General features: G+C 34.5%; 4 protein-coding genes across 4 annotated transcripts; 1 reads left to right on the forward strand and 3 right to left on the reverse strand.

The window, feature by feature from the left end:
• The first annotated feature begins 716 nt into the window (after positions 1-716).
• Positions 717-7,830, forward strand: LOC141678805 (uncharacterized). Its single transcript, XM_074485206.1, has 12 exons — positions 717-953; positions 1,074-1,217; positions 1,314-1,429; positions 1,710-1,864; positions 2,834-2,922; positions 3,070-3,613; positions 4,514-4,618; positions 5,628-5,782; positions 6,536-6,615; positions 6,728-6,839; positions 7,313-7,387; positions 7,469-7,830. Exons 1-12 carry the CDS (start codon positions 864-866, stop codon positions 7,607-7,609), a joined length of 1,806 nt encoding a protein of 601 aa, XP_074341307.1. The 5' UTR covers positions 717-863; the 3' UTR covers positions 7,610-7,830.
• Positions 7,831-11,661: 3,831 nt separating this feature from the next.
• LOC141678206 (dau c 1 isoallergen Dau c 1.0301-like) lies at positions 11,662-12,612 on the reverse strand. Its single transcript, XM_074484474.1, has 2 exons — positions 12,255-12,612; positions 11,662-12,136 (listed from the first exon to the last, which is right to left on the reverse strand). Exons 1-2 carry the CDS (start codon positions 12,433-12,435, stop codon positions 11,832-11,834), a joined length of 486 nt encoding a protein of 161 aa, XP_074340575.1. The 5' UTR covers positions 12,436-12,612; the 3' UTR covers positions 11,662-11,831.
• A 2,240-nt stretch (positions 12,613-14,852) lies between these two features.
• LOC141676763 (dau c 1 isoallergen Dau c 1.0301-like) lies at positions 14,853-15,707 on the reverse strand. The gene is made up of 2 exons (XM_074482474.1): positions 15,438-15,707; positions 14,853-15,348 (listed from the first exon to the last, which is right to left on the reverse strand). The coding sequence occupies exons 1-2, from the start codon at positions 15,616-15,618 to the stop codon at positions 15,065-15,067; spliced, it is 465 nt and encodes a 154-aa protein (XP_074338575.1). The 5' UTR covers positions 15,619-15,707; the 3' UTR covers positions 14,853-15,064.
• Positions 15,708-22,645: 6,938 nt separating this feature from the next.
• On the reverse strand, positions 22,646-23,454 carry LOC141678018 (major allergen Api g 1, isoallergen 1). Its single transcript, XM_074484203.1, has 2 exons — positions 23,206-23,454; positions 22,646-23,096 (listed from the first exon to the last, which is right to left on the reverse strand). Exons 1-2 carry the CDS (start codon positions 23,384-23,386, stop codon positions 22,813-22,815), a joined length of 465 nt encoding a protein of 154 aa, XP_074340304.1. The 5' UTR covers positions 23,387-23,454; the 3' UTR covers positions 22,646-22,812.
• Positions 23,455-72,089: the final 48,635 nt, after the last annotated feature.

The raw sequence follows: 72,089 nt of genomic DNA on the forward strand, positions 1-72,089 counted from the left end.
GGATCATCATCCATGCCTAGTTTCCGTGATCGCGTTCCTAGTCTCTTAAGTACAGCCAGATCAGTGGATTTCACAGTTGGCCAGCACACCAGAGGTGACGGACACCCTAACCGGAGGTGCCGTATCCGAATAGCTATTGTCATATGTAAGTTATGAAGAAGTAGAGATCTCAGAATACATTTCTCGGTGCGCAAAAGAATTTCCACTGATTGTCGAATGTGAAGTAGTTTTTGTATGTGAATGATTAGTTAATGGTGAAACCGGGTTTGAAGAAGAAAATGACTGTTGAAAGACGATTTTGCCCCTTGCATTTTTAACGATGTTAAACTGATTTGACGGAAATACACCTTTTATAATAAAATTGAATTTTCAATATAACAAATGATATATTATGAAAATTGGTATCCTAAATAATGTGACAGGTATAGTTCAGGTGCACAAAATGTACTTTACTCATACTCAAAATACAGCCGAAATATGCTGTATATGAAATGTTGAAAATTAAGAACTGTACATATTGTATTAGAAGGTGCAGTTCACCTATGAATGGACTTGGGAGTACATAAAAATATAGACTATCTTTCTACTTGCACGCTTACATTTCTCGTTACTTTATTAAGAAATACTATTATTAATTTATAACAGGTGCACAATATTAATTTTCCGTCTTTTGTTTCCAATTTCACAATTATTTCACGTGAAGACGACATCGTTTAACAAAAGTCGATTAAATAAAATCATAACCAAACTCACCCCTTAAACCCTTGCCCAAAAACCCTAGCGCCGGATAATAAACCCCTAACTCTTCTCCGGTGCCTCCACTTTCTCCGGCGAAAATTCACGGCGGCGCTGTAATTAATCCGATGACTTCTGTAAATATAAGAGATATCTTGACTTCATTCAGTCCAGCTCTCGATTTCTTCGCCATTTGTCCCGGTGATGGTCGAATTAAGGTAATAATTTAATTCACAGACACATATATGTATGTATGTGCGTATATTTATATTTATATTTATTAATTCGAATTGATTTAATGTGAATTGTTTTTGTATGTGTTTGTATGTATGTGATAGATTTGGGACACTGTGAAGAGCCAAGTGCAAACTGAGTTTGCGGATATTGTATCGAATGATTCTGATAATTTAATTGGTGGTACGAAAGGCGGGCATCATTCGGTTGATTATACGTGTATGAAGTGGCTTTCTTTGAATAAAAAGGTTGTTTTCGAGTTTTTGTAGGTTTTAGGAATTTGTTTGGAAATGGGGATTGTGAGTTGTTGTTTTTGACGTAAGGGTGTAATTAATATTGTGCAGAAGAAAAGAAAGATAGGTAATTCGTTATTGATATTAGGAACGGGGAGCGGTGATGTATTGGCAATGGATGTGTCAGCTGGTCAGTTGAAGTGGAGAGTTAGTGATTGTCATCCTGGGTGAGTGGCTTCGTTGTCTGAGCTCGGTTTGTTTTATTTCGTGTTTCATGTTTTTGTAGGAAAAAAATAAATTTTGGATGTGGATTGTGTTTCCAAGTGAACAGAACAGCATTATCACCGTTACATTATTGTCTGATTTTATTACATATAGTAGAATAGTCGACAGGCCTAAGTAATGACTTGAGCTATGTGTATTATATATTTTTACAGTTTAAACAAGTAGGGCTGATCTTTGTTTTCGTTTTATGACTGTTATTAATCTTAGTTGTATAATGTTCAGGGGTGTCACCTCCGTATCATTCCCTGCACATGGTTCCTGCATATACACTGCAGGGGCGGATGGGATGATTTGTGAACTTGAATCATTGACTGGAAATTTATTGCGCAAGTTTAAAGCTTCCACGAAAGCAATATCTTCTATGTCTGTTTCACCAGGTATATGTAAAAGGCTTGTGGTATTTTTATCTTGAAAAGCACACATTTCTTAATTACAGTTGTTATATGTTCATTACAAAGTGAATTAAGTTGTCAAAATCTTATTATTTTTAAGCCTAATGATAAATGACTAAATGGAGGTCTTCAAAAGCTTTGTAGATATGTCTTTCATTTTTAAAAGTTGGCAAGATGATTTTGCAAACCTAGGTAATGACCAAGGGGTGGCCTTGTATTGTTTTAATACGAGAATCAACAGACACCCACATGATACTTGTATGAGCAACTGGAACCTGGGGTTTTAACCACTGATAGCCAGCTTAAAAAACATGCTCTAATTAAACCAACTTTTTCATGCCTTCTTTCTATTGTTTCATTGTAGCTGTATGCCAGGTCTATCTGAGCGTTGATTCTTTCAACCCAATTGCTTAGTAAGAATATAAAGGACACAGCTTGGTACCATGCAGAGATATAATGAAAATAAAGAAATAAATAATTACTGTAGAAAGTAAAATAGTCATCAGTAAAACAGTCATCGACTCATTTTGCATTTCTGTAACTGTTTACATTATAAAGTTCTGTTGATTAACAGCTTTTGGTGAACAAAGAATCGGAAATTCACTTATTTTCCTTTGTAATAAAAAATGAAAATAGATTATTCAATTGTAAGTATTAATTTATTAATATAAGTTATTGGTTTGGGCTGTTAATGTACCCGGGTCATTGTTTTTGTAAATGAAAAATGTACATGGTCTTTGGGAGTGGCCTTCTCATTTTTCTCAACCGTAATATTCAATCTGCCTTTGGTTCCATAGTTTCGTCCGTGGATAAAAATTTGCAAGATATAGACTAACCAAATTCTTTCTGTTATATTCTTTATCATTTCCTAGGAAAATCATCATTTCCTAATGCTAATTATAATTTTGATACGTTATTATGCTAATAAGTTACTTAAATGCTCTTTTGTTATAGATGGGAAAACATTAGCTACTGCAGCAGCTCAGCTAAAAGTTTTTGATTGTTCAGATCACAGAAAGATACAAAAATTTTCGGGCCACCCTGTAAGTTCTTGTATTACTTCTGTATATTTATATGCAAAATTTTGTTTATCATCTTTCAGTTCATATCACATTTATTATCTCGAAAACTTGTCCCCTTCTTTTTGCTAATATCTTGGTTCATTAACAAATTTCATGCTAATACTACAGGCTGCTGTTCGCTGTATGATCTTTTCTGAAGATGGAAAGTACATTATCTCCTGTGCAGTTGCTGAAAGATATGTTGCAGCATGGAGAATAGATGGTAGCAAGAAGAAATCAGCTAGCTTTGTCCTTGCAATGGACCATCCCGCTGTGTTTCTAGATAGCAGGTGCATTGCTACCGGTGATAATGACGATGAAGGTCTATGTGTTTTGGCAATTTCAGAAATTGGAGTCTGTTATTTTTGGTCTGGACAGAACATCGATGAATTGCGAGATTGCAAGCCCACAAAGGTCTCTGTATCGACCTCAGATCTACTTCTCAAGAACAGGGGTGTTGTACCTAGTGTATTTGCTGCAAAGTTGCAAGCAGTTGCAAAGCCTTCCCATGGACATTTATTTGCTGCATATGGTTCACTAATAAAGCCATCGTTTGAGAAGATCCTAGTGCAGCCTGGCGAGGACATTAAGTTGAATTCATCTCCAGATGGAATTCTCTTACCACGTAGTCAGATCAAGAAAGGGAAGAAAGGGTCGACTGCACTTACCCAAAGTAGGTTCCTCACTTTTGTTGAAAACTTATTTGATCATGATTTTTGACTGTTATGAATTATGATTTATGCATGCGCACTTGAAACCCGGGATACACAACATTATCTCCATGCTAAATATTTTCAATATCAAAACAACTAGAGCCATTTTCTTATCTTTATTAAAGTATCATGTATGATGTTTATGGACTTCGAAAGTTGGTTGTGTATGTGTGCTCGGTGACATTCTCATCTATTGTGTCACTGAAGGCGGGGAGGCAGGGAACTTATACAGAACTGACTGTAGAAAAGGAGACCTCTCCAACAGGAAGAAAATTATTATACACTGCATAGCCTGTGAATTCTCTAAAACAGGAAATAATACTGTGAAATGTTTACACCATCATACAGCAATAAGGAATAAGGTTACCAGGGTATTTATATATCAAGTGCATATCGATAAAACACAGGAAAGAAAATATACTGTATTTTGATATGGTCTTTTTTGCTGATAACAACACTGGTCATGTTTTTTGTACTTTCTTTTGACTGGCCTCTGTATGAATCTTAAGATGATTATACATTTTTACTGTACACACTGTTTTTGAAAACTTGTGTATATTCAGTTTGTCTTTTTTACCGTTATATGTGGTCTTTATCTTTTTTACTTTATTCTGGTGAAGCTTCTAGAGATGTATTTATTCAATTTAATCTCGACTAACATTATTTTTGGTGAAACTGATGCACCTTTACTTATGTGCAGAAGGGTTGTACAATTGAGAGAAGTTGTAGCGTAAAGTTCTAGTGTCATGTGAAACTTTTATTCATTGTTCAGTTTTTCTTCTGGGTTTTACAAGTCAATTGGTCATGTAAGAATGCTTTTCTTTGTACGAATAGCTAACAACTCTTAAATTGCTATACAGTTACTGCGCTAGACCGTGCAAATGCAGAAGATGCTTTACTTCCAATGTCCATGATTCTTGATGTGGTTGATGGCCAGAGTGTAGCGAAATCTGCAAAGAGCAATGGTATGTTCCTTTGCTTCAAGATAGCGGCTAATGTTATCATATGACCAATTTTGTAATTTATATTCTTAGAATCATAGTAATATATTCAGAAATGACTATTGTGGAAGACAAGCACTTACATTGGGATTATGATTTCATGCCTTCTAAGTTGTACGAGTTATTTTTTTTTGTCGGACTGTGCTATGCTCGCTACTTCTTTTCAAGTACACGTGGCACGGCATAAAGTTGTAATAAAGTGGATCTCTATAGAGATCTGCAAGATTTATCTATTTTATTTAGTGGTGTGTGTATATAAGTGTAAAAAGTTTTTTGTGAACTAATTGTCTCTTGAACAGTTTCTACTAGATGATGAGCTTGTAGCAAACAAGGGATCCTGCATGTCTACTATGCCTTGTTTTTTTAAGGATTATATTGGTCTGACTTTCGTGTTGTAAACCTCTAAACACTTTAGAAAGAGGGTTATCGATGCAATTATATGTCTTATCTGTGTGTCCTTAAGTATATTTGATTTAGCTGAGATATCAGTTCTGTCGAGTAGTCTCCTCTTGTTTGATTTTTGCTTCCTACAAATTTAAGGCCCCTTGCTCTAAAAATTCTTTTAGTTAAATTACGGTCACCGTTAAATGTGAACTTGATCCTTGATAAATGAACGTAAAAGAAATGTGTATATATATATATAAGTTTCTTTTATTGTAAAAAAATATAGATTGAAGATGTACATATATGAGATGACGAGAATAAAACTTGAAATAAACCACGGTGGATCAGGTTACCCCTTTGCAAAATTTATTCTCTTGTTTTTGAATCTGGTCCTCTTCTCGTTCGTCTTTTGATTCTTGCCACACTTTTAGTCCAAATTTAATTTGTCAGTTTTTCATTGCTTCGGTGTTAGATTTTTTGATCATTGAGCCTTTACATTGTCAATGTTCTAAGTAATCAAGTTCATGACAACATTTTCATATCATTTGGACACTGTTTTCCATTAACTTAAATTATGTTGGGATCTCAGATGTTGTGGAATTTAATGATGTTACACATTGCATGGAGGAGCGGCTGATATCTCTAGGAATACTTGGTAGTGATTCTGATCTTTCGTCAAACTCGCAGTTTGATAATATGCAATTGAAGGGTATTAATCTCGAAGCCAACATGTCACAAAAGAAGGTTTGTTATATTTTCTTAGTTTTATTGGGTTGATTTAGGCATGCATCAATAGATAAATACAATATCTTCACCACCTTCGCCATTAGCAGTGCCGCCTTCCACATTAACAATATTGTTTGCATTGTCAATTGTCATTGTCATTCATACCATCACCTGCATTAACATTTGAATCATCAGCACCTTCATGGTGCTTATTGTAAATGACAGATAACTGTTTATTTTTCTGAACCAAAGTTCAATGCATGTTTCATGGAAGAAGTGGTTGCACTCTTACATCACGATTGGATACATAACCTCATTTTTTCCTGTATTTTATAGTAGATTTGGATGCAACCACCACTTTCTTGTAGCTTGTATTTCCATGTATTGATATTTGATTCACTTGGAATAATAGTTGTCAAATGGTGGTGTTCTAGTAGGCATGCAGTGGCTGTTGAATACCATTGCGGTGATAATGCAAATCTTGATGCATTGATGACATGAATGACAATGATAATGCAAACAATAACGCTAATAAAGGACATTTGTCTATTTCAGTTGGTATCTATCAAATAACTAATCACATTATGTTTGAAGTGAGTTGATGAGGTGGCTGTAGTGCTCAATTATCATTTCACTTACCTAAAATAACTTGTGCTTATGGGTTAGGTTTTATTGTCACAAGGTGCTCGTTTTGTGGTGCTTGTCCTGAAGTGTTAGTGTGTTACAGGCGATTATTGAAGTTTTTTTATTAAATGCATGTGTTGACCTCAGATGAGAGAAACTATATCATCGATGGTGCCAAGAGATGCCTACAAGTTGTTGAAAGCTTTGTTAGCTATGTGGCAAACAAGGTAAGCTAATTAAATACCTTGTGAATATTATTGGATAATTAAAGGGTTGTGTTGGTGTTTGCAATCTTGACAGTTACAAACTTTTCATTAGTAACATATTTTTTTTTTACAGATCTAGCACTGGAAAGCTTGTTCTTCCATGGATACGTGGTCTATTAATATATCACAGTGACTACATTGTATCCGAGGAAGCAAATACCAAGTTACTAGAATCTTTGTACAAGGTTAGGCATTTCAATCTATAAACGTTACTTATCTTATTTCTTTTGTCTGCTAGTCAAATTACCTCTATTTTGTAACATGGAAAATGTCTTCCTGGTACTTGGGATAATGTATAGCAATTCTTGTTCAATAAAAGATATCCGAGCACCAAGACCAGGCATTTAGGTCATTTCTGTTCTGGTTATGGACTATATTTTCAATTTTGTTGCACGTATCACTAAAGTAGTGTTGATAAAAGTAATTTATGTATTGATAATTAATGTATGAACTCATCCTCTATAACGTGTGATATATGGTAATATAACTTTAAGTTTTAGATTGGAGGCACCATCTTGCACTATGATTAAAGTTCACCCTGTTATCGCAGTTTTTTTTATAAATTGTAAGCTAAGCATGCCCTTTGCTAATGTTTTATCCCACAATTATCTACATGATCAGAGTAGGTTATTTACATATTATTAATTTTTGTGTACAGCTAACAAGATCGAAAGGGGAAGCTATTAATTCTTTGTTGCAGCTGGCTGGTCGTTTGCAACTTGTAACAGCCCAGGTCAGAGATATACATTACTTGGTTGGTCTATTTCATTACTCTCCTTTCCTTTCACTTATTTACTTTTATTTTGCATAGCAGATTGACAAGGCCGCAAACAATAAAAGTCAATCCTTTGAACCTCTTCACCAAACTGATGAAAGTGAAGATGAGGAAGTTGAAGAATTCCTTTACGGAGAAGAAGATGAAGAATCTCAGAGTAGTAGTGATAATGAAGATTAGGGGAGTTTTGAAGGTAAACCATAATTTGCCAAATCAAACATGCTTCAGTCTGTTTCTTGTGTGGGCATGTTGTTTAGATGCTAGGTGTTTCTTGCATTATGCCAGTAAACATTTGAAGCTGATGTGTAATAGTAACCCTGTATAACATTATTTAATCTGAAGTGATGATAATCTAAAATTTCCTTTACAATTAAAATTATTATTATTTTGTTAAATAAACATATAGCATCTCTTGGAGCAGAATAAATAAGCTTCTCCCCTTACGCACCCTGTTTGCTGACTTTGTTTCACTTGGATGGCTTTATTGACGGTGTATTGTATTGGAAGACTGTTAATAAGTAAAAGTTAGATACCAATATTGGAAAAGACTGTTAATAAGTAGAAGTTGGATACCGATCGATCAGTAGCTAGATAAGTTGAAGCGGAACATGTTATTCTATTCTTATGAGTCTGGTTGAAGCTTGCATTGTTTGTCATGAATTTCACATTCAATGTTGAAGTAGATTACATAGGTCGGAAGATTGCCACGTCTATAAAAGAGAAGGGATATGCTGTCCTGTGAAGGATAGTAACCCTCGTAAAATACCTGATTGAAAAGCATTAACTATACAAGGATTAAGGATTTAGCCTCCTGTTTGCTGTTGAGGACACCCATTAAGCCTTATAAAGGAAACTTAGTAACTTCGTATATCATCTTTGTCCGGTGAATAGATGGCTTTGAATGTTTAATAATATTGGCATCTTACGTTAATAGGTAAGCAATTTTATCGAACTCAAGGTTTCAGGAGAAGGGCTAGTTAGGGCATACTATAGATGTCAATAATATTTTTTAAAATGTGTTACCAGGGAGAATGATTCAAATTATCGTAAGATGGATAGTCTCTTACTCTCTTATGGTCGAATGAGGAACTCCTATTACCAAATCTATCTACTACCTTTTTTTTGTTTTTGTTCTTTAAGCTTAAGGATAACTAGAGTAGGTAAGTGTACTTATATTTTTTTGGATTCTGAGGTTCCCATTTCTCTTCACTTTGTTTTCGTTGTTTCTCTCGGGTTCCCCCATTTCTTTCTTCTTTGTGTTTTTGTTGTTCCTATCTTGTTTTGTATATTATTTTATTTTTTTAAAAAGGAGAACTTAATTAATTTACTGCCTTTCAAGTGTGTGTATATATATACATATATATAGGGGGCTACTCTAATAAAAATCAATTTTAGAATAGAAACTAGAAACCAATTTTTTTTTTTTAAATTACTTCTTAATATAACATATATGGTATGCAAATTGATCGTTCAGAGATGGAGAAAAATACAGTGAAGTCGGATTAAAAAACACTTACCGTTGACGGGAAAAATCAAATTAAAAATGGAGGAGAAAAGCTGAAATTGTGTGTGGGAGGGTGCAGATTAGTTGGATGTCGTGATCTTAGGGGGACCATTAGATTAGTTGGATGTGGTGCTTTTAGGGGGACCATTAGATTAGATTGATCTAATGGTTTAGATTAGTTTCCAGTTTCTATTTGATCATGTGCCTATATATATTTAATAGTGCATATAAAATGAAATTGAAATTTGCCGTGACTTTGTACTTGTCTAATCGTGTGATGCCAAATGAAGAATTAAAATATTAGTTTGTATATATTTATGTTATTTGTTATGATTAGATTTAATGTTATTTGGTTTAATATTATATTATATTATATTATATTATATATGTGTAGGAATATTGTAGATTATGATAGAAAATAAGAAAGGATTTGTTTCCCTTGTTAGAATGTTACTTGATCACTAAGTGTAGGGATTTACTGTTATGTGGCTATATAAGCTGATGTAATATTTTATTATAAGTATAGAATTGATTATTATTGAAATTGAGAATTGTTTCTCTCTTTTTATGGATTGCGATTCTAACAAACATCTCTTTTGCGGTTGAGAAATCCTAGGGGTAGTGATTCTTCTTCGGTTGGATCACCCAAGGCGTGGGTTTTCTGCGGCTAATCCACAAATATCTATACTTTTTTGTGTTTTTTAATACTGTCCTCCATCAGTGTGTGTAGGTTTATATTATGGAGAATATCTGTGTTACTATGTATATCAGATATTGTGTCCTCAAGTTCGTAAATAAGTGTAGTTAAATTTGATATTTCTTAGTAATACAAAAGGAAACAAACAATGAAGATGTTCTCTTTCAAAAAAATAAATATTGAAGATTGATTGTTGTTCAAAAAAAAAATCAAGGCATGCAATCAAGTTTATAGGTTTCTAAGACTTTTAAGAAAAATCCACTCGAAATTATATTTTGGACCTCTCAGTAGTGGAATGTGGGAAGTTCTTTGTGCACTTCCAAGCTAAGAATCTTATTCTTCCCCTGGTATCTGGTTATCAGCACATGTTCGATAGCAAGTTTTACTAGTCCCAAGAGGTGAATTGTTATATGGTATTGCATACTCTCTAGGTAATTTCTGTTAGGTTTTTTTTTATGTGGCAGACTCTGTTAGACTATTGTACATGCATTTGGATTTGCATCACTAAATAGTAAATACTGAAGTGACATTTCCATTGCCAATGCGATAATCCTCATTGTATTGCCCTGGTCTAATGTAATATTTGTGCTTCCCTGGCTGTGTACTGCAATATGAATACTGTGGTGGCTCTTGTCTGCTGTAGTACATGTATTTTTGTATAATTTACTTGTGGTGGTAGTTCTGGTCTGCTGCAAGTAATGTGTTGTGGTGGCTGAGTGCTGCTGTAACTCCGTGCTGGCACTGTTCTGCTGTGGTGGTTCTGGTCTGTTGGGCTGAGAACATTGTTGCAGTGGTGATACATATTTGGTGAGATGGTGATGGCTTAGATGTATTGTAGTCCATCCGAACCAGGATCTCTGTTACTCTAGGTTACTGCAATTTTGGATATATACATGGTTGCTTTAATAAATGCAATGGAAAGTGGTCTCATATATTATACCTTAAATGTTAAAGGTAGATAGAATGAGCTGCATGTAGTACATAGGACTCGGAAGTATACCTCCAACTCAGGTGGATTCATGACTGCGTGTGCGACAGAGGGGAAAAAGGAAGGGAGGGTAGAGTGGAGAACCAGAAACAAGTGTTTTGTATACAGGCTGGAGGGAACCGAATATTAGAATCAATGGATGTGGGCATTGATTAGTATATGGCTAGATGATATATACAAGGAACAAGGCGGGGTACAGGCAAACGATAGTTTTGTAGAGAGAAGAGTTTTTGCTGCTTGATCATCTTCACAAGGGACTGTTTTTATGCATACACCCTACATTTATTTTTTAAATAAATGACAAGGACTGCGATTTCCCTAACAATTTATCACACCTCCAATGCTGGTGTAGCCGAAAGCCAATGCTTCTTTGTCAATGATATCAATTCTTTGCTTCATGCTCTACTATCATAATTCCTTGCACATTTCACAATTTTTTTAAAAAAATTCATTAACGAAATTTTATTATTTTGCCCATGATGCGGAACTTATAATTTTTACAATTTTAATATATCTTGTTTGGTTAATTTGGACCCTGTATTGACTTCAACTCCATCAATTAAATTGACCTATAATTATAAGTTTCCGCGACCTATAATTATAAGTTTCCGCTTATCACGTGTCCATGACTATATAATAGAAAAGCTGATTCATTAAATATTGATTTTTATTTAATTTTAGTTTCGTTAAATTTTTGATAATTTTGAAAAGATCTTTTCATTCTCTACAACTTGTGTTCTTTAATTGTTTTTTTTTGAAGAGTATCGTTTATAGGATCAAATAACTTAAATAAAGATCTAATTATAATTAATTTTTTTGATTTGCTAAAATACCCCTGCAAATTTTTACAAATTTAACGGAAATGAGGGGATACAAAATACAGATATACAAAGTATTGATAAAAAAAATGCATTTGAGTCAAACTGAAATATATTTTACAAATAACTCTATTTAAATCACAATGTGGTTTCAAAAATATTCATACGCCTGGCGCACATATTATTTTGAAGTATTTCTAAGATTTGAACGGGATGGAAATTAAAAATGAGAAACAATATCAACTAAGAAGCTGTGTACGAAGAAGCTATAGCAAACATTTAATTAAGATACATAATCGACCCCAATGCAAAATACAAAAATGTCATCGTAGTTGACACTTATTTGTTACAATCATGACTTGAAAGTTGCAATACAAAACGCCACACAGCAATATTTACAAGACCACGTACAAGTTATCATTGTCAAGGAGGTAGGCCTCGATAGCTTTGAAAATAACAGTGTTCTGCTCATTGGCAAACTTGATGTTCTCTTGTGGAACAATCGCATCGCCTTTGGTGTGGAATGTGGCTATAGTCTTGGTAGTGCTTCCACCATCAGCAGTTGGCACTACGGTAAGATGATTTTCAATGGATTCGATAAATCCCAATAGTATGTCTCCATCGATCACACTGTAGTCGAAGGTCATTGCTTCTTTGTTAATTGCATCAGTCCTAAGGGTCATTGTCTTGATCGGGCTAGCTGCAGATCACAGTTATAAGAATTAAATATATTTGAAGTGAATGGGTAAATAAATTCGTGTAGTAGTATGTAGAATAGCAATATCAAGAAACTGTTAGAATATAAAAAAACTTGTTACCATCGCCCAGGGTGATATGCTTGATGGTTCCAACACCACCATCTCCTTTAACTTCGACATTTTTATAAGCTCCGGGGGCAGCCCTCGGGATAATGTTATCAACTTCAAGTACTAAGCCCTTGAACATTCTTCCTGCTGAGACGGTGGAAGTAATCTCGAGCTCGTTCTTCTGCACACCCATGATTTAACAAGAACTGAGAAAGGACTAAGTATCAGAATGTAGGATAGCTAGATGAAAGTAAGAGTGCACAGAAATGATATAAATTGGAGCTTGTTTTATAGGGTGTCTGTTCTGAAATTACGGATGCCAACATGTTTAAAAAATAACACCACTGGTTCTATTATATATCGGAATGTTGAAATTTGAAACCAAATTCTAGAAATCATTGACTAGCTTTGGTTAACTTGTAGCAACTGGCGGCGGCTGCTGATCTACTACTTAAGAGTTTTCAATTACTCGCCACAAGTTAAATTATTTAGTTTAATTACTGGTTAGAGCAAGGTCCAAATGAATATTTATATACTTATATTAGACTGATTCTTTTTTAATATTTATATTATATTTTAACACTAAGAGCAACTTTATTAGAGGTATGAAAAACTAAAAGTGTCAAATCCTATATAACATGATATTATTGGGTAACTTTCTAGTTAGAAGGGTGCCCAAGGGTGTCTTTTGACACCCTCTTAGCACCTCCTTTAAATCAAAAAATCTCAATACTTACATTAATAATATAAATTGTTCATACCCGTTATATTACATATAACTTTTTATATTATTTATTTGGGAATCATGTGTAGACAACTCACATGGGTGCCAACTATTGGATTTGAAGGGTACTAAATATGATATAAATGTATAAATAAATAAAATATACTATTATTTATAATGAGTTGGACATGTTTCGATTGAAGATGCTGTAAGAAGAAGTGAAAGAAGGTTGTTCCTGGACGGTAATATTATTATAGCCATGTGATAATACAATAGTAACACTTAATGTAGACTAGAGAACTGAAAATCTACATGCCACATAAAACACCACAGAGAACTGACAGATTGATCGTTTAGTTGAAGTTAGTCAGGCATGAGATATGCCTCAACAGCCCTGAAAAGCTGGATTAATTTTTTGCGTATCAGCATACTTAATAATCTCCTCTGGCACGACTGCATCGCCTTTGGTGTGGTATTTAGATGTAGATTTAAAAGTGCAGCCTCCACCAAGAGCTGGCTCAAACTTGAGGTCATTTTCAATTTTATCAATCATCCCCAAAAGACCAATTATGCTGTTACAGCAGATCGGCGCCTGCTTGTCAAGTGCCTCCGTCCTAAGCGACAATCGTCATTGTCTTGTGCGGGCTATATGCATATGGATGAATATACACATTCTGAGTATGTTATCTATTATCTCCAAGTAGGGAACTAGATTCAAAATGACCACGAGCTATAAAACATTCATTTATTATTCTGGATCAGCCGAGGTAAAATTAAAAACTCAGACTGATCTATTAAAGAACGAATTAAATAAAAATTCATAACAGAAATTTCACTAATTTTTCCGGTTTCAGCATGAGTTAGGTTTTTTCTGGTTCCTCCACAAAGTACAACAGAACCATAATCTGCTGACATATGTGAACATAGCAAGCATGCATGCACAATTGGTCAAATAGTTGTTTTTAATTACTAGAAACAACTTACCATGGCCAAGAGTGCAATGTTTTACAGTTCCAGTTCCACCGTATCTCCTTAATTTGATATCAACATCCTTAAAAGCTCGCTTTTGGAGCAACCTTCTTTACAATGTCATCAACATCAAGGACAAAGCCCTCGAACATTTTTTCCGGTGGGACGGAGGAACTGAGCTCGAGTTGGGTCGTCTGGATACCAATGATTTCAACTGAAATTTAAAACAGGGATGTGAGAAGAGTTGGAATTATAGTGTAATTGGTACGATGAAATTATAGAACTTGAGCTGCTTCTTATAGTGACACCTTCTGGAATATCTTCATGTCAAAATATGTATTACAATTTGTCCAAAATCAAACTAATTAAATAAGTGAGAGTTTTATCAAATCAACATTCACATATCAAAGAATGTAGATAATTACTTTACTGTTTAGTAAAAATTACATTTTCCAGATAAATATAGTCTATGAAAAATACTTATAGATGACATTTTATAACATTAAAATACAGTCACTCCATAAACATTACAAATATATTAAGAATATTCTATATATGGGTAGTGATTAATATAAATTTGGGCAAGATTGTATTATCAAGTCTCACTATTTTAGACCTCACTCATTGTTGTTTCTGCATATACCTGGCAGTTTGTTATGGCCTTACAGTAATATACTTGAACTTATCTTGAATAATTTTACATTCTAGTAGACAAGTTTAGCTTCAACTCCAAGTACAATAAATTATTCAATCCGTCGACAATAGTTTCACCTGAATTTTGTCAAGTGTTTTAAGGTACTTCAAAGTGTTGTTTCAGATGGTATTTAGCTAAGCAGTCCTGGCTCCGCCATCACTCACCTCATTACGCGAGAAATTTAGTCAAGCAAATAATGTTAGTACAGAGATCAATCATGAAGTGGTTACTCTAAAAAACGTAATGAAATTTAGCAATCATTTATTTGGATACATGATAATATATGCTGGTGTAAAACACAAATACATTGTAGGAACAGATTACAGTCTCCAGATTCTCCTTACTAAGGGCACTATTTATTTCAGTAACAAGCACCCGACACTCTTTATTTAGGACTCATACTTTTCGCACACACGAAGCACCCACATAGTGATATTAATTGTCCAAGAGGTAGGCCTCAATGGCCTTGAAAAGCTTGGTGTTCTGATCATCAGCAATCGTAAGATTTTCTTGCGGGACGACAGCATCGCCTTTGGTGTGGTATTTAGATGTGTAAGTGCAAGTGCTGCCTCCTCCAGCAGCTGGATTAACTTTAATATGAGTTTCAATCTTATCCATGATCCCGAGAAGAACGTCGCCCTCAATTGCAGTGAAATCAGCCGTCAGAGCCTGCTTGTCAATTGACTCAGTTCTAAGCGTCACGTTCTTGTGGGGGCTATCTGCATATACACAAATTATGAGTTCATAAATAAGAATCAATTAAGAATCAAAATATGAAATTGTAGTACCATGGTATAGAACAACTAACCATCGCTAAGAATGATGTGTTTGACGGTTCCAGGTCCTCCATCACCTTTGATATCGATATTCTTGTAAGCTCCAGGAGCGGCCTTGGGGATAATGTTATCAATTTCAAGGACTAAGCCCTTGAACAATTTCTCTGGTGGGACTGGAGAACTCAGCTCGAGTTGAGTGGTTTGGATACCCATGATTTTCGTACAAAATTTAAAATGAGAACAGGGATTTAATAACAGTAGTTGTAGGAGATGAAAAGAGATTGGTATGAGTAAATGAAAGAACTGAAGCAGCTGTATTTATAGTGAAGTTTGTTGAGTATGCTGATGTCAAGATATGAAAATAAGTAAGTTCTAGATCAGTTTATTGCATTGCTCTACAGATATGTAGAGGAAGTCTATTGTATTTGAAGATAACTTCAATCTGGGTAAGGATCAAATTCAGAGCCTCCGTTATGGACCAGAGAAACCCTCACTTATTTCGTTCGTTTCCAAGGATTAGCAAGAGTTATTGAACTTATCTTCAAGAATATTTACATGTATATCAAGATATGCATAGATTTCAGGCTTTTCAGATCATGTTATCTACATATATACCAAATTTGTCAAGAAAAACAAACATGCCTGATGATACAGTTTTGACAATACTCGGCGTATATGATGTATCAGTTTTATCATTTTTTTTTAATTTCATTGAAAGTTATGGTTTAAATGCTATATATGTCGTAAGTTCCGATCAGAACTTGATCCGATAATTCAAACATTGTAAGATCGTTACGCTTCGAGTAATGCATGCCATTCACATTGTAAACCAAGTACAGAAAATGGCTAGCTGTAGCTTACGAAATATCATACTCAAAATATATACTCATACTTTAAGAATGTGAATATGTTAAATATATGATCATATTGGGGCTTCTTCTAAAACTTTAAGGTGTTAGAGTAAGATCCCATTAATATGATCATATATTTAACAGAAATGTGTACCATAATTTTTTTAGTTGGTCCAAATTATCTTAAATTAACTACGTATAACACTCACACTACTGTACTTAGGTGTCTTGTTGATTACTGTTCTTAGATTTTGAATAAAAATTTAGCTGAGAAACACTTTATTTATTTCATTAAACATACATATATACATGATAATAACAAAAATAAAATACTCATAAAAACTTTTACGTATGTACAGATCCACAAAATATAAATAAAACAACTCATAAGAAAACTCTAAAAAAAATTTCTGGCACACAGAATATAAAAGAAACCCACACCAAATTAATATTAATGGTGAGATTAGTTTGCAATGAGCTAGGGCTCAATAGCCTTAAAAAGAGCAGTGTTCTTCTCATTGGCGTCCTTGATGTTCTCTTCCGGGACGACACTGCATCGCCTTTGGTGTGGAATATGGCTGTTGTTTTTGTAATGCTGCCTCCGTCACCAGTTGGCACAACTTGAAGATGATGTTTAATGCATTCAGTGAACCCTAATAAGATGTCTCCGTCAATAAACGGTGTAATCAAATGTCAATGCCTCCTTGTTGATTGCATCAATTCTCTAAGTGTCATTGTAGTGACCGGAATATGAGAATATGTTGCATTATTACACTAACATGTACAAAATTCTTATTAGGTAATGAAATAGGGTTTGAGTTATATATGTCAAATGCTTATATTATTGATAAGAAACTAATTAACCTTTCGGGAAGGCCATGGTGATATGTTTGGTGGTTCCAGCTCCAGCATCTCCTTTAATTTCGACATCCTTATATGTTTGGCATAATGCTATCAATTTCAAGGCATAAGCCCTTGAATATTTTGTCAGCTGAAACAGCGGAAGTGATGTCGAGTACATATGGTTGTGGACACCCATGATTTTTAGATGACTAAGAATAAGAACTTAACATATAGGTGATTAAAGAACACAAAGATGTTTATACTGTAATATTAAGATTGATGTGATGAAAACACACAACTCAAAAATAGTTATTTTATAGTGCGAGCACTTGAATGTGGAGGATCTGATCTATATTATATTAATGCACGTTTTAGTCTTATAATCTCCCTTGTACATTAGTTTTAAATTACAACAAATCTGGGCAGACGAACTGCAGTGCATGTTGAAGCCAAAATTCTAGAAAGCTAGCTTGTGTTGCAAGGTCTTATATGTGTATCACTTCAAGGAACTGGTCGTGCATGTGTATTTTATTCATAAAATAAAGAGGGTGATTTTATATTGAACCACGTTTCTTGGGCATTACACATTCATACTCAACTATGATCATCTAGAATATTTATTGTTATGCTAAAAGATTTTATTTATATTATACTTATCGTTCCATCACTAATTTCATTTCACTAACCTTCCATGAATTAATATGACACCGACAGCGTCTTGACCACTATCCATTTTTTGGCCAATTCCCCCTTAGTGCTACTAAAAAATGATGATAAATATATAACAACAGAAATATTGTAAGTTAAACTCTTTCGAGTAGTTTATTCATTTAACGAATTAACTATTTTTCTTCAGTAGTTTATATGCTCTAACACAAGATCTGAAAACTGTTGTAAAACCTCAGAGAAGAAAGAAGACACCTACATTTTTTTGCAGAGAACTTGTATTCTATTTTCTTATTTTTCTTTTTCTCTTGTAAAACTTCAAGATAAACTAGCCATTATATAGGTTTTACAAACATATTAAAACTAACTACTACTAAAACTAACCACTACTAATTAATGGGTAAATTACATGTTCATAATTTACTACATAACTCCACTATCCCACTACTAAACAATTCTAAAATAATATTTTTCTCTAATAATTAATCTATTGCTAAATATCTAATAATTAAATAAACAAATAATTAATAACTAAATTTAAGATTATTCCAACAAAAACATCTAAAGAGGTAGATTACATTGTGATGTCAAATGTTAATGTGATTGGTATATATAGTTTGCAGAGTGATCTCCTTTCACTAACATATATATATATATATATGAGTCTATTAATGGTGTTTTTTATATACCAATCTAACGACAGAAAATAGTTATATGAGACAATACACTACAAGAAAAACGGGTAAATACGACCGGTTAAAAATCGGTTGTATTTAGTTAAATACGACCGAAAACAGTCGTATTTAACTAATTACGACCGGTTTTTGGACCGGTCGCATTCGGTCGAGTCATATTTATTAACCGGTCGAATTTAGTATACGGAGCGGCTAAATTCGACCGCTTAAATTCGACCGAAAGCGGTCGAATTTGTTTTTCACCAAAAATTTAAAAATCCCGCCCAAAAATTTGAATTTTTTGAAAAAATTTGAAAAGTACGCCTAAAATATAAATTCAACCGTATATGGTTCAAAATATTATTTCTAAACTCGACCGAATGCGGTCAAATTAACGAGCACCAGTTTTTTTAAAAAAATACTCGCCGGAAAATTCTCAGATTCCGGTGAGTTTAAAAAAATCCATTTTCCAATCAAAATGACAAATATTCCGGTCAAACTCGGAAATGTAAAACTCGATATTGAAAATCAAATCAGTTCATAATTTAGCAAATCGATCAATCCGCAAAGCCAATCTAATCAATTTATAACATAACAATACATTACAAAACTAATTTAAGCTGTTTTACAATCGGAGCAATCAGAGTGGGGCGGGAGGAGGTGATGGACTGATGGGTGGGAGGGGGGTTTAAGTTAGAAAATATTGTTTTTTAGTTTTTGTATAAAATATAATACCAACCGTTGGATTATTTTTAGTGCTTAAATTTGACACGTTGGATCTAAATCACTTGGATCGCTGACTTGGCCGGGCTAAATATGACCGCAGTGAGTTGAATTTAGGAGTGTCAATTTATAAATTCAGTTCATATATTACGTATTTTCTGTTATGAAAATTAAAATCCGGATAATTTATGTAAAAAATATTGTTATTTACTAAACTTTTTTTTTGAAATATTATAATATTATGATTTATTTTTACAACTCATTATTTTAATAAAAAGAAATGAAATCATGATTTTGATCGATTTTAAAAAATTTTTAAAAAAATTCGAAACATCGATATTAGACTAACACTTATAAGAAGTATTGGTCAAACTAATAGTTGACTGTTAAAATATCAAACCAATATATTTATTTTTTTTCTAAAAATTTCATCGTATCATTAAAATATATAGATCTTGACATCCTTACGGTTGGATCATTCATAAACATGTTGTAAAAAATCGAAACATCGGTATGAGACTAAATACTAGTAAGAAGTACTGGTCAAACTACTAGTTGACTGTTAAAATACCAAACCAAATACATTTATTTTTTTCTAAAAATTTTATCATATCATTAAAATATATAAATCTTGACATCTTTACGGTTGGATCAATCATAAACATTTTGAAAAAAATCGAAACAACCGTACCAGACTAAACACTAGTAAGAAGTACTCGTCAAACTACTAGTTGACTTTTAAAATAGCAAACCAAATACATTTATTTTTTTCTAAAATTTTTGTCACAATACTAAAATATATAGATCTTGACGTCCTTATGGTTGGGTCATTCATAAACATTTTGTAAAAAATCGAAACATCGGTATGAGACTAAACATTAGTAAGAAGTATTGGTCAAACTACTAGTTGATTGTTAAAATAGCAAAACAAATACATTTATATTTTTCTAAAATTTTTATCATATCACTAAAATATATAGATCTTGACATCCTTATGGTTGGATCATTCATAAAAATTTTGTAAAAAATCGAAACATCGGTATGAGACTAAACACTAGTAAGAAGTATTGGTCAAACTACTAGTTGACTGTTAAAATATCAAACCAATATATTTATTTTTTTTCTAAAAATTTTATCGTATCATTAAAATATATAGATCTTGACATCCTTACGGTTGGATCATTCATAAACATTTTGTAAAAAATCGAAACATCGGTATGAGACTAAATACTAGTAAAAAGTACTAGTCAAACTACTAGTTGACTGTTAAAATACCAAACCAAATACATTTATTTTTTTCTAAAATTTTTATCATATCATTAAAATATATAAATCTTGACATCTTTACGGTTGGATCAATCATAAACATTTTGAAAAAAATCGAAACAACCGTACCAGACTAAACACTAGTAAGAAGTACTGGTCAAACTACTAGTTGACTTTTAAAATAGCAAACCAAATACATTTATTTTTTTCTAAAATTTTTGTCACGTCACTAAAATATATAGATCTTGACATCCTTATGGTTGGGTCATTCATAAACATTTTGTAAAAAATTGAAACATCGGTATGAGACTAAACATTAGTAAGAAGTATTGGTCAAACTACTAGTTGATTGTTAAAATAGCAAACCAAATACATTTATTTTTTTCTAAAATTTTTGTTATATCACTAAAATATATAGATCTTGACATCCTTATGGTTGGATTATTCATAAAAATTTTGTAAAAAATTGAAACATCGGTATGAGACTAAACACTAGTAAGAAGTATTGGTCAAACTACTAGTTGACTGTTAAAATAGCAAACCATATACATTTATTTTTTCTAGAATTTTTGTCATATCACTAAAATATATAGATCTTGACATACTTATGGTTGGATCATTCATAAACATTTTGTAAAAAATCGAAACATCGGTATGAGACTAAACACTAGTAAAAAGTACTGGTCAAACTACTATATGACTGTAAAAAATAACAAACCAAATACATTTAGTTTTTTCTAAAAATTTTATCATATCATTAAAATATATAAATCTTGACATCCTTATGGTTGGATCAATCATAAACATTTTAAAAAAAATCGAAACAACCGTACAAGACTAAACACTAGTAAGAAGTACTGGTCAAACTACTAGTTGACTGTTAAAATAACAAACTAAATACATTAATTTTTTTCTAAAATTTTTATCATATCATTAAAATATATAAATCTTGACATCCTTATGGTTGGATCAATCATAAACATTTTTAAAAAAATCGAAACAACCGTACAAGACTAAACACTAGTAAGAAGTACTGATCAAACTACTAGTTGACTGTTAAAATAGCAAACCAAATATATTTATTTTTTTTCTAAAATTTTTATCATATTAATAAAATATATAGATCTTGACATCCTTACGGTTGGATCATTCATAAAGATTTTGCAAAAAATCGAAACATCGGTACACGACTAAATACTAGTAAGAATAACTGATCAAACTACTAGTTGAGTGTTAAAATAGCAAACCGAATACGTTAATTTTTTTCTAAATTTTTTATCATATAACTAAAAAATATATATAAATCTTAATATTTGTTTCGTGAACAGCTCGGTTCACAAATAACTTGGACAAAGTTAATAAGTTACTTAATTAATTTATTTTAAAAAATAAAATTCTGAAAATAATTAATATTACCGAATGCATTCATAATAGATAAATACAATTAATTTCTACTAAAATTGCAATTTTTAAAAAAGCGGAAAATTTCCCCCACTTTTGCAAACAATGTTTTAAAAGTGCCGGAAATTTCCCATCATTTCAAAATATCAAATTCGACGGAAAACAGTTGAATTTAGGAGTGTCCAAAAATTGGCTGGCGGGAAAATTTCCCTCATTTTTTTTTGGAAAGGCTAAATTCGACCGAATGCGGTTGAATTTTGGAGTACTGCTAAATTCAACCGTACACCCATTTTTTTGGTAAGGCTAAATTCGACCGAATGCGGTTGAATTTAGGAGTACGGCTAAATTCAACCGCATACGGTCACATTTGTTGCTAAATTCGACCGCATAAATACGACCGTAATTAAATACGACCGCATGCGGTTGAATTTAGCCGCACCCCTTAAATTCAACCGAAAGGGGTTGAATTTGACCCCGGTTGTATTTAATCAGTTGTATTTAGCCTTGTTTTCTTGGAGTGATATATGGGCGTGTTAAACTAAATCCGACCACCGAATTTCTTGTACTGTAAATTTTTTGTGATTCATAATTCTGTCCATCAGCACTTGTTGCAGTTCAGTAGCTGGTTATTGTATAGTTGTCTTGAACTTGGAGCTATGCATTGCTTCTGTTATGTTTCTATTATTCTTGGTTTTTGATGCGAATATACTCCTCTTAGGTGTCCTCGTATATATAAAACTATAAAACTAACTAAATAAGTGTTATGATTGTTCATTTTTTAAAATTAATACTCAAGTGATACATCAAAAGGAAATAGGAAGATAACAATATCACATTCTTTTATTTGTTATTGGAAATATCAAGCACATTACATAACAAAGTTGAACATGGAAACAAAATACAAAACACAAATATTTTGAAGCCAAGGCATTTGTAGCCTACTTCCAAAATCAAACAGTGACATTACAACAAGACATTCCAGATTAATTAGCGATGAGATAGGCCTCGAGAGCCTTGAAAAGAGCAGTGTTCTGCTCATTGGCATACTTGATATTCTCTTCTGGAACCACAGCATCACCTTTGGTGTGGAATATGGCAGTGGTCTTGCAAATGCTTCCTCCATCAGCAGTTGGCACTAGTACAACATGGTTTTCAATGGATTCGATAAATCCCAAGAGGATGTCTCCGTCGATCACGCTGTAATCAAATGTCAATGCCTCCTTGTTAACTCCATCAATTCTTAGGGTCATTGTGGTAATCGGGCCACCTGCGTATTGAGGAACACGTGTAGAAATCAATTAAATGCTCAGAGACTAGATATATATAATGTTACATGTACAATATACACAAATAAAGATGAATAAGAAGAAACTAACCATCGGGAAGAGTAATAATTTTGAGGGTTCCAGGTCCACCATCTCCCTTGATTTCGACACTCTTGTAAGCTCCAGGCGCAGCCTTGGGAAGGACTGTGTCAACATCAATGACAAAGCCCTGGAATATTTTCTCAGCTGAGACTGAGGAGGTGAGCTCAAGAACATGGCTCTGAACGCCCATGATTTCAAGAAATGAATTACTGAAGATTAGAACTCGAAAATAGATATATAGTAGAAAGAGCTCAAGGTTTATATATGCTGTAAGAGATTGATGTGATGATAGTAGAGCACCAAGAGCATCTATTTATAGTTGGAGTACTTGAATGCTGAGATGTTAACATAGTATTATAATAGTACATGTCTTCCTCTTACGGCCGAACTAACTAATAAAAGATTACAAGACGATTCCAATTTACAGATAAAGTTAGTGCAGAGTTTGTTGAAATTAAAAAAGATCAATTCTAGAAAGCAATCAATATATCTCGCGTTGAAAGGTCCATTTATGTACACCGGACACATTGTTAAAATAATCCTGTCCTGTAGGGGTTTAAAGTCGTGTCATGCATGTTGGGCTTTAACTTAGCATTGTGGGCTTTAGTTATTGATCCAAACTAATTTAGTGATTTTAGTTAACTTTTATGTTGAAATTTGAATAAGTCAGATAGTGTTTTAGCTGTTTTCATTCACAACAAAATTTTTTCTTTGTGCGTCGGTAAAAAAAAAACATGCTTTTTGATAGGAAGTGCAGATATTTGCTTGTTTTTAGGGTGTCAGTTTCCTTGTTTGTTGCCACGACTTGTGTGTGCAATGTTTCTATATTACTTGTACGTTGTTTTTTGTTTTAATATTAAGTAGTTCCAGAACTCTGTTTTTCTTTTCTCAGCACATCATACACACACAGTTAGATTCTTAATTTGTACATGTGGTATCAGATCCCACATGTTTAGGCTTGTATATGCCAAAGTATCAACCCAAAAACAAGAAAGACGCTATGGAAACGTCCAAGGCGAAGGAAATAGGTACAGTGGGTTTAAGCTATCCTATGCTAACAAAAAACAACTACACAGCATGGTCCATTAAAATGAAGGTGTTTATGAAGGCTCAAGGAGTTTGGGGAGCTATCGAGCAGTCAGATCCCGAAGCAACCGTAGATGACAAAACGGTTCAAGTCGCCCTTGTAGCCATATATCAAGGAGTACCTGAAGAAGTGTTGTTGGCCATTGCTGAAAAGGAAACGACTAAAGAAGCATGGGAATCAATTAAAACAATGTGTATGGGTGTAGAGAAAGTGAAAGAAGCAAAGGTGCAAACATTAAAGGGAGAATTCGAATCCTTGAGTATGAAGGAAGCAGATAATATAGATGAGTTCTGTATGAAGTTAAGTGGGATTGTAACAAATATTCGAGTTCTTGGAGAAACGATGGAGGAATCGAGTGTGGTGAGGAAAATTTTGCGTGCAGTCCCGGAGAAGTTTGTTCAAATTGCTTCGAATATAGAGCAATTTGGAGACATCAAGACGATGACAGTGGAGGAAGTAGTGGGTCGTTTAAAGGCTCATGAGGAGAGAATCAAAGGGAAATCAGAGAGTACTGGTGGCCAATTATTGCTTACACAGGAAGAATGGTCCAAGAGATCCAACAAAAATGGTGGTGCAAGCTTTGGTGGTCAACGAGGTCGAGGTAATGGTAATTATCGAGGAAGAGGCAGAGGCTTTCCTCGAGGTGGCAACTCTGGAAGAGGATATCAGAATCGTGGAGAAGACAAGTCAAGAGGACACACGCCACACAGAGACAGCAGAGACAACAAAGATAACAGTCACGTAAAATGCTTCAACTGTAATATTTATGGGCATTTCGCTGCAGAATGCATGAAGCCATCACGTCGAGATAAGGATCGCGACAAAGGTCAGTCACAGGAGGCAAATTTGACTCAGGCAAGCCAGGATGATGAGCCAACTCTGTTATTCACGGAGTGCAAAGAAAGGGATGGTGATGTTGTTCTGTTAAATGAAGAAAGTTTAGATTCAAGGTTGGTTTCTAGTGGGCACGGTGATGATTCAAACCTGTGGTATCTGGACAATGGTGCCAGTAACCACATGACAGGAAGAAAGACAAAATTCACGACCTTGGATGAAGGTGTGTTTGGAGTTGTGAAGTTTGGTGATGGATCCAGTGTGAGAATTGAAGGGAAAGGCTCCATCGTGTTTCGCTGCAAGAATGGTGAAGAAAGATGCCTAAAAGATGTCTACTACATACCAACATTGAAGAACAATATCATTAGCTTAGGACAACTTTCAGAATCTGGGAATAAGGTTATGCTACAAGGAAATTTTCTCTGGGTGAATGATGAAAATGGAAAGCTGTTAATGAAGGTTAACCGATCGCCAAATCGTTTGTATAAGATTCACATCGATGAAAATTCACCATTATGTTTACTGTCTAAAGTAGAAAAAACGAGCTGGCTCTGGCACCTAAGGCTTGGACATGTAAACTTCCAAGCCATGAAGATGTTATCTAAAGAAGGAATGGCTCGGGGCATACCAACATTTGTTCAACCTAAGGGAGTTTGTGAAGGATGCTTACTGTCAAAACAAACTCAGACGCCATTTCCACAACAATCAATGTTTTCGGCCAAAGAAAAACTGGAGCTTGTACATGCAGATTTGTGTGGCCCTATCTCGCCCCCAACCCCTGCAGGTAATCGTTATTTTTTCTTACTTGTTGACGATTTCAGTAGAATGATGTGGGTATTTATGTTACGTAATAAAAGCGATGCTTTAGCTGCGTTTAAAAGATTTAAATTATTGGTTGAGAAAGAAGCAAAGTGCTCCATAAAAACTTTGCGTACAGATCGTGGGGGTGAATTTACCTCACACGAGTTTCAGAGTTTCTGTGATGATGCTGGAATCACAAGACATCTAACAACACCATACTCTCCACAACAAAATGGCGTTGTGGAGAGGCGAAATAGGACAGTTGTAGCAATGACAAGGGGTCTGTTAAAAGAGAAAATGATGCCATCTATTTATTGGGGGGAGGCAGTCAGACATTCGGTTTATTTGCTAAATAGATTGCCAACAAAAACCTTGAAGGGTGAGACTCCATATGAAGCCTGGAAGGGATACAAGCCTCAACTAGATAATTTGAAGGTTTTTGGTTGTTTAGCACACATGAAGGTGCCTAAAGTACACACAGCAAAGCTCGACGACAGAAGCAAGTCAGTTATTTATTTGGGTAAAGAACCCGGTACTAAAGCACACAGGCTCCATGATCCAGCCACTGGAAAATTGTATGTTAGTAGAGACGTCATATTTGAGGAGGACAAAGCATGGAAGTGGGAGGCACATTCGATGGAAGGTATGAGTAACATTAACTCATTTGTTGTCATTAACACAACTGACACAGAGGTGCAGGAAAATGACAGTGGTAATGATGGCTGGGCGACACCAGTTCATTCGAACACATCTGGCTCATCACAAGAATCAACAGGTGGCTCAAGTTAAAGTTCAAGCAGCGGTGAGACAAGTGGTAGTACTCCACCCAGGAATTTCAGACTTATCAGTGACATTTACAACACAACTGAGGAGGTCAAATTACCAGATGAGGAGATAGTGTTAGGAATTGAAGAACCTGTAAGTTATAGTGAGGCAGAGAAAGAGATTGAATGGAGGAAAGCAATGAAAGCCGAGATAAATGCAGTGGAAGGAAACAAGACATGGGTGTTGACGGACCTACCACCTGGGAGAAGAGCAATCGACTTAAAATGGGTGTTCAAGCTAAAGAAGAACACAAAAGATGAAGTTGTCAAGTACAAAGCGAGGATTGTGGCTAAAGGCTATGTGCAGCAACAAGGGGTTGATTTTGATGAGGTTTTTGCGCCCGTTACCAGATTAGAAACGGTGCGTCTGCTACTGACACTAGCTGCAAAAAACAGTTGGGAAGTTCATCATATGGACGTCAAGTCGGCATTTTTAAATGGTGATTTGTTGGAAGAGGTATACGTAAAGCAGCCCGAAGGTTTTGTTAAAAAGGGGCAGGAGCATAGAGTCTACAAGTTGTTGAAAGCATTATATGGACTTCGCCAGGCTCCGAGGGCTTGGTACTCACGACTCAACAAGTGTTTGAAAGATTTGGGATTTGAGAAATGTCCATACGACCAAGCTGTTTACACAAAAAGGGAAGGTGATGAAAGTTTAATTATTGGTGTCTATGTAGATGATCTCTTGGTGACTGGTTCTAGTGTCAACAATATTCTGAAATTTAAAGCACAGATGAAGGGAGAGTTTGAGATGAGTGATTTAGGCAAATTGGCCTACTATCTTGGTCTTTAAGTTGAGCAAAGTAAGGAGTTTACTGAGTTAAAACAAAGTGCATATGCACGTAAGTTACTCGAGAAGGTAAACATGTCGGGATGTAATCCTGTGAAGTATCCAATGGAGCCACGAGTTCAGATACATAAGGATGAGAATGGAAAGCAAGTTGATGCAACAAAGTACCGAAGCTTGATTGGTGGACTAAGATACTTAGTCAATACGAGGCCAGATATAGCTTATTCGGTTGGTGTAGTGAGTAGATACATGGAGACACCAACCTCGTTACACATGGGAGCTGTCAAAAGAATATTATGATATGTCAAGGGAACATTGAACTACGGTTTGAGATACACAAAGGAAAATGGTAACTACATATTATCGGGATTCTCTGACAGTGATTTTGCAGGTGACAAAGAAGATCGAAAGAGCACAGGAGGGATGACATTCTATCTAAATGAAAATTTGATTACTTGGGTGTCCCAGAAGCAGAAATGCGTAGCTCTCTCTTCCTGTGAGGCTGAGTTTATGGCTGCAAATGTAGCTACTTGTCAGGGTGTTTGGCTCCGTAATTTGTTAAGGCAGATAACTGATCTTGGTTCAGGGCCTGTGATAATCTATGTGGACAACAAGTCAACTATTGATTTATCAAAGAATCCTGTTTCTCATGGCCGTAGTAAGCATATAAACATTCATTTTCATTTTATTCGAGATTGCATTGAACGAGGTGATATTCAGGTGAAGTACGTAAAGACTGGAGAACAAAAAGCAGATGTGCTGACAAAATCCATGTTCACAAGGAAGTTCGAAGAGATGAGAGGACTACTGGGAGTCAAAGATTTGATTAAGCAAGTTTGAATCAAGGGAGAGATTGTTGGGCTTTAACTTAGCATTGTGGGCTTTAGTTATTGATTCAAACTAGTTCAGTGATTTTAGTTAACGTTTATGTTGAAATTTGAATAAGTCAGATAGTGTTTTAGCTGTTATAGGAAGTGCAGATAGTTGCTTGTTTTTAGGGTGCCAGTTTCCTTGTTTGTTGCCCCGACTTGTGTGTGCAATGTTTCTATATTACTTGTACGTTGTTTTTTGTTTACACACAGTTAGATTCTTAATTTGTACAATGCATATCTCTAGCTGATTGTTATGAAACAAACATTGTTTGACACCCGCACACATGTATTTCACACACACATTCACGAATTTGTGAATTCAAGTTACAGTGATGCAGATAACTAAAGTTTGTTTACAATAATATCTTTGACAAATTAAGTTATAGATTTATAGTGATGAAACTTTAAATGCTTTTAATTGATGTGTGGATTTCACATACATGGTCATGAAATACATAAAATTAATCAAAGAAAAGTGACAAAATGATGTGACAAATGAGATGAATGACTTTAATTGATGCTAAAGGTTAATGGATGATGTGAATATAGAAGATTCATTTTAGTCAAAATCTATAACACATATTGTTTGTGCAAAATTTTGTGTCTCCTATATTAAATTTGATCTACTTCTAAATTAATTTGTAAGACAATCAGCACTCATAACTAATTTATTAAATAATGGGATAGCTGCCGGATTCATTAATTATATTCAACGGGTACCGACTATATTTTATAAATATACCCTTATATTTTTAAATATTCTCGGAACACTTTTATATATTTTTAAAAATTTTATAATAAAAAATAGTAAAATTTTATTTAATGGGTCCCGTTTATCCTCCCCTGATAGCCGGGAGAATAGTGCCCTAATTCCCTGAAACATAATATTTTTCTCCTGTATTTAACCTGGTGTGACATGTTAGCGGCCCTCTAGTGCTATTTTTTTTAATTTAAATTGATCCTCATTTTTTCCCTCTAATTTCTAATATATCAACTTTTAGTTTGAATGAATTATGTTTTCCTTTTATAGCTCTCTAATCAACTTGGATCTCTTTTATAATTTTTATTAATTATTGTAGTGTGATTATTATTTAATCATGAGTAATTTAAAAGAACTAAACAGGAGATAGTACATAAAAGATAGAATTTGTTAAATGATTTTAGAAGAAGTTAATGTATATAATTATCCCTGCTCTATTTTTTATTTTTAATAGTATTTTAAAGAAATAATTGACAGATGACAAAATTGTGTTTGTTGAAATTTGTAACCAAATTCTAGAAAGCACCAACTTTTTTGTTGAAAGGTCATAAACTACTAGGATTATTTGTATTGTTCGACTTATTCCAAAAATTTCCATGATAAATTTTTAATGTGGCTTTCACATAATTTTAAGTAACAGTTATAAAATATTAAATTTATTTAATAATATTTTCAAATATGGGGTTTAGTACAAATTTCTTACATGTGTTCCATATATTTGGACCAAATTCATATAGATCACAAGTGGTTAAATAGCTAGCAGGCTAGTCGCTCAATTTCAACTTTTACTCAAATAATTTTTTCTTTCTAAACATTTTTTGATCATTTATGATAAGATTAAAGATGTAATTGACAATTGACACAAAAAAACGGTTGGGAATATGGCTAGCTAGCCGGGCTAATATGATTTTTAAATATACAAGAAAGTCTATTTAAATAAAATATGTGAATAACGAGTTAAAATGGGGTTATATATGATTATATAGGTTAATGTTCAAAAGAGAATCCCAAGTGAAAATTGTTGATTTTATTATAAAATTTTATTATGAATTTTAAAATTTATTTTGAAAAATATAAAAATTCAATATTAATGTAAATAATAATTATATTTAATTATTATAATAAGTTTAACACTTAAAAAAAATCGATCTTAAAGTTGAATTTACTTAGATTTTTTTGGATAAGTGTTGATTTCATAACAGAATAACTCTCAATTATTTCATTAATTGTCAATGATTTTTAAATAAAAAATTGTGTAATTTTAATTTTTTGATTTGTTAACTAAAATTTGTAAATATATATGATTAAAAATGAAATAAATATGTATATTATATATATTTATATAATGGTAAAGTTGCTACTTATCATTAGTATATATAATTATAAATATTTTAAGTATGGAGAGATTTAATCTAAATAAAAGGACATAACTTACTCACTCTAAATGATAACCTAAATGAAAATTCACCTTAATATATTTGGAGGGATTTAACATAAAAATGAAAATATATACCTTATTACAAAATTAACTTACACTACAAGAATAATGTCAATAAACATCACACATTAGACATCGGTTAACTTTGCCACTGATGTTAAAAAGAGTATTCACATCACCCCGTGTTTTTGTGATGTCTTTGTTCTTTGTAGACATCGGTTATAATTAAACCGATGTCTAAAATTCACCAAAAAAAAATAAAATTCGCGCCCACCATTTCTTCCCCCGTTAGTGAAATTTCATTCAGTTTTTAGTTCTACATTCCCCCAATCCCAAAATTCTCCCCCCTTAACCAAATTTTGGTTCCCCCCAAATCAATCTTCAGACACAAAATCAAAACAAAAAATCAAAACTAAAAACTAAAAAACAGAAAACTGTTCTCTCTCTCTCAAACCTGTCTCTCTCTCTCGAACCCCTCTCTCTCTCTCTCACCTCTCTCCCCTCACAATCTCTCTGAACTCCGACCATCATCTCACCATCATAATCTCTCGAACCTCTCTCTCTCTCTCGAACCTCTCTCTCTCTCTCTCTGAACCTCTCTCCGCTCTGAATCTCTCCGTTAAGTCTCTTTCGTTTAACCTCTCTACTTCGGTAAGTGTTGTATCTTCTTGAATCGAACTGGTCTTCTCTGCATGAAGACCAGTTTTAAAAGTTGAGGATTTTTGAATTCAAAACCCTAATTTTGTAAATTGGGGTTTTTTCTAATTCGAAACCCTTATTTTTTTTATTAATTTAGTGTCAAATCTTGTTGCTAATACTTTTCTTCTTGTTGTATACAGGACCTAATCTGAGAAAAAGATTTAAAGCTTTAGGTAATTTGGATTTTTTAGTTGTACATTTATATTTTTGTTTATTTTTTTTTATTTTTGTAAATTAGGTTTTCATTTGTTTGTAATGTTGTGATTTGTTTTTGCAGGACATTAGTGTTGTTTGATTTTTCGATCTTCAGTGAGTTTTCTTCTCCAACTCTATTTTGTACGCTTATACATTTGATTTGTTTTGTTAGTTTTGATAGTGTGTTTTTTGTCTATGTGCTATGCAGTTAGTTCTTATGTTGATCTATGTGTTGTGTATAATATGCATTATGTATTATATGAAATCTCAGTTTTGTTTTATTTGCAATTATGTGCAGGAGAATTCATTTTGGTATTAGTATGTTATATTTAAATGTAGTCGTGTTCTGAATTTTGGATGCAAGTGTGTGGTTAATTTAGTGATTGTGTATGCAAGTGGCTAGTTGAAAATAGTACATTTATAATTTGATAATCTGCATCCGTGATCTGACTATTATACTATGGTTAATTATATAGTGATTATACATTAAGTACCGAATGACTAGTTAATATATAGTACTAGTACTATAATTAAATGTATAATATGAATTACGTAATGCATTACAAATCGATTCATATCATATTATAATAAAATATATAACATTAAAATGTATAATATGCATTATGTATAATAAGAATGTAAGTGTATAAATGCTGGGGTTGCTGTATAGGTTTGCAAATGCTGGGGGTTGTACATTTGGTAATGTAGATTCTGTAGTTTTTGAATGATTGATGCAGATGATGGGGTTGGTGTTGGTGATTTTTGGATGATTGATGCAGATGATGGGGTTGGTGTTGGTGGTTTTCGGATGATTGAATGGTTAAATGTATGAATGATTGACTGGTTAGATTTGTATGGATGCGTGTTATTCCAATGTTTTAGTTTTGGTTATGTAGTAAAGGACATCGGTTTTATTTATAACAAATGTCTATTAGTAACGAGTACATCGCTTTTTTAGAAAATTAGTGATGTAAAACTTTACACAATTTGGTCTATAAATTTCTTACACATCACTTTTAATTAAGAAAAACTGATGTCAAAAAAGATAGTATTTTTGTTATAGTATTTTTTGTGAAAAATCATCACATAGACATCAGTGTTTTTCACTAAAATCGATGTTTTTGTGACAAAAAACATAGCTCATGATATGTTTAACATGTTTAATTAGGTGTAATTTAGTTATTAAATAATTTACTTATAGCATTTTGTTTTAATAATCAACACATAGACATCTGTTTTTTAACTAAAATCGATGTCTAATCCAGTATAGACATCGGGTATTCACCGATGTCTAGAATAGACATCACCGACATCAACATCGGTTGGAAAACAACATAGACATCGGCCAAAAAGCGATGTCTATGGACTTTTTTCTTGTAGTGTTACTTATTTAACCTGAATGAACGACATAACTAGCTACAAGGAGAAATTTAACCTAAATAAGAATATACACCTTACTAACTTGGTTCCAAATATGACTCCAAATTGTAAATATAACTGAAGTTTAACAAGATAAAATATTTTAATCTAATATATATGACATGAAAAACAAAAGTAAACACACTGCCTAGACATAAATTCTATATTTTTAACTACAATTATAACTAAAATTTTTAAATTAAGATATGCACATGACGAGACAACTAGAACCACAACTAAAATCACAAATTTTAAATGAACATATTTAAATATGGACACACAGCTACAAACTTATACCTATTTACAAATTACATACATCTACAAATTTGTTAAATTTTAGCTATTTTAACTACCTAAAACAAATCAAGAAAGAAAAAGTAATACAAACAATGAAAAATTATCATATATTTTCTAAAATTTATATTTTGTTAAAAACATATTAATAAATAATATTTTCATAAAATATATTTTTTATACTTTTCACCAATCACATAGAGAAATAAACAAAAAATTGTTATTCAACATCTACTAAACTTATTATATTAATGTATATTAGTAATTATATATATATATATTTTGATTCCTAACAACTTTTTATATGACAAACATAAATATTATACAATTACGAAAAAATGATATTAATTTATAGGTTGAAATAACTTTTTGCTTTAAATTATTACCTTACATTAGAACAAATCGGTGCATTTATGACGGAAAATTATGCGCGTCTAACTTACGATAAAATAAATTTTTCGTCATAATAATTTACGAAGGAAATAATCGTATGTCGTAAGTTGATTATTTTATTATTAAAATATATCTCCAATCGAATAAAAAGATAGGGAATTTTATGACAAAATTAATATTCCGTCGAAAGTTAAACATTTTATTATTATATCATTATCAAATTTAATTACGAAAAAGATAAAATAAAAGTTTCTTTATACAACGATATCGTTTTAAGTATAAGTTACGATGGAAATTCGGCCATAAATTTTTCCAGCCACCACAATAAAAGCCTCCTACTAGCATTTGTTAGTCGTTTGAAAATAATATTTTTTAAAAGAACTTACGACCGAAAATCTATTCCGTCGTAAATTAATCCGTACAAATGCAACCGCCCCTTTTGGCATTTCATTCTTTTACATATCTTCATATTATTCAAAATACATGATGCCATAACAACAATGATTTTAACAAACTTTAATGTAAGTATTCAATTTTAATCTCCTCTTACATTGTTTATATGCATTTAAATGTATGATTTACTTTTATGTTTAATTACATGTTAAACATACGCGCTTATATATTACTGACTTAACATATTTTTTTCATTTGAAAATGGCTTACGATACTAGTTAGATCACTAAACGAATTATTCCCAGCTGTTATGGTTTTGCGGAAGAATTTAATAAAGGGGTTAAAGATTATTGACATTTGCAAAAAAAAATTAGTAAGGAATCTAATGATCTAGAACTTTTAATTACATGTCCGTATAATACGTATAACAATCAAATCTTTCAACTAATTCCCGATGTCGAGTTTCACCTATATGCAACTGATTTTCTTGAAACTTACACCAATTGGCATTATCATGAAAAAGAAGGTGGCTCAAGAAATGAAAAATGAATGATCGTGAAAATGTATTTGATGAAAATGAGATGTTGAGTGATGCCTTTAGAGGGGAAGATTTTGAAGATGTCAATAGTGTCCACGAGGAACCGAACGAGCAAGCATCTAAATTCTTATACAATGTGAATAATTTTGGAGAACCAATATATCCGAGCAATATCAAGTACACACAATTGAAGTTTGTTACAAAATTACTATATTGGAAGAATCATAATAAATGCAGTGATAAGGCCTTTGATGAGCTACTCCTCTTACTTGGAGATGCTTGATGAGCTACTCCTCTTACTTGGAGATGTGTTTCCAGAAGGGTTTTAACTTTTTTTTTTAATTATTATGGTGTCAAAAAGATGGTCAAGAAGCTGAGCTATGAATACGAAAAAGTATATGCATGTGAGAAATATTGCATGTTGTTCTGCAGTGATGATGAAGATTTGAAAAAGTGTAAGTACCCTGACTTATGCCGATACAAAGATGCAACTAATGGCGGGAGTGATACCATTCTGATGAAGATCTTAATATATTTTAAGATAACTCCTCGTCTGCAATGTTTGTAGATGTCTACCCACACAACCCAACATATGAAGTATCACAAGAAATGAATTGTGAGTGTAGAGATTCTTAGTCACCCTGCAGATAGAGAAGAATGGAAAGAATTTGACAAGAACTATCCGGATTTTGTAGCGGATATTCGTAATGTAAGGCTTGGTATTGCAACTAATGAATTTCCCCCATACAGTACTCTACAATTAAGCTTAAATTATTCCGCCCATATAAATGATTTTGATTACAATTTTATAACTTATTTAAGTGTATATTATCGGGGAATTCCCTAGTTACCGAAGATGATTCTGATGATGGTGAGATCAATGGTGAGAGTAGCGATTTTGATGGTTCTTATTATGATCATGTCTCTTGTGGTGGTCAAGTTATTAGAGGTTGAATGTTAGAGTTATATATTTGATAATGGATGTTTGTAAGATGTAAACTGAATTTGATATTGTGGGTGTTTGCATCCACCTACTTTGTGTACGCTTTAGACTTTTGAATGTGAATCAATATTATGGTATAACTAATCTAAATTATGGTATTTTGACTAGTAGCATTAATTTTATACTTTGATTGTGTTAAATTTGTGATTTTGTAATTAGGAGGGCTGGTTTAAAATTTAAATTTAAAGTCTTAAATGGCTGAAAACTGAAAAATTAGTATTTGGCTCTTCTGAAAATACAAACTTACGGCGGCTGTTCATCAACATATTCCATCGTAATATATATTATTTTTTCATATTTTTAATTTGGGGAGTATTTAAGTCTCACTTGCTATAATACAACATTTATTCAGTCGGAATTTACCAACTTACATCGTTCCATTTCGTCGTAAGTTTTATATCTTATTTTATTAAAGGCGAGCCCCGCAGGATAACATCTGACTATTATTCTGGCGTAAGTAACAAACATGCGACGATATATTCTGTCGTAACTTTACTTATTATTTAATTGACAAATTGGGCCCATGTTTACTAACTTGCAACAAAATTCAATTTTGTGACGAAAATCTAAAATTTCTACTCAAGCAAAAATGACGAAAATTTTCTATCGTAAATGAATCAGTTACGACGATTTTAGTTCAAAAAATATCGTAAATGGCCAAATTTATTGTAGTATTATACATATAAAAATGTTACTCAAACAAATATTTACTAAATCTTAAAGCAAGTTTAAGGTATAACTTTTTTTACTAAACTATATATTCGACCTAACCTGATATTAATCATATTTTATTAATAATTACTTTAAAGATTTTGGATAAAAAATGTTATTAAATAAAGAAATTATAAATCTATAATGTTATTTTATAAAATTCACAATAATCTATATTTTTTTCAATATCATCTAATTTTGGAAAGATATTTAAAATTTTAAAAAAATATAGACAATTTTTCTAAAGTTTTTTAATGAATATTTCAATGGGGTGACAAATATTATGATATATCTAAAAAATGGCTAAATAAACCTAAAAAAATCTAATAGTTTTGATATTTGTACTATTTTTTAAAAATCACAACTTCTAATTTTAGTAATCACTAATGATAACTTTCTTTTAAACAAACTATAATGATTTTGTAATTTAAATACTTATTTCGACCAAGTTAGAACATAACTATTAATAAATTATAAATTTCTCTAAATATTTTATTCATTATTAATCTATTATTTATAATAGATTATAAAATTGCAACTCTATAAACATTCGGGAAAAAATAAATTTATTATTTGGAGATAAGTTAATATAAAACACTAAATAATTGTTAACATATTTATTCAATTATGAACTAAAAATTCTGTCATAAATTTTTCCACCAACCACAATAAATGCCCCTACTAGCATTTGTTAGCCGTTCAAAAATAATATTTTTTAAAGTAACTTACGACCGAAAATCAATTCCGTCGTAAATTAATCTGTGCAAATACGCCCGCCCCTTTTGGCATTTCATTCTTTTCACTTTTTTTTCTAACAAAAATATATCTTCAAATATTTCAAAATACATGATGACATAGCAACAACGATTTTAACAAGTATTCAATTTTAATCTCCACTTCCATTATTTATATGCATTTTAATGTGTGATTTACTTTTATGTTTAGTTACATATTCAACATGCGTGCTTATATGTTATTGACTTAAAATATATTTTTTCATTTGTTGATGGCTTACGTTACTAACTAGATCACTAAATGAATTATTCCCAGTTGCTATGGTTTTACAGAAGAATTTAATAAAGAGGTTAAAGATTTTTGACATTTACAAAAAAAATAGCAGGGAACCTGATGATGCAGAACTTTTGATTAGATGTCCGTGTAATACATGTAACAATCAACTTTTTCAAATCATACCCGATATCGAGTTTCACTTGTATGCAACCAGATTTCTTGAAACTTAGACCATATGACATTATCATGAAAAAGAAGGTGGCTCAAGAAATAAAGAAATGAATGATCGTGAAAATGTATTTGATGAATATGAGATGTTGAAGGATGCCTTCAGAGGGGAAGATTTTGGAGATGTCAATAGTGTCCGCGAGGACCCGAATGAGCAAGCATATAAATTCTTATACAACGGAATAATGTTGGAAAATCAGTATATCCGAGCAATATCAAGTACCGTAATTGAAGTTTGTTTCAAGATTAATACATTGGAAAAATCATAATAAATGTACTGATAAGGCCTTTGATGAGCTACTCCTCTTACTAGGAGATGTGTTTCCGGAAGGGCCTAAACTTCTTTTCAATTATTATGGTGTCAAGAAGATGGTCAAGAAGCTGAGTTTGAGATACAAAAAAAATACATGCATGTGAGAATGATTGCATGTCATTCTACTATGATGATAAAGATTTGAAAAATTGTAAGTACCGTGAGTTAAGACGATACAAAGATGCAACTAATGGCGGGAGTAATACCATTCTGAGGAAGATTTTAAGATATTTTAAGATCACTCATCATCTACAGTGTTTGTACATGTCTACCCACACAACCCAACATATGAAGTATCAAGAGAATGGAATTGTGACTGAAGGGGTTCTTAGTCACCCTACAGATAGAGAAGAATGAAAAAAATTTGACAAGAACTATCCAGATTTTGCAGCAGATATTCATAATGTAAGGTTTGGTCTTGCAACTGATGAATTCCCCCCGTACAATACTCTACATTTAAGCATAAATTATTCTGTTCAAATAAATGATTTTGATTACAATTTTATAACTTATTTAAGTGTATATTATAGGGGAATGCCCTAGTTATCGAAGATGATTCTAATGATGGTGGGACCAATCGCGAGAGTACCAAGTCTGATGAGGATCGTGATATGAGCGGTTCTTAATATGATCATGTCCCTCTTGGTGGTCCAGTTATTAGGGGTTGAATGTTAGAGTTATGTATTTGATAATGAATGTTTGTAAGATGTAAACTGAATTTGGTTTTGTGGGTGTTTCTACATCCACCTACGTTGTGTACGCTTTAGACTTTTGAATGTGAACTAGTACGAATTTATGCTATAACTAATCTAAATCATGGTATTTTGACTAATAGCATTAATTTTATACATTGATTGTGTTGAGTTTGTGATTAGTAGTTTTTGATTAAGAGGGCTGATTTAGAATTTAAATTGAAAGCCGAAGATGGCTGGAAACTGAAAAATATGTATTTGGCCCTTCTGAAAATACAAACTTACGACGGTTGTTCATCAACATATTCACTCGTAATATGGTAATTGTATATATATATATTCTTATAATTTTAAATTGGCGAACATATAGGTCCCTCTTGCTATAATACGACGTATATTCAGTTGGAAGTTACCAACTTACGACGTTCTATTTCGTCGTAAGTTTTATATCTTATTTTATTAAAGGCGGGCCATACAGGATAACATCTGACTATTATTTTGGCGTGAGTAACAAACATACAATGATATATTCCGTCGTAAGTTTATTTATTATTTAATTAACAAAGTGGGCTCATGTTTATTAACTTGCAACAAAATTGGATTTTGTGACGAAAATCTACTTCCTACTCCAGCAAAAATGCAGAAAATTTTCCGTCGTAAATGAATCAATTACGTCAATTTTAGTTCAAAAAAAGTCGTAAATGGTTATATGATTCATTGTATTCAAGAATGGAATTGGTATTTATTGTAATATTATACTTATAAATAAAATATTACATAAACAAAATTTTACTAAATCTTAAAGCAAGTTTAAGGTATAACATTTTTTTACTAAACTATATATTTGACCTAACCTGATTAATGATCATATTTTATTAATAATTACTTTAAGAATTTTGGATGAAAAATGTTATATGTTGTGTATATGTCGTGTACTTCATGATTTCATGAACAAAACACCTTGGTAGATTTTACTTAGTGAAATTATGTAGCACTCGACGAATAAGGTTTACAGTCCCGACGGATGACTCAATATAGTCCCGACGGATGATGACTTATTATCCATCGAGTGAGTAGCTTATGTAACAATAAGTCTGTAGCACATTTCTGCATAGACATTGTTTAGAATCTGTAGTAGTATTTGAGTCATGTTGACTTTAATTAGATATACAGAATATGTTGATTAATTGTACATAGATGATGTCTTATAATTCTGCATAAGTGAAATGAAGTCAAGTGCCTGATTGCTACCCGACGGGTAAACAACAATGAATTCGACGGATGATCAACAACCCGACGGATGATCAATAACTCGACGGATGATCATGGACCCGACATATAAAGAATTCAAATATCTGTTGACAGTGACAACACAGTCACATGCGTTGAGTGGATGCAAATTGAATGTGGTAGCCTATTCAACTGGGTTTTCGAGAACAAAGAAGCATTGCCATTTTCATGCTATTATGAATATATTCAAAGATGCTGGAATAGAGTAATGAAGTAGCATTGTAACAGACTAGATAGTTTTGTTTTATTATCCTGTCTCATTACTTTGTAATCTTGGTGATATATAAACCAAGAAGTAGCAACTAAAGAACTATCTGAGAGACAAGCAGAGAAACATTTGTAAGCAGAATTCTTAGTATTTCTCTGCATTCTTATTGTTCAATATTTGTAAGTAGCTGTGAGCTTTTTGCACACAGGGTTCTCTCGATATATATTATATATCTCTGGTGGAATCATTCAAATCCACCAGAAAGTTTTTAAAGACCCTTGTTTTTAATTACTTATGTTTTGATTCATTTAAGTAACTATTCCGTATTGTGCTAATCAATTCACACTTATATATATATTCGAGTTAGAACATTTTAAATCAAGAAAAAGTTTCAAGAATTCCATTCAACCCCCCTTCTGTAATTCTTGTTATATTGTTAAGGGACTAACAATTGGTATCAGAGCAAGCTCTTAACTTACAAAGAGTTTAAAGATCAAAACAATACAGCAAGATGAACAAGAAGGATGTTGGAGTCAAGATTCCTAGTCTGGATAAAGATAATTACCATCATTGGAAGGTAAAGATGCATCTTCATTTGCTTTCTCAAGATGAGGCCTATATTTACTGCATAGAAAGAGGCCCTCATGTTCCAATGAGAGCTGTAACTGGAAATGAGCCATCTGTCCCCAAGCCAAGGCATGAATGGTCTGATCCTGACATTAAACAAGTCAGGAAGGATAAAAAGGCCATGAATATCCTGTTTAATGGAGTTGATGGTGATATGTTTGACAACATTATCAACTGCAAAACTGCTAAGGATGTTTGGGATACAATACAGATCATCTGTGATGGCACTGAGCAAGTTAGAGAAAACAAGATGCGGCTATTGATTCAGCAATATGAGCATTTTCATAATGAAGAAAGTGAGTCTCTCACTGACATTTTTAGTAGGTTTCAAAAACTGCTACATGCTCTAAAGTTGCATGGAAGGGTCTATCAGACAAAAGACTCAAATCTGAAATTCCTTAGATCTCTTCCAAAGGAATGGAAACCAATGACAGTCTCATTAAGAAACTCACAAGATTATAAGGAGTTTACTTTTGAGAGACTGTATGGCATCCTGAAAACTTATGAGCTTGAAATAGAGCAAGATGAGAGGATGGAGAGAGGAAAGAAGAAAGGAGGATCCATTGCACTAGTTGCTGAGTTGGAAAAAGAGAAGGAAGAGAAGATGGAAGCTGTTGAGTCAACTTCAAGGGTCTGTGGAAGCAAGGGCAAAGGGCTGGTAGCTGAGAATGAAGATTCTTTGAGCCAAGATGACATGGAGGACATTGATGAACACCTAGTATTTCTTTCCAGGAGATTTGCCAAGCTCAAGTTCAAGAAGAACTTTGGAGCAGCCAAGCCAAATAGAAACATGGTGGATAAATCAAAATTCAAATGTTTCAAATGTGGCTTGGCAGGGCACTTTGCCAGTGAGTGTAGGAAGTCAGATTCCAGTAAGAAAAAGTTTGAGCCTGTGGATTATAAGCAAAAATACTTTGAACTTCTCAAACAAAAGGAAAGGGCTTTTATAACACAAGAAAATGACTGGGCATCAGATGGTCTGGATGAAGATGAAGATGTCAGCTATGTTAATCTAGCCCTAATGGCCAAGTCTGATGAGACAGAAACAAGTTCTTCAAGTAATCAGGTAATTACTACAAACCTTGCACATTTATCTAAAGCTGAGTGTAATAATGCCATAAATGACATGTCTACAGAGTTATATCATTTGCGTGTTACACTTAAGTCTCTTACTAAAGAAAATGCTAAAATCAAATAAAACAATTTGTTTTTAAGTGAGAGGAATAATGTGCTTGAGTCTCAGTTCATTGATTTTGAAAATTTAAGAATTGAGTGTAAAATTTCCAAGGAGGAATTAACTGAGTCCTTGAAGAAAGAAGAAATTTTGAAGAAGCAGCTCGAGCGTGAACAAGAGGTGATTAAGGCATGGAAAACATCTAGGGATGTCCATGCTCAAATCACCAAAGTTCAAAAAATTGAGTCTTTTTGTGATGCAGCCTGGAAAAAGAACATAGAGAAACTAGAACCAAATTTGGTAGAAGGAGTGCTAACAGATGTAGACTCGACGGATGATGAGGATCATCTGTCGGATAACAAAAAGGGTTATCCGTCGAATGATGAAAATCCTCATCCGTCGGCTGTGAGCAAGCCTATTAGTAAATCCAAACTTGTTAAGTTAAATGATAAGTATGAATCTGTTTCCAAGAACTTTGTTTCAGGGGAATCGAGTCAGGTTAAGAAAGGGAAAAAGGCTAATATTGGTCACATGACTGTCAAACAGTTAAGTGACAGACTTGAAAAGATTGAGGTAAAAACAGAGGCTAAAAAGAAAAATAATAGAAATGGTAAAGTAGGGATTAACAAACACAATAACTACATACCTGATAAATATGCTCCTAGAAAAATTTGTGTCAAGCGTGGTAGTGTAAATCACCTGTCTGTTAATTGCAAATCTGCCATGCCTACTTCCACGTCTGTGCCACCTCACTTTACCGACATGAATGCCATGCCTCCCATGCTTATGAATGGTATGTCTACACATAATATGAATGTACAGTTTGCTAATATGCCATTTGCATCTACTCCTTATTATGATGCATTTAGTATGCCACAAATGCCATTTAGCATGCCCTACTGGAATAACATGTTTACTAATAGCATGCCATTCCCTGTTGATTATAATATGCATGATAATTCTGTTGCAATGAATGGTTTCAAAGGCCCAACTCAAATGACCAAGGATGAATCTGATATCCCCAAGTCAAATGAGATAAAGCCTAAGAAACAGAAAAAGAAAGCTAACAAGGCAGGCCCCAAGGAAACTTGGGCCAAAATTAACTTGATTTGATTTTGATGTGTGCAGGGAAACATAAGGAATCTTTGGTACTTGGATAGTGGTTGTTCAAGACACATGACTGGTGATTCTACCCTGCTCACAGAGTTCAAGGAGAGAGCTGACCCAAGTATTACTTTTGGAGATGACAGCAAAGGTTATACTGTGGGATATGGCTTGATTTCAAAGGACAATGTCATCATTGAGGAGGTTGCCTTAGTGGATGGTCTCAAACATAATCTGTTGAGTATCATCCAGCTTTGTGATAAAGGCAACTCAGTAACTTTCAACTCAGAAGCCTGTGTTGTAACTAATAAAAGAAGCAACAAAGTGGTTCTCACTGGTGTGAGAAAAGAAAATGTGTACCTAGCTGATTTCAACTCATCTAATGCAGAATCTGTTACTTGTCTTCTCAGTAAAGCAAATCAGGATGAAAGTTGGCTAAGGCACAAGAAGCTATGGAAGCTGGTGCCCAAGCCTAAAGGAAAGAATCTAATAGACACCAAATGGGTATTCAGAAACAAGATGGATGAAAATGGCATAGTAGTCAGGAACAAAGCTAGATTGGTTGCTAAGGGCTATTGTCAACAAGAAGGAAATGATTTTGATGAAACTTTTGCTCCTGTTGCAAGACTTGAAGCCATCAGAATCTTCTTAGCCTATGCAGCCCATGCCAATTTCAAGGTCTATCAAATTGACGTCAAGAGTGCTTTTCTAAATGGAGATTTGGAGGAGGAAGTCTATGTCAGTCAGCCTCCTGATTTTGAAGATCCAAATTTTCCAGAACATGTCTATTATCTTTTGAAAGCACTTTATGGACTGAAGCAAGCACCTAGAGCCTGGTATGACACTTTATCAAAGTTCCTTTTGGAAAATCACTTCACAAGAGATACTGTAGATAAAACTTTATTTTTTAGAAATGTTAATGGCTCTAGTATACTTGTCCAAATTTATGTAGATGATATTATTTTTGGCTCTACAGATGAGAAACTTTGCAAAAAGTTTGCCAAATTGATGCAAAGTAAGTATGAAATGAGTATGATGGGAGAACTGACTTACTTTCTTGGTTTACAAGTTAAGCAAGTTAGTGATGGAATATTCATTAGTCAAACTAAATACATTTTTGATCTTTTAAAGAAGTTTGATCTGGTGGATTGCACTTCTGCAAAAACTCCCATGGCCACTGCAACTAAGCTTGAATTAAATACTACTGAAAAGTCTGTGGATATTTCAAGTTATAGGGGCATTGTTGGCTCACTTTTGTACTTAACAGCTAGTAGGCCAGACATAATGTTTGCTACATGTTTATGTGCTAGATTTCAGGCCGATCCTAAAGAATATCACTTAATAGCTATTAAGAGAATTTTCAGATATCTCAAGGGAACATCAAAACTTGGCATTTGGTACCCTAGAGATTCTGGTTTTGATCTAACTGGTTATTCAGATGCAGATTATGTAGGTTGTAGAATTGATAGAAAAAGTACAACATGAACTTGCCAATTTCTAGGAAACAAGCTTGTGTCCTGGTTCAGTAAAAAGCAAAATTCAGTTTCTACTTCTACAGTTGAAGCTGAATATATTGCTGCTGGCAGTTGCTGTGCATAGATTTTATGGATGAAAAATCAATTGCTAGACTATGGTTTGCAAGTTGAAAGGATTCTTATTTTCTGTGATAACACAAGTGCAATTGCCATCACTGAAAATCTAGTACAACATTCAAGGACAAAGCACATAAATATCAAGTACCATTTCATAAGGGAACATGTAATGAATGGTACTGTAGAACTACATTTTGTTCCAAGTGAGAAGCAGCTTGCAGATATCTTTACCAAGCCACTGGATGAATCCACCTTTTCAAGGTTGGTAAGTGAGTTAGGTATGCTCAATTATTCGTAGATCTTTATGAGTTAATTTGCAAGTTGAAATGCAACCAGAAATTTAATTGATTTTTCAGTCTTGGATGAAATTTTGGCTAAGTCAAAATTTACATCTCGACGATGACCTTTATCCATCGAGTTTGATCATCCGTCGGTATATTATTTGCTAATAAAAATCAATTATTTTTCTGGAATATTTTATGTCACGACGGATAACAGTTTATCCTCATCTATCGAATTATCTTAATCTCAGCCGTTAATTCCCTGTACATTATCCATCGAGTATACTTACAGTTTGTAAGCATAACATGACGGATAATGGGTGGAATTTTTACAGTTTATTTTTAAACGGCTATTTTAGGCAATTTTTATTGGTTACTTTACTTTACTTTATTATTTTTAACAACTATTTTTGAGATAGTATACAAGCTTATTTCATTTCAATTGCTTTTCTTATATCACTCTCAAATCAACTGCTCAAATTTCATTCTCTCTCAAAGCACTTACTCTCTTTCTCTTCAAGCTCTTATTCTCTAACAATGACACCTGTTGTAAAGATTATATCTCAAACTGGGTTCATTTATGAGAAGAACAATTTCACTGCACTAGTGAACAAGGGTATTCAGCAATCTGGTGACTATCACAAGATGATGGACTTTGTGAAGAATTGCAAGCTCAGCTATGCCATGCTGGAATCACCCACAATCTTTTGTGAAATTGTTGAAGAGATGTGGACCATTGCTACATACAACTCTACAGATAAAACAATCACACTCACCATTAAAGGTAAAAAATTCTGTATCAATAGTGATGTTATAAAAGCATGTTTCAAGATTCCTGATAACACTGTGACCTCACCACACACTGACACTGATATAATCAATATGCTTAATTCCATGAATATGCTCTTTCTACTTCTAAGTTAAGTGACATTAGGAGAATGGGTCTTAGGAAATAATGGAGTTTTATGTGTGATGTATTGACAAAGATCTTCTCATGAAAAATCAGTAATTTTGATTCAGTCAATATATCCATGCTTAACATGCTCTACATGCTAGTTACAGATAAATTCTATAATTTCAGTGACCTTATCTTGTTTGATTTAGGCTTTAAATTAGGAGAGTTAAATAAAAGAGGTAAAAATGTGTATTATGCTAGATTCTTTATGATGTTAGCTAACCACCTCTGTGAAGAAATTGTGCTTGAGAACCCTAACAACAAATTAGATTGTTGGGTTCAAGAGAGAAGGCTCATTGCAGATTTGAACAGGGCCAATCATCACAAGGATGTGCCATTGTTCTATTTTCCTGTAATGCAAGCACCTCAGGTAAGTGAGGTAAGTTCATCTATCTCTACCACTATTCTAACCTCACTACTTTCTTTGAGTTCTCGTGTGGCAATGGCAACTGTGTCAATGACCAAACAGTTGACTACCCAAGCCACCAAACCTGCAATTATTTTAAAATCCAAATCTAAGAAAGCCCCCTCTGGTATCTCTCAAAAGATGCCAGTTGCAAAATCCACTAAAACCAAAGAGGGAGTGTGAAGGAGGGCAAGATAGGTGAGGGAAGGGGTGAACATAAAAGAAACCCTAAAAATAAGGATGGAGAGTTGAGTGGATCCCAGCCTAGCAATACTGTAGTTTCCCAACAAACTGCAGTGCTTAAAAATGATAAAAGCTCATTTCTAGCTGCATCCTCCCAAAAGGATGTAGTTATTGAACAAAGCTCTCAACCAAGAGCACATGCCAAGAGGGTTAGGGACACAAGCTCACCCCAAACTTATGCCAGAAAGAAGAAATCTAAAACCCTTGGGGATGCACAGGGTACACACACTGTGCAAACTGGTGCAAAAGACACAGTCACTGCACCTTCACAAATTCAGTTTGATGTGGCTCCAATAAATGTGGAGTCACAGCCAAAATCTCTAGTCATAGAAGCACCTCAAACACCAAACTCACCAACAAATTCTCTGGATGTGGATATGATACACATCAATTCCTGATTCCCCTTCTTTAACTCTGTTGGGGAAGCCAAAATCCAGTGCAAGTGAGCATCATCTTTTAGATGATTTGTTGGCTCACTTGCCAATTCTTTCAGGAACTGTTGTATCATTTGTGCCCAAAATATCTTCAATCAGCACAGAGTCAACAATAGTTTCTTTTCCCAGTTCATTCATTTCTACTCTCTCGATGGATATTGCTCATCCGTCGAGTAGTGATTGTATCCCGACGGATAAGCTTAACAGCAGTTATCCGTCGGATAGCAAAACCACTCACTCGATGGATATCACTCATCCGTCGAGTATCTCTGCACAGCTTCAAACTTCATTTATTTCAAGTGCATAAGATTTAGTGGTTGTACAGTCACTCTTAGTATTGAGAGAGAAGAGTGTTTTGAGTGAGATTCTGGGTTGCTCCCAGGAAAAAGGAGAGGAAATGAGTGAAACCATGCAATCCATTTCTTCAGGATTGGAAAAAGAGAGTGAGTAGAGTCCCACCTTAGTAGGTGAATGTGAGGGTGTGAGGGTGGGGAGCCAGGGTGAGACCCTGATGCAACAAAAGAGAGAAAACGAGAGAAATGCAGGTACTGGAGCTATAAGGATGGATGTCATTGCTAGTGAGTCAATGAATGTCCATGATACAGACAGGGAGGGACTATCTCAGCATCTTAAAGCTGTTATAGATTCCACCTCCCTTGATGCTGAGGCATTTACTCAGCCTGTTCCAGCTTATCAACTTCTAGATAAACAGGGCAATGACAATGCAGAAAGGATGCTGGATTTGGTACATACCACACAGTCTATGATGAGAGCTAAGGATGCCATCACATCTTTTCCTTCTACAGCTGGTGATGTGGACTATGAGACTGGTGGCTCAGCTGATTTCTTTAGTGATGGGAGTGAGGATAGTGAAGATGAGGCAATGGACATAGGGGGAGAAGTAGGTTCAAGGTCAAGATCAGGTATGCCATCATGGGCATTTTCAAAGCACTGTGATGAGCACTACTTCAAGACAACCCTGATCCATCTAATCAATCAAACAAATACTGCTCTTCAAACCACTACTAATGCCAGCACCAATAAGCTCCTTCAGGCACACCTAGACTCCTTGCAACTTCAAGAAATCCAAGGCTTCCAACATGCTAGGGATGTAAACACCATAAAGGGTTATATTGAGGAGATGAAGAAGGCCATTTTAGACAAGATGGATTCTAAGCTTCCAGAGTCTACAATGCTTGATATCAAGAGGCAGTTAAGGAAAAATTCTGATCTTGTAACCAAGATATATGCCTTAGATACAAGAATGTCAGCTATGGAAGCATCTTTGACAACCATTCATCTTCATCAAGCTCAACAGACAGATTTACTTCAAAAATTGGTGGCTGCTCAAACCCCCTCCTCTAATCAACTTGATGATAACAAAAAGGGGGAGAAAGGACCAAGTGAGGGGGAGAAGCTTCAAATTCAAATTAGTAAAGTAATTGTGCCTTCAATTAATATCTCAAAACCACCAGCTACAGACAGTATAGATCTGATCAATGCAGTAGCAACCAACATAAGAGCAGCTGATAAGGAGAAGTTGAGTTTAGTCAACTGGGAGAAGATTGATGAGGAAATACAAAAGTAGTTTGAACTTGTCAAGGAGCCAGTTAAGTCAGCCATCCATCACTCTCAAGTCAAGCAAATTAGTGTGAATGAGATGAGCATGAACTATCTGGAAAGAGGACAACCATTCTGCATCAAATCTCCAAAGGCTGAAACAATTCTGAAACCAAGGGTAAACTACTCAAAATCATCAATGAAGAACCCTTTGGATACTGTGTATGAGACACCTAAGCCTGATAAAAAGAAGCTTCTGTCAAGGTCAATTGCTTTCTACAAAGATCCAGCTGATTCAGCTTCAAAAAGAAGCATTGCTAAAATTTTCAGAAATGGGAAAAAATTTGTGTGGTGGCTGGACATCCTCAATTCGCTCAAGCAAAGAGAGAAGAAAAGGCTTGATTGAAGCAGGAAAAGAAGCAAGTTGCTCTAGATGCTAAAAAGACTAAACAAAAGAAAGAGCAAATTGCTATCTTAGCCAAGCTACATGCTGTAAATTCATCACAACAAATTCCTGCTCAGCCATCTGAAGTTATTGAATCAAAGAAACAAGTTGAACAACTGAAGAAATCTCCAAGAATCAAGGAATTGGCTAAAAGAACTAAAAGGAAACTGGACATTGTTGATAAGGAATTGGAGAATCAGTTTCCCAAGGAATCCACTCCAACTACAACTCAAGCATCAAAACCCTCTATGGTATTTGAAGATATCAAGGTGGTGGATCCTTACAGGAACATCCATGGTGAACCTAATGTGCCTAAGGATGAACCAGTAGAATGGGAGAACATACCAATTCCTGACTTCTATTTGCCAATCCTTAACAAGCCAAAGAGAACAAAGTCAAGAACAGTCAAGAAAGTGAAGCTGTCACCTCTTAAATCCAAATCAGTAGTCAAAGCTCAATCTAAAGTCAATAGGGGAGATTACATGTACTTGTGTGACATCAAAAAATTTTCTGATCTAAACCTCTATCTAAATGAACTAGATGAAGTGAGAGAAATTGATGCATACAGAAACCTACCTGAAAGGTTAGTGTTCAAGTACAAAGGAGGAAAGGAGATTCAGTGGCCACTTCACAGGATCCTTCAAGAAAGCCAAGCTGTACTGATTAAAGTTTATTCATCCTTCAAGAAGAACTTTGGGTTCAATATTACTGCAAGAAGATTGGTACTGAAGAAGATTGAAAAACTAAGGAGTGTTAGAGCTAAAGATGCACTCCCAAAGACTCTAATTATCCCTTACACAGGGAGAAGAGTGCATCTAAGGCCCTACTGGCTGATGGAGTTCATGGATGACAAAAGAGTGAGAAGATTTTTCAGATTAGAAGACCAATTGAGCATCTCTAGCAATGAGACTCTTTTGGAAATGCAAGGAAAGCTAAATCTCTCAGAATCTGATGAACTGGAATTCCACAGGCAGCTCCAAAATCAGATTGAGGAAAACAACAGAAAGCTTGGAAAGAGATCCAGACCTTCAAGGAACTAGATAAATCTGCTCAGGCTAGAGGAACATCTTGAAAATGACTGTGAGCAAAACTTTGTACATTTTGTTAATTGAAGCTTTTTTCAGTATTATCTACTGTCATTTAAAAGGTTGTATTCTTAAGGTGTTTTGTTATCATCAAGTGTCTCTTAATTTATGGCTACAATTCCAGTAGACATAAATTGGGGGAGATTGTAATGTATATGTTGTGTACTTGATGATTTCATAAAGCAGCTGTGAGCTTTTTGCACACAGGGTTCTCTCGATATATATTATATATCTCTGGTGGAATCATTTAAATCCACCAGAAAGTTTTTAAAGACCCTTGTTTTTAATTACTTGTGTTTTGATTCATTTAAGTAACTATTTCGCATTGTGCTAATCAATTAACACTTATATATATATTCAAGTTAGAACATTTTTAATCAAGAAAAAGTTTCAAGAATTCCATTCAACCCCCCTTCTGTAATTCTTGTTATATTGTTAAGGGACTAACATTATAATATAATGAATATATATATATATATATCTATAATGTTATTTTATAAAATTCACAATAATATATATTTTTTCAATATCATCTAATTTTGGAAAGAATTATAAATTTTTAAATAAATATTGCCAATTTTTCTAAAGTTTTTAATGAATATTTCATTACGGTGACCAAATACAATGATATATCTACAAAATGGCTAAATAAACCAAACAAAATCTAATACTTTTAATATTTATACTATATTTTAAAAATCACAAATTCTAGTTTTGGTAATCACTAGTTATAACTTTCTTTTAAACAAAGTGTACAACTATAATGATTTTGTAATTTAAATACTTATTTCGACCAAGTTAGAACACAAGTATTAATAAGTTATAGATTAATCTAAATATTTTATTCATTATTAATCTATGATTTATAATAGATTATAAAATTGCAACAATATAAACATCCGGAAAAAATAAATTTAATATTTGTAGATAAGTTAATATAAAACACTAAATAATTGTTAACATATTTATTCAACTACGAACTAAAAATTTTGTCATAAATTTTTCCACCAACCACAATAAATGCCCCTACTAGCATTTGTTAGCCGTTCAAAAAAAATATTTTTAAAGTAACATACGACCGAAAATCAATTCCGTCGTAAATTAATTTGTGCAAATGCAACCGTCCCTTTTGGCATTTCATTCTTTTCGCTCTTTTTTCTAACAAAAACATATCTTCATATTATTCAAAATACATGATGACATAGCAACTACGATTTTAACAATATTAAATGTAAGTATTCAATTTTATTATCCTCTTCCATTGTTTATATGCATTTTAATGTGTGATTTACTTTTATGTTTAGTTACATGTTCAATATGGACGCTTATATGTTATTGACTTAACATATATTTTTTTCCATTTGTAGATGGCTTACGATACTAATTAGACCACTAATCAAATTATTTCCAGTTGTTATGGTTTTACTGAAAAATTTAATAAAGGGGTTAAAAATTCTTGACATTTAAAAAAAAAGCAAAGAACCTGATGATCCGGAACTTTTGAATAGATGTCCGTGTAATACTGTTAGATATTGAATGCACATAAAAGTAACACGGGGGGGGTGGATGTGTTTTTTGGAGTTTTCTTAGTTTTTAAGCTCTTTGGATTATGGTTGAACAAAGCAGTTAAGAGATGTAGATATTATGTTTCACAAAATTCACACACAAACACAATATATCAAAAACTCACTTAATTGTATTAATTAAGTTTGTCTTGCTAAAAATCTGTGTTCTTAAGAAAATAAGAACTCAGCTTCTATCTTGAGAGAATACAAGAAAATCTAGATCTATTTTTTTTGTGAACTAAGGATCCGTGCATTCTTTATAAACTAGCAACACGGGTTTACAAAACTTGCACTAAAATGTACTAGACCAATTTCTAAAGCAACCTTGTCTATTTCCTTTTCTAGTGTTTAGCAAATATGTGCAAAATCTTGCAGGTCTATGAACATCCTTTGTCCAGTGAATCTTGGCCCTTGATCTTGTATTCTTCAAGCTGCTTTTGTAGACTTTCTAGACTTTCTAATTCAGTGAGTGAATTATTTGTTGACTGATAATCTTGAATCTTGAACTTGTAAGTATTCTGAATTTGAGATAGTATGTCGAGATCTCCTTTTGTTCTATAGAGAAGTGACATATCGATAAGTATAATGACTTATCAATATCTTGAGTTCTCTATAGGTAGAATTGACTTGTCAAGATCTCCAGTTCTTTACATGTGAAATGACTTGTCGATATCTCTGAGATTTCTACATGTCGAAATGATTTTTCGATATCTCTGAGATCTCTATATACACAATTTGACTTATCGATATCTTTGAGATCTCTATATGAGAAATTGACTTGTCGATATCTCTAGTTCTGTACATCTTCATTTGACTTGTCGATATCTCAAAGATCTCTATATGCAGAAATGACTTGTCGATATCTCTGGGACACAATTTGACTTATCGGTATCTCTGAGATCTTTATATTGAGAAATTGACTTGTCAATATCTCCAGTTCTCTACATCTTCATTTAGCTTGTCGATATATTTAAGACTTCTCTGTAAGCCATTTTGGACTTCTCTACATGTCATTTTAGACTTCTCGAATGACTTCTCGATATACCTTGATCCGTGACTTGTCAATATCTTGACTTAAAAAATTTTTCGTAGAACATCATTATTCAACTCCAAGCTTCTACATCTTTTCTCTGAGGCATGATCATGACTTGATCTTCTTTCAGAGTTTATTCCTTAGCTTGGAACTGTTCACAGAAAAATCCCCACAGTCTAATCTACTAAACATTTTTACAGACTCAAGAAATACAATTACAGAATATAAATATTGATTATCATAGAACTTAATCTTAGGGCTGTCAATATCACTTAGTCTTGTTATTATACATGCATGTATTGCACAACAATCTCCCCCAATTTGTGTGAAGATTGCTTATCACAAATTCATGCATGATAACAAGACTAAACCCCCATCTAAAATCAAATACAATAAATTGACATATTAAATAAGAATTACACTATTTATACATTGATCAATTATATCAGTTCAAAATTACAAACATCAGGTGAATTTCTAATAAACGGGTTATTACCTAATGAGGTCCTTAAGATTTACTAGAACTTGAAGTTCTTTGATAATTTCTGTTCCTCTTAAGGCTTCCACCAGTTTGAGTCATTCTTCCAATGAGGAATTATTGAGATAATTAACCCTGAATCTTGAAAATATACCAACTTGAATGTTCAGAAAATGTCCATCTTTTGAAATTCTACTCAACCCCCCTTTCCTTGAGTTCATTAGATCTTTGTTCAAACATCTCAAGCTCCTTGGCATATTGCCTTTCTCTTTATTCCCTCCCAGCCTTTATCCTAGCATGCCCTTCATCCCTTTCTCTCAACCTTTTAGACATCATAGCCTTCCACATTCTTGTGCTGGAATCCTTATCCTTCATCAAACTTATCACTCTCTTTAATTATGTGGTTGGAAATGTTTCCATTACTTCTCTGCTCAACAATATGAATGAGCCATCCAAGTAATAGATTCTGACTTCTCCTAGAGAGATAACCCAAACTTTGACTATCTCCTCAGCTAGTTGTTGGTGATAGTCATCATCTGTTATGCTCCCAGTTATAGGTAGAAAATCAGCTTAATTGAAGCAGTTCCACATAGCATCGACATTTGCTTGAATTTTCTTTGGTTTTCTCCCAACAGTTTTGAAGTGAGTCTTGATTGGAGGCTTGAATGAAGGTAGATTTGAAATTTTCTTTAAATAGATATGGCTGGTTGTGATTGATATTTTGAGTAAAGAATTTACAGTTTGCTTGTAAAGGCATTTGGGCTTTGAGGTTGGAGTTTGTTTAGTGTTTGATTGGCTAGGTTTGTGTAATAACCCCAATTTTTGGAAATTTTTGAAACCCTTATGAATAGTGATTTTGCAGATTATGCTGAATGAGAAAACTTTTCATGCCACACTATGTAGGGGTTCTGTTATGGATATTCTGAGATTTTATTAGTACTCTATATGGTATATAAGTGTATGTAAAGATCGTCAGAATCCAAATTTGAACATTTTGATTTTTCCCGAAAATCCACCAGATATCAAAAGAATTGAGTATAAGGTAACATGATAAAAAAGATTTAAATTCAAGGATTTTATTAGAGAATCATAAAAAGGAATATAATGTATTGAGAAAGGTTAAGGAAACCCAAGTAATAAGATCCCGGGTATGATCCCTCAAATGAGAAACGAGAACGAAAGTTAAGCGAACCGTATAACAGATCAACGGTCATTAGGCAAACAATTAGGAAGTTAATCAAGGAGGTTAGGGATGATGAGGTCATCCAACCAATAAGAAGAGGGCAAGTAAGGGATGATGACATCACAAGGTGACATAAGCATGACATAAGGGGAAGGAGATGTGGTTGATTTAAAACAACACAAAGTTCAAAGGTTAATAAGGTAATTAACCAAAATCTAATAAAAAAACAACCAACCAACAATCATTTCACCCAAAACACAAAGATCATTTCATTTTCTTCATTTTGCTCTCGGCTTTCTCTTCATTTTCAAGGAGGAAAAAATCAAAATCCAAGATCCAAGCATTGTTAAATCATGAGGTAATTATCTAAGGTTCCTTGTACATAGATATGGATGTCCTATAAGTTTAAGCTTCTAATTCCTTCACAATCTCTTCCAATAAATCAAGGAAGAAGATGGTGAATAGTAACCTTCAAGAAATAACTTTGGTTTTCTTGATGTTTTTTGAAAGTTCAAGGTAGCTTAAGCATAGATCAAGGCTTCCATGGGCATTCCAAGGATCTTTCATTGATTAAAAGCTTCAAGGAAGGTATAACTCTTCATTATCTTAGCATTTAGTTGTTTGGTATAAATGATTATGATGATGGAATGAGAGATTAAGTGTAGTAGTTGTTTTGTCATGTTGAGATCTTAGTGGTTAAGTGCTTTTATTGATTTTGGAGTTAAAAAGTAGCACTAGTTGTTCTTGATGATTCATGGTATGATTGAGGCTTGGTTTAAATGGTTTAAAGTGGTTAATGAGTGATATTTTCATATGGTTGTATTGGGATTGATTGGTGATAGTTTGGTGTTGAATTGGTTAGGTAAAATTTTGGGAAATCGCGTAAACATAGCCGTCGTAATGTCCGATTTACTTTAGGCTGTTTTGTTCTTAACATTAGGACCCGAGAACTCCCTGCTAGGTTTTGACCATTGCCATGATTGGATAGTTAATGTTACGAGCTTCGTTTTGATATGTGGTTCGTTTGAATCCGATGTACGGTTTAGGAGAAACGACCGTTTTAAGTAACGGCGTTTCGCGAACGAACCCTTACCCCTCGCCTTACTTTGAAACATATGTTAAAGACCAAAAAGGGCTAATTGGAGTATGAAACATTTATGTAGAGTGTGCTAGGCAGTTGGTAAGATACTCGCGAAAGAATCGCCTTAAAACTCGTAATGGTTAAATTATTAAAAATGGTGGAGCCGAGGGTACTCGAGTGACTTAAGAGAATCGTTAAGCGCGAAAGCGAACGTTAGGACTCTAAATGGTTAAAGTCTAGTTTCTTAAGCGACCGGGGTTTAATTCTGACTTATGTTGTTGTTCATAGGTTATCGAACCCACTCTAAGCTTAAGCCTATCCGGGAGCACTCAGGCAAGTTTTCTACCCGTTATACTGTTGTTGTGATGTAAATATATGTATATGCATTATCTTGTGATAAGTGCATGATTGTTATTAGCAAATTTTGCGATATATTGGAGCATGTGATATGGTATATATGCATGCCTGTTTCATATTCTTGATTTATATATCTGTTGGTTTAAATGGTTATAGTTGCATAATACCTATGCTAGAAAAAAGTAGTAGTTGCGTATACCCTTAGTATAGAGGACCCAAGGTGAACATATTTCTAAACCGGGAGTCGATGTTCCCGAGTATATTATATATATATTTATATATATATGGATATAGTTTTCAAAACTATTGACAGAATAAGATTTATTCGATAACTTTATTTTATTTAATGAATATTACTTGAATATTAATTCGAGGACTTATGACTCCTTTTATTTTATTTAATGAATATTACTTGAATATTCATTCGAGGACTTATGACTCCTTTTATTTTATTTAATGAATATTACTTGAATATTCATTCGAGGACTTATGACTTACTTTATATTATTTAATGAATATTACTTGAATATTCATTCAAGGACTTATGACTCACTTTATATTATTTAATGAATATTACTTGAATATTCATTCGAGAACTTATGACTCACTTTATATTATTTAATGAATATTACTTGAATATTCATTCGAGGACTTATGACTCACTTTATATTATTTATTGAATATTATTTGAATATTCATTTGAGGACCTATGACTCCGATTATTTACTGAAATATATTCTTTATTTTATTAAAGAATAGGGTGTCGATAATCAAACTTATTTTTGATTATTCAAATAAAGATAGTACTTTCGTATAAGTATATCTTTGGTTATTTAATACTCATTTCAAGTACAAGTTTTACAACTTCTACTTCAAGTTATTTATATAGAGATTATCCTTATGGGAATATTATTTAATAATATTCAGATATTTTCTAATATATCGGGACTGATTTACTTTATTAAATCAGCATTACTCCAAACACTCTTTAAAGTGTTTTTGAGTCTTCAAAATGATTTTTAAAGGTTAGAGCGGATCCCAAAACTCGTTTTCAAATTTAAGATCTTCCTTTTTGAAGGGGTCTTGAATACTCGCTCAAAAATCTAAGGGATCCGGCTCTGTGGTGTATTTTATATTCGCAACAAGGTTGCTGTTTTGATAAATGAATTGATTACTTACCCAACGTTCGGGAAGTAAGTCCATCTAATTGAGTCGGCATAAGCGACAGGCCGGGGTACGGTCTATTAAAGTGTAAGTGGCTGGGTGGCAGTCCATCAACGCGTAAGAGGTCGGGTGGCGGTCCAGCACAAGGTCCTTATGTGGCTAGGGTGATGACCGGTGGGGGATTCATCCATCTATTAGTAGAAAAGGTTACTTATTGGTATCTTTGCCTGATCAGCAAGATATCGGGTTTATGCCAAAATTCTTTCCTTTCCAAATTTATTGAATATTGCAACTCTATCCATACTTTACATGACAGAGGTTTTCAGGAAATGTATGGGAGATATATATGAATATATTTATATATCGGGACTTAATGAAGCATCTCGTAACTTCATTATTTATAATGATATTTCAAGGATTGAATCTATTCAAGTCCTATCTTGTAGTCTCATCTGGGTGACGAACTTTTGAAACTGATTATAACTTGAACGGTGATAGTTCAAGTAGTATTCAGATATAAGTATATTGGAGTATCTTGTAACTTCATCTTTTAAACTTATATCTAGTAAATGATTATCTTTTGCATGTCAAAGATTTTCGGAAAAACGTTGAGACAAGGTTAGATATATGAGATCACCTTGCAACGATATTTTTATACAGTTATAAACTGGAACTTTGTGTATATTATACCTGTCAGAGGATTTCAAAGATTGTGAAAAGTATATATGTATATATACTGAATATTTTGCGACTTCATCGCATTAAGATATCAAACTTGGTTCATTTCTTTTGACCAAGACTTTCATGAGTACTATGAGAAGGCTCATATATTGTTAATCAGTATACATATTATTTTGGTGGGCTTGTTGCTCACCCTTGCTTTCTTCTTTCATCACACAACATCAGATAGACAAGATGAACAGGACCAAGCTCCCAATTTGTGAGTGGATAGGAAACGTTCCGCAGTTTCCTATAGGCGTTGATGTCGCTGTAGGTGAGGTAGGAACTACCAATAGGCTAGTCTTTCAACTTTTGATGTACCAGACTTATGTATCTTTATCAATTGTAATAATGGCAAAGAAATGTAAATTTATTCAGAAACCCTTTTAAGGTGTAATGGCATATAATTTTGGAATAAAATGACTCGTGTTATTTTTGGATATTCATCTCTGAGACTATAAATTGTGGTGTGTGTGTTTATTGTGGGGTCACAGTACAGAGTAGTTGATTGTTTATTAAGATTGGGTGTTATTAAGGGAAATGGAACTCGTGACAACCCGAATCCCCGACCCCGAATTTTGGGGTGTTACAGAAATGGTATCAGAGCCAAGCGTTATAAACCTCAAAGGTGTTGTGACGTTAAGATAATAAGTTCACTAAGATAATAAGAACTCTTGCCAAGTTCATAGTCGGGCTACCTAACGTAGTACTGACAGTTAAAACCCTTACGGGAACCCTTATAAATATCGTGAGAGTAACATAGTTCATTCTTGTATAGGGCAGCGGGGCACCGAACCCTGAGGTTCAGGAGCATCAGCATGAGCATGTTTTTTTACAAGTTGGAGATCAAATTGTGAATCCGATAGAGTACCCTAATGAGAGACCGGATGAGATTCATATTTAGAATGTTACGGTTGAGGACGTTATTCCGGAAAGGATTGTGGCTGAGGAGGATCTCATGGAGGATCCTGATGAGAATGAAGAGAGGACCACTGGGAATTGATGACCGTAGTCAGGGCGACTACCAGAGCAAGAATGGCCGCGAGGGTGGCACTAGAGGATGAAGAGTTACCAAGGGCACAAAGGTTAATGATGGCAGAAGGAGTAGGGCCTTCCACGACACCAATTATACCAGTATCAGACCCTCTTCCAGAGGTTCTAGTAGACATCCATGAGGTTCCACCAATTCCTGTTCCATCCCCGGTACAGAGCCCAGCACCTACTGAGGAAATGCCACCTTTATCTCCTGCACCATTGTCACCTGATACCGTGCTTGGTTATCCATTTGGATCTCCTGGGTCTGCGCCCCCTGCACCCCAGGGACTGCTAGATGCTACCACTCAGGCTTCTCTTATCGCTGATTATCAGATGACCCTGGGTGGCCTGTCTGAGGCCCGTAATGTTAGGAGTGATCTGTTGGATCAACTTACTACACCAAGAATTGAGGGCGGGGTACTTCCGGTAGGATTAGCTCAAAGCATGGACATGATTGAGGCTACCACCCGTGTTACAGCTAGAGGCCATCTTGAGGGTCAGATTGATCCAGCTCTACTTGTAACTATCTTGGACCTCATCACCGCTTTAATGGAGCAGGTTAGGGATATTGTGCGTGCCTGCATTTCTTGATCCATAATAGTGTGCAGAGTCTGAGCAATCTGACAAGAATTTCATGCAGCACCGCTTTTGGAGGATTAGCCTAAGTTATGGATGATTAGTTTTAATGACTAGATGATTTTCTATGGTAGTACTTTTGGGATAGAAGCGATCAGATCAAATGATGTAATTCTCTTTAATGTGTTCAGTTGTTGTACCCTCGAACAAATGGGTATGTATATATTCGTTAATTTCAGTTCATATCAGTTTGTTTGTGATAAGATCACATTGTTAATTGCTCTATTAACACTTAAGAGAGTGTCATGAAGTTTATCGAACTTGAGAATTCATAATTTGCAATCGTGCAAGGACTGAACGAGGGAAAGACTTAAGCAAAGTAAGTAAGACAAATATCCAGAGATTCTCAATTTTTTTTTCCAAGTAATATGCCCCCACAAGGAATAAGATTAGGGGCAAACCTTGAAAGTGATAATCAAGGAGGTCGCAACCAAGATAGAAGGAACCCATTACATAATGAAGTGGAAAATGAGGATTTTAACGTATAAGATAACCCCAAGTATGGGAGAAGGATGAAACATTTCATACTAAGGAAACAGAAAGTCGAGTAAGGAAAGGAGACCCGAGACGGTACTCCTATACGGCAATTCATGGACCTGTCTGAAAAGAACTTAAACTATTATCCCCAACCACCACCTTGAGGAAACAATGCGGTAGGAAATTCTTTCATGACCTTTAAATCGCTAAGCTCTCAGAGTTCCAAGGAACAGGTTGACCCAGTCGAGGCAAGAGCCTGGATAAAGGAAATATAGGAATCATTTGAGATTCTAAATGATTGACGAATCACAAAAGACTGTTTTGTCACTTACCCTCCTAAGAGAGAGGCCACCCGCTGGTGAAAGGCCAAGGAAGGCACGGAGCAAGAGATTATAATAAACTGATTTAAGTTCATTCAATTGTTTTCAGGAAAGTACTTCCCAAGGTTATGGAAATAGTGTAAAAGCTTTAGAGCCAGAACAAAGGCAGACGAGTATGATGAATTATGAATCTAAGTTGTAAAAGTTATCAAGATTCCAGAATGACGGGATGTATAAAATCAATGCTTATGTTGTGTTGGTTCATGAAATAATTATAAGAGAAAGGAAAATAAAAAGAAATTGAAGTGGAAAGGAATATTAAGGCAATAGAGTTTGAGGAATGATAAGGGAGTTGGGTATGAGGAAACCCTAAAGAATCATAATAATAGAAATAGAAAAGTATATAATCGTCAGGATGAGGGTGATTCACCATGAGTTAAAAATTGATGGTTGAAGGCATAAGAGATACATATATTTTATCCCCTGTAAGTTGGGAGGATTCGAGGAAACCTTGAGATAGTTCGAAGGATAAATAATGAGACGCGGATAGACTGAGGAGACAAGGAAGTAAGAAAATTAGGAGAATTGGAGGAAGGAAGTGACCTTCAAGAATGTGAAGTGTAAGACTGGTGGCTTGATACCCAGAAAGGGAGACGCCAGGTATGAAAGACATCCCAACGTTGAGATGACTGTTGAGAAAAAAAAACAAAAGAAAATGAGGATTTATTAAGAAGATGTTCACGTTGAACACGACCAATATCTTCCAGAACATCCATGTTATCATTACCAAATTAGGAAAGAAAAGCGGATAACTGTTGTTATCTTTTGGAGGCCATTTTGATTGACCTCATTTTGAATACAGATGTTATTGTGAAAATAGGCATATACTATCGAGGTGGGAATGATTGAATAAGACACCCTTATCAGGGATATATGACTTGATTTATCCATGAAAGGATGCATGTACCTTTTTAAAGGTGGAATGAAGGATAGAACATCGGTAACTTAAAATGAATCCTAGGGGAATGCATAAAGGTTGACATTTCACCCTTAATATGGATAGTATGAGTTTTGACAGTATGAATTGCAAAGGATTAAGGTAATAAAAACCTTTAAGAATCAGTGGAGAATTTTTTTTTCCAGAAGTATATAGACAATGATTCTGGTATTAATAAATGGTATCTTGATATGCCCTGTATCTAGGGAATACAGGAGGAACGATTCAAGGATAACCTTAGAGGTTTTACAAGGAGAAAGGTAATATTCAAAATTCTCAAGAATAGAAATGTTGATAAAGGAAATGTGACGTAATTATAATGATGCCAAGTGGGGCGCGTGTTAAACCACGAGAAAGTATGGATCAAACCAGTAATGGTCGATATTGTTCAGGGCAATTAGGACTTAAGATAAAAGATGTTCTAAGTATGATTGAGAGTCAGTCGTGACAGTGATTAACCTCTAAAAACTGAGGCAATAACTATGGAAAAATGGTGATATTTTTTTTACTCATCAGATTTGAAGGAAAGCATCTTCACATAAGCTGTGATTGAAATGAGGTAGAAAATTTATTTGGAGGTGGTTAAAATGACATTGACTGTAAGGAAATTTAACTATCAGGAAAGGCCAAAGAGGTGGCCGACACTTTAAAGGTAAGAGGATAATTATATGCGCTTGTGCCAAAGGAATACAGTGATGATGGTTAAAGCTGAAGGTTGTATTATGGTTTGGAAGATTGACATTCCTTCTGATGACTGTGCAATACCCAACCGTAATAGTAGTTGGTAAAGGTTTAATTCGTGTAATCGCCATGAGCGGGCTATCTATCTCAGAAGATACTATCTTGAGATAAGCCAGGACTATTTTTCAAAAAGGACTAGACGAACCCTTGAGTTAAGTCTTCTATTTAAGGCATACGATTAAGAATGGTATTAACCTACTATCGTTGCTTTGATTGAAACTCTTCTGCAATTTTATCTACTTTAGGTCATGAAAGTACGTCAGAGTTTGGAGTGTTCTTCATGAATTATGATTAGTGATTATGTTAACTCCTTAAAAGTATTCTATACGACATGTATGGACTCCGTATGGTTAGATATTAAGATTTCATGGAAAGTGAATGACGACAGTAGGTCAGTGGTGGACCATAGTAATGCAGCAATGATTCTGCAAGTAATGAGCTAATTACAACCGTGAGAGTTGTATTGGAGTGGATGTTGAGATTGAGTACCACTAATCGGGTCGTGGTAGTGTATAAGTTATCATTGATAGACTAATTAAGTCGATTATTTACCTATGATATACTTATTCCTTCTTATGAATAGAGAGTCGTATTACTATACGAGGAAGGTTGCGGTGCAAGCATAGAATTCTAGTAACGATGACGTCTAGAATGAAATCCCAGATTCGATTTTCGATGTCGAGGGAGTTTCAAAGGTGATTGTTTATAAGCTCGAGCAAGAGCATGGGTCCATAGAATGATGGACGGAATAGTAAATATTCAGACACGTGAAATATACGATGCTATAATACTTGATGTTGATATATATACGTATATGTTTTGTTCTCCTATGACAAACCTCTATAGTTCAGAGGTAGATTCCAAGCCAGATATTTTATGGCAATAAAATTTTTATGAATATACAATTCTCTTCAGTTCGTTCTTTTCTCTTCTTTTCATTTCATGTAAGCTGAGAAGAACAACCCTTCCAGAAGGGGAGGTATTGCCGAATGACTATCTATCTGTGTGATAGAAGCCTAGTAGGATACCACATGTTGTTTAATTGCTTGTCAAGTACTAAAGGCTGGCCACCTTCTGTACTAACTATGCAATATAACAAGTGTTCATGATCATAGTGATCTCTCAATAAATTCTTTTACTTCTATATGAAGGACCAAGCTTTTGAAGATGGAGGCAGCTAGAGATGAAGTGGTACCAAGTATGGTGGTATTCTGAATCTAACACGTTCGTGATACTAAGGTTGATGTGGTTATTAAAAGGTTATAGAACGCTAACGAGCAAAAGTATAACCAGTATAATATTAGGAACTGAAGGCAGTAGCATTTACGAATTAGAAAAGAATGAGTATTGAGAAGCAAAAGCTATAATGCTAGAAGCTATGATGAGAGTCTGTGCAATAGACTTGAAAGAATTTGAAATGATCACATAACGCGGATTGAGTTTTCTCACGACAATAGATTGTATGTCAGGTATCGAGATATCGCCTTATGAGATCCTTGAGGGAAGACAATGTCGATCTCCCTTATGTTAGGATGAAGTTGTAGAGCGCAAGATGCTCGGACCCGCAGTAGTCCAAAGGACCAAGGATATAATAGATCTAATCAGAGGACGACTGGTAGTAGCCCAAGATGGACATAAGAAGTATGTTGATTTGACACGAAAGGACAAAGAATAGGAAGTAGGGGACCTAACATTTTTAAAGGTATCCCCTTGGAAACCCTTGAAAAGGATTGATGAGATTCGGAAAGAAAGGAAAGCTAAGTCCACAATTTGTCGGACCCTTGGATATACTAAAACATATTGGGAAGTTAGCATATGAGCTAGCCCTACCTCTGAACATGTAGCAAGTTCATAACGTGTTCCACGTATCAATGTTAAGGAAGTGTAATTCGAATGTCAGATAAATAGGGGCATATGAGCGCATAGACATGCAACCCGACGTAACCTATATGGAGCAACCAGGAAGGGTTATAGAGTGAAAAGGAACAAGTGCTTAGGAGAAGGGTTATCAAACTAGGCAGAGTTTGGTGGTAGGACCACAATGTGGGAAAATTTACTCGAGAGTTAGAAAGTGCAATGCTAAGAGAGTATCCCTATTCATTTTCTATCTGATTCCGGGATGGAATCCTTTTAAAGGAGGGGAGACTGTAATAACCCCAATTTTTGGAAATTTTTGAAACCCTTATGAATAGTGATTTTGCAGATTATGCTGAATGAGAAAACTTTTCATGCCACACTATGTAGGGGTTCTGTTATGGATATTCTGAGATTTTATTAGTACTCTATATGGTATATAAGTGTATGTAAAGATCGTCAGAATCCAAATTTGAACCTTTTGATTTTTCCCGAAAATCCACCAGATATCAAAATAATTGAGTATAAGGTAACAGGATAAAAATGATTTAAATTCAAGGATTTTATTAGAGGATCATAAAAAGGAATATAATGTATTGAGAAAGGTTAAGGAAACCCAAGTAATAAGATCCCAGGTATGATCCCTCAAACGAGAAATGAGAACGAAAGTTAAGCGAACCGTATAACAGATCAGCGGTCATTAGGCAAACAATTAGGAAGTTAATCAAGGAGGTTAGGGATGATGAGGTCATCCAACCAATAAGAAGAGGGCAAGTAAGGGATGATGACTTCACAAGGTGACATAAGCATGACATAAGGGGAAGGAGATGTGGTTGATTTAAAACCACACAAAGTTCAAAGGTTAATAAGGTAATTAACCAAACTCTAATAAAAAAACAACCAACCAACAATCATTTCACCCAAAACACAAAGATCATTTCATTTTCTTCATCTTGCTCTCGGCTTTCTCTTCATTTTCAAGGAGGAAAAAATCAAAATCCAAGATCCAAGCATTGTTAAATCATGAGGTAATTATCTAAGGTTCCTTGTACATAGATATGGATGTCTCATAAGTGTAAGCTTCTAATTCCTTCACAATCTCTTCCAATAAATCAAGGAAGAAGATGGTGAATAGTAACCTTCAAGAAATAACTTTGGTTTTCTTGATGTTTTTTGAAAGTTCAAGGTAGCTTAAGCATAGATCAAGGCTTCCATGGGCATTCCAAGGATCTTTCATTGATTAAAAGCTTCAAGGAAGGTATAACTCTTCATTATCTTAGCATTTAGTTGTTTGGTATAAATGATTATGATGATGGAATGAGAGATTAAGTGTAGTAGTTGTTTTGTCATGTTGAGATCTTAGTGGTTAAGTGCTTTTGTTGATTTTGGAGTTAAAAAGTAGCACTAGTTGTTCTTGATAATTCATGGTATGATTGAGGCTTGGTTTAAATGGTTTAAAGTGGTTAATGAGTGATATTGTCATATGGTTGTATTGGGATTGATTGGTGATAGTTTGGTGTTGAATTGGTTAGGTAAAATTTTGGGAAATCGCGTAAACATAGCCGTCGTAATGTCCGATTTACTTTAGGCTGTTTTGTTCTTAACATTAGGACCCGAGAACTCCCTGCTAGGTTTTGACCATTGCCATGATTATATAGTTCATGTTACGAGCTTCGTTTTGATATGTGGTTTGTTTGAATCCGATATACGGTTTAGGAGAAACGACCGTTTTAAGTAACGGCGTTTTGCGAACGAACCCTTACCCCTCGCCTTACTTTGAAACATATGTTAAAGACCAAAAATGGCTAATTGGAGTATGAAACATTTATTTAGAGTGTGTTAGGCAGTTGGTAAGACACTCGCGAAAGAATCGCCTTAAAACTCGTAATGGTTAAATTATTAAAAATGGTGGAGCCGAGGCTACTCGAGTGACTTAAGAGAATCGTTAAGCGCGAAAGCGAACATTAGGACTCTAAATGGTTAAAGTCTAGTTTCTTAAGCGACCGGGGTTTAATTCCGAATTATGTTGTTGTTCATAGGTTATCGGACCCACTCTAAGCTTAAGCCTATCCGGGAGCACTCAGGCAAGTTTTCTACCCGTTATACTGTTGTTGTGATGTAAATATATGTATATGCATTATCTTGTGATAAGTGCATGATTGTTATTAGCAAATTTTGCGATATATTGGAGCATGTGATATGGTATATATGCATGCCTGTTTCATATTCTTGATTTATATATCTGTTGGTTCAAATGCTTATAGTTGCATAATACCTATGCTAGAAATAAGCAGTAGTTGCGTATACCCTTAGTATAGGGGACCCAAGGTGAACATATTTCTAAACCGGGAGTCGATGTTCCCGAGTATATTATATATATATATTTATATATATATGGATATAGTTTTCAAAACTATTGATCGAATAAGGTTTATTCGATAACTTTATTTTATTTAATGAATATTACTTGAATATTAATTCGAGGACTTATGACTCCTTTTATTTTATTTAATGAATATTACTTGAATATTCATTCGAGGACTTATGACTCCTTTTATTTTATTTAATGAATATTACTTGAATATTCATTCGAGGACTTATGACTCACTTTATATTATTTAATGAATATTACTTGAATATTCATTCGAGGACTTATGACTCACTTTATATTATTTAATGAATATTACTTGAATATTCATTCGATGACTTATGACTCACTTTATATTATTTAATGAATATTACTTGAATATTCATTCGAGGACTTATGACTCATTTTATATTATTTATTGAATATTATTTGAATATTCATTTGAGGACCTATGACTCCGATTATTTACTGAAATATATTCTTTATTTTATTAAAGAATAAGGTGTCGATAATCAAACTTATTTTTGATTATTCAAATAAAGATAGTACTTTCGTATAAGTATATCTTTGGTTATTAAATACTCATTTCAAGTATAAGTTTTACAACTTCTACTTCAAGTTATTTATATAGAGATTATCCTTATAGGAATATTATTTAATAATATTCAGATATTTTCTAATATATCGGGACTAATTTACTTTATTAAATCAGCATTACTCCAAACACTCTTTAAAGTGTTTTCGAGTCTTCAAAATGATTTTTAAAGGTTAGAGCGGATCCCAAAACTCATTTTCAAATTTAAGATCTTCCTTTTTGAAGGGACTTGAATACTCGCTCAAAAATCTAAGGGATCCGGCTCTGTGGTGTATTTTATATTCGCAACAAGGTTGCTGTTTTGATAAATGAATTGATTACTTACCCAACGTTCGGGAAGTAAGTCCATCTAATTGAGTTGGCATAAGTGACAGGCCGGGGTACGGTCTATTGAAAGTGTAAGTGGCTGGGTGGCAGTCCATCAATGCGTAAGAGGCCGGGTGGCGGTCCAGCACAAGGTCCTTATGTGGCCAGGGTGATGACCGGTGGGGGATTCATCCATGTACTAGTAGAAAAGGTTACTTATTGGTATCTTTGCCTGATCAGCAAGATATCGGGTTTATGCCAAAATTCTTTCCTTTCCAAATTTATTGAATATTGCAAGTCTGTTCATACTTTACATGACATAGGTTTTCAGGAAATATATGGGAGATATATATGAAATATTTATATATCGGGACTTAATGAAGCATCTCGTAACTTCATTATTTATAATGATATTTCAAGGATTGAATCTATTCAAGTCTTATCTTGTAGTCTCATCTGGGTGACGAACTTTTGAAACTGATTATAACTTGAACGGTGGTAGTTCAAGTAGTATTCGGATATAAGTATATTGGAGTATCTTGTAACTTCATCTTTTAAACTTATATCTAGTAAATGATTATCTTGTGCATGTCAAAGATTTTCGGAAAAACGTTGAGACAAGGTTAGATATATGAGATCACCTTGCAACGATATTTTTATACAGTTATAAACTGGAACTCTGTGTATATTATACCTGTCAGAGGATTTCAAAGATTGTGAAAAGTATATATGTATATATACTGAATATTTTGCGACTTCATCGTATTAAGATATCAAACTTGGTTCATTTCTTTTGACCAAGACTTTCATGAGTACTATGAGAAGGCTTATATATTGTTAATCAGTATACATATTATTTTGGTGGGCTTGTTGCTCACCCTTGCTTTCTTCTTTCATCACACAACATCAGATAGACAAGATGAACAGGACCAAGCTCCCAATTTGCGAGCGGATAGGAAACGTTCCGCAGTTTCCTATAGGCGTTGATGTCGCTATAGCTGAGGTAGGAACTACCAATAGGCTAGGCTTTCAACTTTTGATGTACCAGACTTATGTATCTTTATCAATTGTAATAATGGCAAAGAAATGTAAATTTATTCAGAAACCCTTTTAAGGTGTAATGGCATATAATTTTGGAATAAAATGACTCGTGTTATTTTTGGATATTCATCTCTGAGACTATAACTTGTGGTGTGTGTGTTTATTGTGGGGTCACAGTACAGAGTAGTTGATTGTTTATTAAGATTGGGTGTTATTAAGGGAAATGGAACTCGTGACAACCCGGATCCCCGACCCCGGATTTGGAGGTGTTACAGAAATGGTATCAGAGCCAAGCGTTATAAATCTCAGAGATGATGTGACGTTAAGATAATAAGTTCACTAAGATAATAAGAACTCTTGCCAAGTTCATAGTCGGGCTACCTAACGTAGTACTGACAGTTAAAACCCTTACGGGAACCCTTATAAATATCGTGAGAGTAACATAATTCGTTCTCGTATAGGGCAGCGGGGCACCAAACCCCGAGGTTCAGGAGCATCAGCATGAGGATATTTTATTACAAGTTGGAGATCAAATTGTGAATCCGATAGAGTACCCTAATGAGAGACCGGATGAGATTCATATTGAGAATGTTGCGGTTGAGGACGTTATTCCGGAAAGGATTGTGGCTGAGGAGGATCTCATGGAGGATCCTGATGAGAATGAAGAGAGGACCGCTGAGGAATTGATGACCGTAGTAAGGCGACTACCAGAGCAAGAATGGCCGCGAGGGTGGCACTAGAGGATGAAGAGTTACCAAGGGCACAAAGGTTAATGAGGGCAGAAGGAGTAGGGCCTTCCACGACACCAATTATACCAGTATCAGACCCTCTTCCAGAGGTTCCTGTAGACATCCATGAGGTTCCACCAATTCCTGTTCCATCCCCGGTACAGAGCCCAACACCTACTGAGGAAATGCCACCTTTATCTCCTGCACCATTGTCACCTGATACCGTGCTTGGTTATCCGTTTGGATCTCCTGGGTCTGTGCCCCCTGCACCCCAGGGACTGCTAGATGCTACCACTCAGGCTTCTCTTATCGCTGATTATCAAATGATCCACTAGCCTTCCACCTGGAAGATGGTCATAAGAATAACCAATCTTCTTAGGATCGGGCTTCCCACCATACCACTCTATCATATTCAACAACGTCGAACTATCAATCGGAGCACTAGGGAGCTGCAGCTGCTCATGTGCGGGCAACGAATGCCAACCGCCAAACACAACTTCGTCACAATGGACGCATAGGGTTTCGAACCCGTAGTACTCCCTCGAAAGAACCTCAGAATACCCTGATGGATCACTATCCCAAGATCCACATAGTCTCCCTGCAGAATACCCCACAACAAATACGCATACTCCATCATAATCTCATGCATGTGAGAAGATGGCATGATATTAGCACAAATAAAAGAATTCCACGCACATGAAAACTTGTTCATGCACGAAGTAGGGAACGTGGAATACTCATTCGTGCCCTTCTTGAACTTCCAATGAGTCTCAGGCACACACATGGTAGCAACAATCAAATCCAAATTAAACTCCTCCGGAGTTTTCTCGTTCCTGTTCTCCTGCTCCTTCTTCTTCTCGGGTTGTTCAATCACCCTACGAATCGCCTCAGCACTGTAATCCACCGTCATCCCCCTCACCACCGTGAAACCATTCTTCTCCGCCTTAGCATTAGCATAAAACTCATTCACCACACTCATGGACACAACAACGGGTGTCTCGTAGAAAACAACCCAGCCCATCTCCAAGATCATCTCCAACAACTTACCATCTTTCCCCGATGGCAGAAAACCACGCTCCTTGGCTATAGGCTTCAACAACAGCCTCACATACTCCACCTCAGCGTCGGGAGTTGAAAACCTAGGCCTCACACCACCTGCACTTGAAGAATCGATGGTGCTGCTGTTTACTTGAGCTTGCTATCTTTTTGGAGCCATTGAGATTGAATAAGTTTGAGAGAATATAAGTTTGTAAGAGAGATTTGTGTGCTTGAGAGTTTGAGAAGTGATGGAGAAGTTTGTGTATAAGTGTGTATATATTAGAGATTGGGAGAGAATTATTTATGGAAAAAGAGTGGGAATTGATTATGAGAATAATGGGAATAATGGGTTTGATTTGGAGAGGGAAATTTGGGATGTGGAAGAGTAAAAATCAGTTGGAAATTGATTTTGTTTGAAAGACCCCGATTTTTCTCTTCTTTCTGCCTTATATTTTTTTTTCTGAAACAGGGAACCAGCGCGGTCGCGCGCGACCTTGGCGCGGGCGCGCCGTGCTAGACTTTTCAGCGCGGCCGCCCCGACAGGCAGCGCGGGCGCGCGCAGTTTCTGGAATTTCAGCACGGCTGCCCCGCTCTAAGCACGGGCGCGCCATGCTACTGTAGTTGACCCTGATTTTTTTTTATTTTTTTGATTTTTTTATGTTTTTCTCTTTTCTTTCGGCTTTCTATACCTACTAATGTACAACAAACTTGGGTTGCCTCCCAAAAAGCGCTAGGTTTATGTCGTTAGCTTGACGTATAATCTCGAGATCATGTAGACAATAAAACGGAACTAACCACCTCACGGTTGGCCATATCCCCATAGTAGTGCTTCAACCTATGACCATTTACCTTGAACGCTTGGCCTAGATCATTCTCAAAAATCTCCACAGCTCCATGCGAAAACACTGTTTTGATTATGAATGGCCCGGACCATCTCGACTTCAATTATCCAGGAAAAAGACGGAGACGTGAGTTGAACAAAAGAATTTGCTGCCCCATCACAAATGATTTAAGCACCAGACCCCTATCGTGCCACGTCTTGACTTTCTCCTTGTACATTTTATTGATTTCATATGCTTGAAGCCGAAATTCGTCGAGTTCGTTGAATTGAAGCATTCTTTTCTTACCAGCTGCGTCCAAATCAAGGTTTAACTTCTTCAAATTCCAATACGCCTTATGTTCGAGCTCCACAGGCAAATGACACCCCTTACCATAAACCAACTGAAATGGCGACATTCTAAATGGAGTTTTGTATATTGTTCTATACGCCCAAACAACTTCATCAAGCTTCAAAAACTAATCCTTCCTTGATGGACACATCACTTTCTCTAGAATACGCTTGATCTCTCTGTTAGACACCTCAACTTGACCACTAGTATGAGGATGGTAGGCTGTAGTAATGCGATGATTCATATTATACCTTTGCATCATAGCAGTGAACTTGCGATTACAAAAATGCGATCCCTCATCACTGATTATGACTCTTAGAGTCCCAAACCGTGTGAATATCTACTTATTAAGAAAATTAAGCACTACCTTCGCATCATTTATCGGTAAAGCTTTAACTTCAACCCATTTCGACACATAATCGACCACTAACAAGATATATTGATTATTGCAAGATGAGACAAACGGCCCCATGAAGTCGATTCCCCAAATATCAAAGACTTTAACCTCGAGAAGCACATTAAGAGGCATCTCATTCCTCTTGGATATATTACCCACACGCTGGCATCGATCACACTTCAAAATAAAGTGATGCGCATCCTTAAACAATGTAGGCTAGAAGAATCCCTCTTGAAGGACACGAGCTGCTGTCTTCTCTCCACCATAGTGGCCTCCATAAACAATTAAATGATAGTCTCTCAAGATCCCCCCCCCATTTTGCTGTACGAAATACATCTCCTGATAGTTTGGTCAGCTCCTTGCCTAAACAGATATGGTTCATCCCACATGTACCACTTCACCTCATGAAGAAACTTCTTCCTTTGAGCGTATGACAAGTCAAGAGGCATGATATTACTCACAAGGTAATTTATAATATCTGCAAACCACGGTTCTTCCTCTTGCACTCCAATTGCTCATCGGGAAAAGACTCATTTATTAATGTCTTATCCTGTGAAGTTGCACTTGGATCTTCTAAATGAGAGAGATGATCAACGACTTGATTCTTAGTACCCTTTCTGCCCTTGATCTCTAATTCAAACTCTTGAAGCAAAAAAACCCATCTAATCAATCTAGGCTTTGAGTCCTTCTTCGAGATGAGATATCGAATTGCAGCGTGATCAGTGAAAATTGTCACCTTCGTCCCAAGCAAATAAGATCGAAACTTCTCAAAACCATAGACAATGGCTAAAAGTTCTTTCTCAGTAGAATTATAATTCAGTTGAGCACCATTGAGGGTCTTACTAGCATAGCAAACCACATGAAATATATTGTTCTTTTTCTGCACAAGAACTGCTCAAACTGCATAGTCA

The sequence above is a fragment of the Apium graveolens genome, chromosome 8 (assembly GCF_009905375.1).
Source record: "Apium graveolens cultivar Ventura chromosome 8, ASM990537v1, whole genome shotgun sequence".
NCBI lineage: Eukaryota > Viridiplantae > Streptophyta > Magnoliopsida > Apiales > Apiaceae > Apium > Apium graveolens.

Excerpts from the sequence above, each read along its gene's own strand:
- LOC141678805 (XM_074485206.1), top strand. The coding sequence starts at position 864 with ATGACTTCTGTAAATATAAGAGATATCTTGACTTCATTCAGTCCAGCT. Across the intron at positions 954-1,073 it reads CCGGTGATGGTCGAATTAAG|ATTTGGGACACTGTGAAGAG; the intron begins GTAATAATTTAA and ends TGTATGTGATAG. Across the intron at positions 1,865-2,833 it reads TTCTATGTCTGTTTCACCAG|ATGGGAAAACATTAGCTACT; the intron begins GTATATGTAAAA and ends CTTTTGTTATAG.
- LOC141678206 (XM_074484474.1), bottom strand. The coding sequence starts at position 12,435 with ATGGGTGTGCAGAAGAACGAGCTCGAGATTACTTCCACCGTCTCAGCA. Across the intron at positions 12,137-12,254 it reads GCATATCACCCTGGGCGATG|CTAGCCCGATCAAGACAATG; the intron begins GTAACAAGTTTT and ends TGTGATCTGCAG.
- LOC141678018 (XM_074484203.1), bottom strand. The coding sequence starts at position 23,386 with ATGGGCGTTCAGAGCCATGTTCTTGAGCTCACCTCCTCAGTCTCAGCT. Across the intron at positions 23,097-23,205 it reads AATTATTACTCTTCCCGATG|GTGGCCCGATTACCACAATG; the intron begins GTTAGTTTCTTC and ends CTCAATACGCAG.
- LOC141676763 (XM_074482474.1), bottom strand. The coding sequence starts at position 15,618 with ATGGGTATCCAAACCACTCAACTCGAGCTGAGTTCTCCAGTCCCACCA. Across the intron at positions 15,349-15,437 it reads ACACATCATTCTTAGCGATG|ATAGCCCCCACAAGAACGTG; the intron begins GTTAGTTGTTCT and ends GTGTATATGCAG.